Source organism: Camellia sinensis, chromosome 9 (genome assembly GCF_055761805.1).
Source record: "Camellia sinensis isolate YWXY chromosome 9, ASM5576180v1, whole genome shotgun sequence".
Lineage (NCBI taxonomy): Eukaryota > Viridiplantae > Streptophyta > Magnoliopsida > Ericales > Theaceae > Camellia > Camellia sinensis.
Window position 1 is genome coordinate 61,786,872 of NC_138969.1, and position 72,089 is coordinate 61,858,960.

General features: G+C 34.9%; 4 protein-coding genes across 4 annotated transcripts; all 4 read left to right on the plus strand.

Annotated features, from left to right (window-relative positions):
• The first annotated feature begins 20,320 nt into the window (after positions 1–20,320).
• On the plus strand, positions 20,321–35,374 carry LOC114321346 (Chaperone DnaJ-domain superfamily protein). Its single transcript, XM_028268506.2, has 10 exons — positions 20,321–20,695; positions 20,779–20,841; positions 20,940–21,006; positions 23,988–24,047; positions 30,036–30,086; positions 30,214–30,294; positions 30,856–30,968; positions 31,135–31,252; positions 31,402–31,528; positions 34,896–35,374. The coding sequence occupies exons 1-10, from the start codon at positions 20,565–20,567 to the stop codon at positions 34,997–34,999; spliced, it is 915 nt and encodes a 304-aa protein (XP_028124307.2). The 5' UTR covers positions 20,321–20,564; the 3' UTR covers positions 35,000–35,374.
• Positions 35,375–36,970: 1,596 nt separating this feature from the next.
• LOC145799469 (uncharacterized) lies at positions 36,971–37,405 on the plus strand. The gene has a single exon (XM_082889057.1). The coding sequence runs from the start codon at positions 36,971–36,973 to the stop codon at positions 37,403–37,405; it is 435 nt and encodes a 144-aa protein (XP_082745183.1).
• A 5,302-nt stretch (positions 37,406–42,707) lies between these two features.
• On the plus strand, positions 42,708–54,801 carry TDP1 (tyrosyl-DNA phosphodiesterase-like protein). The gene is made up of 16 exons (XM_028268507.2): positions 42,708–42,984; positions 43,091–43,270; positions 43,906–44,184; positions 44,421–44,585; positions 45,808–45,868; positions 47,273–47,349; positions 47,443–47,700; positions 49,978–50,067; positions 51,961–52,095; positions 52,988–53,137; positions 53,494–53,597; positions 53,820–53,873; positions 53,982–54,072; positions 54,278–54,355; positions 54,460–54,610; positions 54,694–54,801. Exons 1-16 carry the CDS (start codon positions 42,964–42,966, stop codon positions 54,783–54,785), a joined length of 1,986 nt encoding a protein of 661 aa, XP_028124308.2. The 5' UTR covers positions 42,708–42,963; the 3' UTR covers positions 54,786–54,801.
• A 2,782-nt stretch (positions 54,802–57,583) lies between these two features.
• On the plus strand, positions 57,584–59,097 carry LOC114321348 (polyubiquitin). Its single transcript, XM_082886869.1, has 2 exons — positions 57,584–57,886; positions 58,073–59,097. Exon 2 carries the CDS (start codon positions 58,073–58,075, stop codon positions 58,988–58,990), a length of 918 nt encoding a protein of 305 aa, XP_082742995.1. The 5' UTR covers positions 57,584–57,886; the 3' UTR covers positions 58,991–59,097.
• The last annotated feature ends 12,992 nt before the right edge of the window (positions 59,098–72,089 follow it).

The following is a 72,089-nucleotide window of genomic DNA, read 5'->3' on the forward strand; positions in this document are numbered from 1 at the left end:
TACACAAACAAATATAAGCATTGTCCACCTAATACGTCGAACACCCACGGAATTAGTTTCACAACTTAGGGATTCATGGGTTAAAATGTAAATCACTCTTGTTAAACGTTCATGCCATGCAATTGGACATCATTTACGAGCGTAAAACACGCTAACGGAGGCCCGAGAGTGAGATAAATAACACAGAAAAGTGAAACGGAGGCCACCAACCAGCCGCACGTGCGGAGGTCCATGGCCGCACGTGCGGGACCCTCTCCTCATGTGCGCCGCACGTGCACCATCAGGTGTTTTTTAAGCAGAAAGCTTCCCAATTTTTCCCCTGTCTTCCGCACGTGCGGGCCTACCCGCTGCACGTACGCCATTGCACTCCCGCACGTACAAGCTCCCCAGCCGCACATGCAGTTCTAGGTGTTCCAGAATCAAGTTTTTGCCTTGTTTTTTGGAACTCCAAATCCCCAAAAATTAAACCCAAATTCATTCAAATGGAAGTCCAAAAATTACGAAACATAGTAATAAAACATTTACTAGAAATAGGGTTTAGAAGTCAAGCATCAATTTCCTTAATCTCATAAACAACTCAAGGATTAAAGAGGAAATACACATAGTAATAAAATCATGAACATATGGTTTAATTTCACATAAGATCATAGGGGTGAGCAAGGTTATGGAAAATTCCTCTTGTTGGGGTTTCTAGCATAACTTTTACCACTCAAAACCACATCCACTCCTCAAATTCCATGATCCCAAAATGAAAATCCCTATCATGCAAAGACTTAGAAAGAATTCTTACCTTATCAAGTTGATTCGATGGAATTGCTTCTAATTCTCCTCCTTTCGCTATTCTCTCTTCTCCTCTTGCTCTTTTGAACTCACTCTTAGATTATGCCTGTCTCTCCCTCTCCCCTTCTTGTGAAGTCAACAAACATATCTTTATATATAATAAAAGTTAAGTGATTTAGTGCCCATGGAAGTAAGTTATATCCTTTTTCATTATTTTATACCTTACTATGGCCTAGGTTAATTAACCTTACTCACTTAATCCATTACCTAATTTTGTAACTCAACCATTTAATAACTTAATATAAGGGAACACACCTAATAGCAACACAATGCACACAAAAAAAAATAGGCATATGAAGTACAGATAAATGCATAATTCAGTTTAATTATAAAAATAACAATTAAGGAAAAAGGCGGGTGTTACAGTCTCTCTCCCTTAGGGCGTTTGGTCCTCCAAACTTATGTACCTTCTTCCGTATAAAGTGCAGGCTCCAATGGAAAAAGTTCAGGATATTTCTCTTGCGTGTCACTTTCTCGTTCCCAAGTTGCATGCAGGCCACTATGGTTTTGCCAATCCACCTTTACCAACGGGATTTCTTTATTTCTCAACTTTTTAATTCGATGACTAACGATTCGGATGGGGCGTTTTGTATATGTATAATCATTACTCATTGGTATCTGAGTAGGTTCAATAATTTGTTGAGGGTCCAATAAAGACTTTCTTAGCATGGAGATATGGAAGATGTTATGCATATGCTACATATTCGAAGGTAGGGCTATTCGGTATGCCACAGGACTTAGTTTCTCGATGATCTCGTATGGTCCTATGTATCGAGGCGCCAACTTATCCTTAACGAGTATGCCCCTTCATTGGCGTAACTTTAATAAAAACTTGGTTTCCTACTTCATATTCTCTTTCTCGTCTACGTACATCAGCCTAACTTTTCTGCCGGCTTTGGACGGTTTTCAATCGCTGTCAGATTACCTTTACTTTCTTGGTGGTCTCTTGCACCAGTTCGGGTCCCATCAATGTTCTATCTCCAACTTCTGCCCAACAAATCGATGATCTGCATTTCCTGCCATAAAGAGCCTCGTATGGTGCCATGCCAAGACTCGAGTGATGGCTGTTGTTGTATGCAAATTCAACTAATGGTAAGTGCGTCTCCCAGTTTCCCTGAAAATCCAGTACACACATATGCAGCATATCCTCCAACGTTTGAATCATTCTTTCTGACTGGCCATCGGTTTGTCGATGATACGCACTGCTCAACCTCAGTTCCGTTCCCATTGTTTTCTGCAAACTTTGCCAGAATCTTGAAGTAAACTTCGGATCTCTGTCCGACACAATCGATATAGGTACTCCATGCAGCCTTACAATCTCATTCATGTACAGGGTAGCCAGTCTATCCACATTATATGTCGTTTTTACCGGTAAGAAATGAGCAAATTTTGTTAATCGATCGACAATTACCCAAATAGAATCCATACATTTACTAGAGCGAGGTAGGCCAACCACAAAATCCATTGTGATGTGTTCCCATTTCCACTCTGGTATTGGTAATGGTTGGAGCAACCCTGTGGGTTGTTGATGTTCTACTTTAACTTGCTGGCATTGCAAACACTTGGATACAAATTCGGCAATTTTCATTCCTGGCCACCAAAAATTCTTTTTTAAGTCTTGATACATTTTTGTGTTCCCCGGATGAATAGAGAATTTGGAATTGTGGGCCTCTTGGAGAACCCGTCTCTTCAAATCACTATCATTTGGTACACATAACTGCTCTTGAAATTTGAGAATGTCGTCCCCAAAACCGAATCCTGATCTAGGTTTAAAATCCCATTCGTCCACTATTTTCTTGAGGAACCCATCTTGCATCTATTTCTGTTTGATCTCTTCAACTAGCACTGGCTCATGCACTACTGTTCCCTGTCTGGTGAGTAAATAGGTTAAAGTTCCCATAGCCTTTCGACTAAGGGCATCAACTACTATGTTGGCTTTTCCAGGATGATACATGATTTGTAAATCGTAATCTTTGATTAACTCGAGCCATCTTCGCTACCTCATGTTTAGTTCTTTCTGAGTAAGGAAATATTTTAAACTCTTGTGATCTGTATACACCTCACATGTAGCCCCATACAAATAGTGGTGCCAAATCTTTAATGCAAAAATTACTACAACCAACTCCAGATCGTGAGTTGGGTAACTCTTTTCATGCGATCTCAACTGACGAGATGCATAGGCAATCACCCTTCCATTTTGCATTAACACATACCCCAAACCTTTATAGGAAGCATCACTGTAGATGGTAAAGCTATCGGTGCTAGAGGGTAAGGTGAGGATCAGTGCTATCACAAGCCTTGTCTTTAACTCCTGAAAAGCAATCTCTCTTTGGTCAGTCCACTCAAATGATACCCCTTTTGTGTTAATTGAGTGAGTGGCAAGGCAATCTTGGAGAAGTCCTTCACAAATCGGCGATAGTATCTAGCTAGGCCCAAGAAACTGCGAACTTCGGTCACATTCGTTGGTCTTGGCCAATTTACAACGGCCTCTACTTTTTGTGGATCAACAGAGATACCTTCTTTCGTTATCACATGCCCCAGAAATGTCACACTATCTAGCCAAAATTCACATTCGACAACTTAGCATACAATTTCTTCTCCCTCAACGTTTGAAGAGTAAGTCTCAAGTGGTGTTCATGTTCTTCCTTGCTCTTAGAATAGACCAAAATGTCATCATAAAAACTACAATGAATTCATCAAGAAATGGCTTAAAAACTCTGTTCATTAAATCCATAACAGCAGCTGGTGCATTAGTAACTCCGAAAGGCATAACGAGGAACTCATAGTGACCATATCTGGTTCGAAAAGCAGTCTTCTCCATATCTTCAGCTTTAGCTTTTAGTTAGTGATATCCAGATCGTAGGTCAATTTTAGAAAATACTTGTGCCCCTTGCAGCTGGTCAAACAAATCGTCAATACGTGGCAACGGGTATTTATTTTTTATTGTCACCTTATTCAATTCCCAATAATCAATACAGAGTCTTAAAGTTCCATCCTTTTTCTTGACAAATAGCACTAGAGCACCCTACGGAGAAGTACTAAGCTTGATAAATTTCTTACTTAGTAACTCTTGTAATTGAGTTTTCAACTCTTTTAACTCGGTAGTTGACATTTGGCATAAGGTCTTGAAAATCGGTTGGATACTTGGTACTATCTCAATGGTGAACTCGATTTCTTTATCAATCAAATTCTCGGGTAAGTCATCTGGGAATACATCTGGGAATTCTTCCACTACAGGAATACCACTTACATCTGGTTTAGTAGTAGTGGGCATGGTTAGTACCGAACATAGGAATCCCTTATAACCCTTATTAATCAATCTATTCGCTTTCATGGCAGAGATCAAACATGGGGGGGGGGGGGGTATGACACTGTCCCCGCTAAATGTCAACCTAGGCCTTTTAGGTAAACAAAACACAACTTGTTTGGTTGAACAATAAATTGTCGCACAATATTTTGTTAACCAATCCATCCGCAAGATGACATCGAAATATTGCGTATAAATGTAGTAAATCCACATACAAAGTCATGTCTTCAATAAGGATCTCACATGCAAGATACATAGATGTACAAAGCATAGTTCCTCCCGCTGGAAAGGTTACAACTAACACATAATCCATCGGTTTCAAGGGTCGAAGTAGTTTTGAAGCAAAAGCATAGGATACGAAAGAATGTGTGGACCCCGAATCGATTAATACATGTGCATGCTGAGTACAAATAGGGAGAATACCTGACACAACTATCTCTGCTGTCTGCACATCACCCAGCACCAATGCAAAAACTTGTCCTTGCTTTAAAGTTTCTTTTCCCGAAGTTGCTTTCGAATTTCCCTTTGGTGCTGACACTGATGCAGTTGAATTAGCCCTCGATTGGCTTTTGCCTTGAGACACTAAAGGACAATCTTTAATCATATGACATGTTTTTCCACACTGGAAGCATGCACCAGAAATCCTACGACAAACTCCCTTATGTCTTTTTCTACACTCCGAGCAGATGGGTGTGTCATTCCCCTGACTTAAGTTAGTGAATGATCCTATATTCTGTCTCTTGTTTGGTGGAGAATTGAAGTTATTCCGACTCTTCTTGAAATTAGACCCCGACCTTTTTCCCTTCCATTCACTCACCGGTGCCTTCGTTTTTGTTAGAGCAGCAACTCGATCAAGAACCTCAACAGCTAAACCACTTTCAAATTTTCTGGCTTTCTTATAATCGATGTCTACCATATGCGGCGCATAGCGTGCAAGCTCTGTAAATTTGGCCTCATACTCTACTACTGTCATGGTACCCTGCTTGAGCTGCTCAAACTCCGTCACCTTACGGTCTCTTACACACTAGGGAAAATATTTTTCATAAAAAGCTTCCTTGAACTGTGTCCAAGTCATGGCGGTTTGCTGATTTCGGACGAGCATCCACAATCTTCTTGCTTCTTCTTGCAAGGTGAAAGTTGCTAACAAAACTTTCTGTTCTTCAGTACATGGAAATACTTCGAATAACTTTTTAATCTCCAAAATCCAAGCTTCAGCTTTCAGTGGCTAAAGGCCCCTCGGAAAGGTAGGTGATTTTAGCTTATTAAACTTCTATGTCAGGGTAATAATGTCTCCGTTATTGAGTGGTTCCACTAAAGCTGGTGGCGGAGGAGGTGGTGGAAAGGGTTGTCTCAGTTCTTGTCTTAATGCTTCCATTAACAACTCCACCATTCGCTCTAATCGATCCATTCTTGCGTCAGAAGTTTCAGATGTCTCTACAAGTCTTGTTCCGTCCATTGGCTATAGATAAACAAAGTGATAATAAACATAGGACATATAAAGTTTACAAATACATTATAACTACATAAGCACATTAGAGAAACCACTTACACTCACACTTGCAACTAATGTGCTCTAACTTCTTTTCTAGGACATCTTAGAGCTCACTTGGACATATATGTGCGGTACAACTCGTGCTCTGATACCACTCTGTCGCGGCCGAACCCGCTCCCAGGCCGCAACCGGCCAGTAATCCGCGATTACCAAAGGCCTGACTGAACAAAGCAAATAAATGGGGCTAACGGAAGCTACTATGTAAGAAACAAAACGTCCATTGAGCTGTGCATTTACATGAGGCAAAAGACATTGCCATACATATATATATACATATACCCACGTAGAAGTACAATATGCTATTACAAGTTTGTTTTAAAAGACAATAAAAGGGAAAAAGATACGCCCATGGACAACTATTCCTGACCAAACACATGGGCGCACAACAAAAGGGTAAGCATTAGCCACAACAAAACTTGGGTAGATGGGAAACTCGCAGTGAGGCACGATGGTTAGCTCGACAAACCAGAGTAAGACCGACGCCACTACGCCCTTTCTTGAGTTGGATCACCTACATGGTATACTAAAACGTGAGCTAGGGCCCAGTGAATAACAACCAAATAAAGAGGTTATGAATGTTAAGTATAACACAAAATGAAACACAAGCTAAGCAGGTTCATATGATACTTGAGAAGCATAATAATTCGCGCAGAATATTCAAAAGCAATAAACACAGGCGGTCTAGAAGACCGAACGGGCGGTCATGAAGACCGGACAGGCAGTCATGAAGACCAAACAAACTGTCATGAAGATCGAAAATCAGATATGATAGCTATTGCCATGTTAAACAAGAGTTCCATGAAATGGAACTAACAAAACTATACTCATATGAAGAGGTGCCAAAGTTATCATAGTAACTAATGGAAACTAGAATAGAATTATCATTCTTTCACAGGAGAAACATATCAGAATAACACATTCGTTCACATGAGAAACATATCAGAATAACACATTAGTTGAAGCAGAGAGAAGATAATTTAAATCATATACATATATATATATATATATATATTTACAGCAGTGTTACTCACAGTCCGTTTCGTGTTGTAGACGACTGGAATGAGGCGTTTGACCTACACAAACAAATATAAGCATTGTCCACTTAATGCGTCGAACACCCAAGGAATTAGTTTCACAACTTAGGGATTCATGGGTTAAAATGTAAATCACTCTTGTTAAATGTTCATGCCATGCAATTGGACATCATTTACGAGCGTAAAACACGCTAACGGAAGCCTGAGAGTGAGATAAATAACACAGAAAAGTGAAACGGAGGCCACCAACCAGCCGCACATGCAGAGGTCCTTGGCCACACGTACGGGACCCTCACCGCACGTGCACCATCAAGTGTTTTTTAAGTAGAAAGCTTCCCAATTTTTCCCTTGTCTTCCGCACGTGCGGGCCTACCCGCCGCACGTACGCCATTGCACTCCCGCACGTGCAAGCTCCCCAGCCGCACGTGCGGCTCTGGGTGTTCCAGAACCGAGTTTTTGCCTTGTTTTTTGGAACTCCAAATCCCCAAAAATCAAACCCAAATTCATTCAAATGGAAGTCCAAAAATTACGAAACATAGTAATAAAACATTTACTAGAAATAGGGTTTAGAAGTCAAGCATCAATTTCCTTAATCTCATAAACAACTCAAGGATTAAAGGGGAAATACACATAGTAATAAAATCATGAACATATGGTTTAATTTCACATAAGATCACAGGGATGAGCAAGGTTATGGAAAATTCCTCTTGTTGGGGTTTCTAGCACAACTTCACCACTCAAAACCACATCCACTCCTCAAATTCCATGATCCCAAAATGAAAATCCCTATCATGCAAAGAATTAGAAAGAATTCTTACCTTATCAAGTTGATTCGATGGAATTGCTTCTAATTCTCCTCCTTTCCTTTTTCTCTCTTCTCCTTTTGCTCTTTAAAACGCACTCTCAGATTATGCCTGTCTCTCCCTCTCCCCTTCTTGTGAAGTCAACAAACATATCTTTATATATAATAAAAGTTAAGTGATTTAGTGCCCATGGAAGTAAGTTATATCCTTTTTCATTATTTTATACCTTACCATGGCCTAGGTTAATTAACCTTACTCATTTAATCCATTAACTAATTTTGTAACTCAACCATTTAATAACTTAATATAAGGGAACACGCCTACTAGCAACACAATGCACAAAAAACAAAATTGGCATATGAAGTACAAATAAATGCATAATTCAGTTTAATTATAAAAATAACAATTGAGGAAAAAGGCAGGTGTTACAATAGCAATATCAAGATGTGTTGCTAAGTGAAAAGGAAAAGACTGAAAAGGGACATTGGTAAAGAAAAAAGGAAAAGAAAGATGTTATGAATCATGAAAATTTATCTTCAATTTTATCCCAAAATTGTATGTGTGATGTAGATTTAAAGTTAATGAGACGTGAGTCATACTTACAATGAATATAAACTATTGATTTTTTCCTAAAAAAATTTTTGAGTACTTTTTTCGGAGTTTGTAACATTGCTAAACTAATTAAATTGCAAGAAATGAATTGTATCATAAAAAAAGGTTTGAAACAGCTCCAAAGTACATGGAGAACATGTTGTTTAATAAATTTCTTTGAGAGTACAAGATACCTACGAAAATACAAAATAAAAAGTAAGATAAAATGGAAAGTTGAGATCATTTGGACTTCACTTAGAGACTAGGAATGGATGGGCAAAATAAATTTGGAGGAACCATTTACTGCAGTGCCATGAAAATATATAGAAGATGCCTAGTATATGCAGTGTATTCTCAAAAATTTGCAGGGGCCAGATCCCCTGTACCCATATAATAAGAGGTGGCCCTCCAAAAATGAAACCAAAATGCAAACTACAAGGGAAGAAAAATTAAAAAAGAAAAACCTTTGTTAAGTTAAATAAAATGAAACATTGTTTTTCACACAACAAACAATAAACTTCAGTACAAAACCAATTCCGCATAATTAATGTACAATACATAAAAAGAATTTAAAACATCCTAAATTTGTTTAATGAGATCTCAACAAACTTCTATATGGAAACTCAATTTGCAAAAATTAATTTTGTTGAGATATATGCTGTGTTTGGTTAGGGGATTTAGAGAGGGATTTGGAAAGGGAAATGGAAAAGGTGTGTAAAACTAGGTGAAATGTAGGTATATTTTATTCACATTTCACCTAACTTTTCTCTTTCCCTTTCCAAATCCCTTCTCAAACCCCCCACCCAAACACAGCATTAGAGTTTAAGTTAAGCTAAACAGCGAGAGGGAAATAAAAAATAAACAAGGAGAAATCTAGTGGGTCTATATAAAGTTCAAAACCAAAGATAAAGTTTGAAACTCTGCTTTTTTTTCTTTTTTTTTTTGGGTACAAACATAGAGGAAAACCAGGAGGAAACTCAAAACAATGAATAAAAAGTGAAGAAAAAAATAAAATCCACGCAAGAAACTTAATGAAATTAAAATCCATCACTCTAATCTACCTCTAATGATGCTGGAATCAGGTAGACAGATGAAAAAAAAAAAAGGGGTAAGAACACAAACATAAGGACAACCAGCATAAATAAATTGGAATTGAAAAGAGAACTATGGAAATAAACCAAACTTGTAATGTAGAGCATCTATTTGCAATGCAAACAGAAGAGAAAAAGCAAGAAAAAAGAAATGAATAAAATATGAGAGGAAGATAAAAGGAACATATGAGAATCAAATAGTAGAAGATAGAACAAAAAGGCACACGGTGTACTTCCAGCAATTATTCAGTAATTTCGAAGTATGGACACGTAGTATTTCATAATATTATAATTGGTGAAGAAGGTAGGTAGGTGGGTATTGTGTTGGTAATTAAGGAACATGAAACGATATATTGAATAATAATTGATTGAAGAGTACAAACACGTGATAATCTGAAAATATTAAATAATTTCCTGTGCAGTTCTCTGTTTCATGATTATACTAGCATTCTTTTGAAATTTATGTTCCAAAATTACCCTTAAATACATGGACACAATTCAAAGATGACTAGAAAGCAAGGGCAAGCAAGTAATTCGAAGTTGCACACAATTCAGGCTTTTGTTCATTTTTGTACTAAACTCAACAAATATTACAATTTCACTTATACCCTCATATTATTTCGTTTATTACTACTACAACAGTTGAACTTGTAAGGTAAAAAAAAGGGTAAAACGGTGATTCTACTAGGGATGAAAAAATCATTGTTCATTACATCGAGGCTTTATATACATCGTATGAAAGGTTTAAGCTTGGGTGTTTACCTAGATTTGAGTTCGTTTTGGATAGTGTATATACTTTTGTTTGTTAACGCATATTTGGAATAAAAATATATGAAGTGAGCATATATTATATAAAGTGCTGCTATTAGTACCCTATGAATTATTTTAGATCCTTTAATTTTTAGTTTTTTTTTTTATTATAATAATAAACTCAAATAAAATTACTAAAAAAGACATTATTAATTTTAAGGCACCCCATCTCATAATTAAACCCACACACCACTACATCATGAATTAGGATTTATGAGAGTACTCACCGCCATCACCACCCATCCATCCTTCCCAAATCTCACCTTCAAAACTTACCCACCCTCAAAACCTTGAAAACCCTTTGGCAGCAATATTCCGGCGATAACTGTAGCAACCATTTGATTACCCACACTTCTCCTACAATGATAATGAGTGGAAATTTTTTCAGCAACCACAACTTCATGAAATGAGAGGAGTACAACAATAAAAGTTCAGAGAAAGTTCATAGCTTTGATGGTGTTCTTAGCTCAGAGAAGATTAGCCTTGTAAGTGTAAGTTTCTTAAAAAAAATAGCAAAAATAATAAATTATGTTCGTCATTTTTTCGGAACTAAACTCCTGAACATATGACTGAAATTTAGAAACACAAGCCCGAACATTGTTTATTTGTTCGGGAACAGGTAACTGAACATTTATTATTCGTTCAGGAATCGGTAATTGAATATTAATCACCGAAGAAAATGATGAGGTAGTAGAGAGAGAGAGCAGAGACAATAATCACACTTGGCTTTTCTTCTTGTTCATGGGTTTTGTTAGAGTTTTTGGAAGAGAGATTTATTTGGGGTGTGGAGGGTGTGTATTCAATTGAATTGATAGAATATTTTCACAAGAATAATTTTGATATTATTTGGAGGGAGAAAAGAAATTTTAAAGGTTTCAAAATTTATAAGTGGGGTCCAAAGAAATGAAGGGTCTAAAATAATAAATGAGGTGCTAATAGCATCACTCATTACATATTAGCGGTGTGGGGCACACGCGATACTTATGCATTTTTAAAAAAAAATAAATTATAATATTAAAATAATATTAATTTTTCTTCAAGTATATTTTTAAGTTTTGTTTTTTAATTTTTTTTTAGAACAATTCAAATAACGTTGTGAGAAAGCTCATGCAAAAAAATAAATACTATTTTTAATTTTAATAACTTTTTGTGTCCTCCTTATCTATTCTATTATTAAAAAGTAACACCTACTTTGGATTTCTTATTTGGGTTTTCTTTATTCTTAAATTTGTGTGTGCTTTTGATTTCAAAAAAAAAAAAAAAAAAAAAACCTACATAACTTTATAAATTTATTATCTATAAATTTATTTGCTTAATAAAATTTAAAACTACATTTGTACATAATTTCTCAAGGTATCCTATTTTTATTTTTTTTAATTTATATATATATATATATATTTGGAGTTTTCTTATTAGCTACAAATAGACTATTAATCAATAAATATAAAAATAAACAAATAAATTGAACCTTATTTGATATAACAAACAAATTGAAATGTTACTCATACATAATTTTATAGCTATCCTATTTATTTTTTGTTGTTAATTTTAAAATCTTTTGGAATCTCCTTATTATATAATAATGAGTAATTTTTTTTAAGGTCTCTCATATTAAGATTTTATAACATAAAAAACATGAAATATTTTTGTAGTAGTTGGTTGGGGTCCCTCAAATTTCGATCTAGAGAAATTTTGAAGCAAAGAAATTTCGATCCAGAAAATTTTCGAAGTAGAGAAATTTCAATCCAAAGAAATTTCAAAACACAGAGAAACTTGTCTGAATTTTTTCTAGTTTGAAATTTCTTTGGTTTGCTCACAAATTTCAATGTTTTGACCAATTTTGTTTGATTTGCTCATAATTTTTTCTGTGTTTTGGACAAATCAGAGAAAATTGAGCTACTCACAAACCAATTTTTCTATAACTTTTACAAGAAAACACTATGCTAAGTTCATCAAATAACTTAAAATACAAAATCTAATTACAGTTTAAAAAATAGCAAACACTTTCCAAAAGATCAAAAAATAAAATTTGAAGTTAGAAATCCAGTAAAAATCAAACAAGCAACATAGATCAGTGGGAGCTTAATGTAGGTAGGAAAAATTCAAATGCCACAGAAAATTCGAGAGAAAATCAAAGAGACAACTAGTTAGAGAAAATCAAGCAAGACACAAAGAAAAAGAGAGTCTAATGTGTTCACAGATAATTAATCTAAAGGGGATATCTCAGTACCAGCGAAAATTCATCTCAAAGGAAAAATTACATGTAAGGAGACAACTAATCAGTGAAAATCAAACAAGTAATCTAAATTAGTGAGAGTTTAATGTTTTTAGGAAAAATTCAAATGCCAGAGAAAATTTAGCTCAAGGAACAACTAACTAGTGAAATTTAAACAAATAACACAAATTAGTTGGAGTTTAATGTGGCCAGGAAAAATTAAAATGCCAGAGAAAATTGAGGAGAAAATTAAAGAGACAATTAGCCATACAAAATCAAGTAAGACACATAGAATAAAATGAATCCAATGTGTTTAGAGAAAATTGTGATGCCAGAAAAAATTCATCTCAAGAGGAAAATTACACACAAGGAGACAGCTAACCAATGAAAATCAAACAAGCAACATAATTTGATGGGTCAGGAAAAATTCAGATGCCAGAGAAAATCAAATTTTGGCCCAAACTTAGAGAAATTTAGACCCAACTCAGAGAAATTTTGCCTAATTCAAAGAAATTTAGAGAAATTTCTTTGATTTTCTCTGTGTATTATATAGAGAAGAAAGATAAGGAAAAAAAAATAGAATAGTTTCTTGTTAACCCTTTAATTCTTCCCTCTATAAGGGAAGTAATTTAACAAGTGATGCAAATATGTGTATTTCAAATATATATATATATATATATCGTCTGTACAGAAAATAGGGACATGGTCACCAATATATTTGTCATTCAACTTTATATTCACTTTTATGTATAGTAGAGTCAAGAAAGAATATACACCCAAACAGCTATGGAAGCTTAAAAATGTCAAATTGTAGGAAAAGAGGAAGATAGCAGAGATATCATCCACTGCCATACCTATTTTCTTAGGTTTCCAAGCACAAACCGCATATTGGACTAATCTTTTAGCTGATTCTTCCTGAAACACCATCACAAACTTCAATCCTTCTTTTATATATATATATAGAGAGAGAGAGAGAAAGAGAGAGAGAGAGAGAGAGAAAGAAAGAGAGATGTTGGATATCACCCCATGTAAGGGGTGATTCTCTCCTCCATGTGAAGCAGAGCAGCAAGTTAAGGAAGACAGCTATCAACCGACAAGCCACAAAGGTAGACGGCCACCGAAAGAAGAATAAGAGGGTTAACAGCCAGCTTACATGAAAGACTCTCTCTCTTACCATTATGTGTATAAATGGAGAGGGTGAGGGAGTGAGAGTGAGTGAGAACCAAAAAAAATATAAAGAGATGTGAGGCAAAGAGACCGTTTCTCTCGACGTGAGAGATGGAGACGGGTGAGTGGGTGAGTGAGGATGATATGAGCTTCTCATCTATTGTAATCTCTTTGTAATCTCTCCATTGCTATAGTAATAACTGGTTACTCTCCCGTAGACGTAGGCATTGAGGTCGAACCACGTTAAATATGATGACTCCTTGTGCGCGTGTGTGTGTGTGTGTGTTCGTGTTTTTTCGCTTGGTATGATTTCTGGAAGGTCTTGGATGGGATCTCGGATCCCCAACAAGTGGTATCAAAGTGAGGTTGTGAAAAATAACGTGTTTTTCTAAAATGACCCAAACATCAAGTTGCTTGCAATCGGGTTTTGAGCATACTAGGAGAAAGGTCTCGATGAGAGTAATCCAAACCCAGAAAAATGATCCCAAATGGAGACTGTAGTGGGACTCACGCGCCCTCTAAAAATGGCGATTGAGGATCACTTTTGGATACATGTCACACTCGCAGCGAGAGGTTGAAAATGACCATGGTTCACCATAGCCGTAGTGTTTAAATATTAGTTGAGGAAAATAAAACACAAGGTGTTGTTCTGGTAAAGTGGATAAGGTGATGTGGTGTGTATGTGGTCAGGGGTTCGAAACCCCCTAGCTGCATCTTGAGAATTATTATTATTTTTTAAGTAGAGAATGATGCCGCGTTGATGCAAGAGTGACATCAGTAGGCGGGTGGTGGATCATCCAAATCCAACTCGACCCATGAGGGTCTGACCCAAATAACATCAACAACCCAAGTATGTAGGCCAGAGCCGACCCAAGAGGGGTCCCAAGTAGTTACATCAGCATGACATGGTGGTGACGTCAGTGATGACCTGCGGCAGACTGTGTCAAAAGAGGAAGATGGAATATTCTATTAATAATGGAATATTTTCCTAAAGTTCTAAAAATTATAATTTGGTCCATAATTTTCAAAAAATTGTGGTGTGACCCAACTTTCAGGAAAAAATTTCAGTGAGGTCCCCAGAAGTGCAGCAAAGGTTGGTCTAGCTAAATGGACCGTTCTGGACACAATCGAGAGGCCAAAATGGTGAAATTTTGAGCAGATTCTAAAGATTGCCAAAAATGTGAGTTTGTCATCTTCAATAATTGAAGGAAGGTTGCCGAATATTTGTGGAACGCTGCGGATTCACTGAAGATGTTAGAATAGTGAGATTCTAACCAGATTGGACAACCAGATATAGATTGAGAGAGATCAAGATTGGTCAGAGGCGATGAGAGAATTGTAGATAATTATCTCCGGAGTTGATCGGAAGATCTGGTTCAATCAGAAGAGAAGACCATTCATCAACAGATAGATGATTTAGTAACCAGTACAGGCTTAGAGAAATGCCATGGCAGTTGGAGCTACTATATACGATTAGGTACTGGTGGTATGTAGATAAGTAGAACAATGGTTGCAGAGAAGCATACTGTGCGCAAGCATAGAGGTACAAAAGCACAGATGGGTATGCAAAAGTGTCGTGCTAGGTGCAGATGTATAAGTGCAGAGAAGGCGCGGGTAGAGCGTGGAGCAGCGAGTTATTGAAAGTTCACAGAAACTTCTAGACAGAGAAATTGAGATAGATAAAACGTAAGAATGCGCGCTAAGGAGTGATAAGTCTCTTTTCTCTATGGTGCTTTTTTTGGTTCCATGGTAGCGGAGGCTAGAATTGATGCGGATCTCTCAAGCGAGCCCGAGCACAGGGAGACCAGAAGCCATAGGTGCGAGCACTATGCAAGAAATTGCATAACTAACGATGCTTTGACAGATGGAGCTACTGTCAACCATCAATCTGCTGAACAACAAATTAGAGATTGCAAAGGCACAAACAACGAGCGCATATGGAAATGCTAGGATGTTGTTTAGGAGTGCAGAAGGCAAAGGCTGATAGTTTAGAAGAAAAGCTCCGACCAAAGAAAATCGAGGACGTTGATGAAACAAATGACAAGTTTTCTGTTGCTTTGATGACTGGTTGTGCGAGGTGATACATGTTAGTCAAGGGCATCCTAGGCAGGGGGTGTAGGGCATTCAATCAGGGGGTGTCGAATATCTTGGTTATGCAAGTTCAAGCATTACAGGTGAAAATATCTGAGATAAGAAACGTGGAAGAGATTTGTGGGAGATAGGAGCAGAGGCTCTCTCCAAATCAGAGAGTAGTATGAGTTGAGTTGAGGATATACGATTCCCTCTTCCTCTTGTATCTCTAGTGTATTATCTCTAGCTTCAGGTGATACAGATGTCTCATGAGAAGATGCAAAATATGCTGATTTTTGGGCATGACAAGATTAGCAACAGTGTGTACAGTGGATTACCTCACATGGGTTGAGGAGGTGATTGTTGGATATCAGCCCATCTGAGGGATGATTCTCTTCTCCACGTGAAGCAGAGTAGCAAGTCAAGGAAGACAGTTGTCAACCAACAAGCCGCAAAAGTGAGTGACTACCGAAATGAAAAGAAGAGAGCTGACAACCAACTCACACGAATGACACTCTCTCCTACCATTATGTATATAAATGAAAAGGGTGAGGGAGTGAGAGTGATTGAGCAACCAAGGAAAATATAGAGAGATGTGAGGTAGAGAAACCGTCTCTTTCGATATGAGAGAGGGAGATGGGTGAATGGGTGAGTGAGGATGGTGTGAGCTCCTCCACTATTATAATCTCTCCATTGTTATAGTGATAATCGGTTACTCTCCCGTAAACGTAGGCATTGAGGTCAAACCATGTTAAATATGGTATTTCCTTGGGTGTGTATGTGTGTGTGTGTGTGTGTGTGTGTGTGTGTATGTGTGTTTTTCTGCTTGGTATGATTTTGGAAGGTCTTGGGTGGGATCTCAGATTCCTAACAAGAGAGAGAGAGAGAGAGAGAGAGAGAGTGAGTGAAAGTCATAATCAAAGATTTGCAGTGTGGACCAAAATTCACAAATATATATATATATATATATATATATATAGAGAGAGAGAATACGTAGACGGAAGAAAGAGAAGAGACGGAAGAGAAAGAGAATAGAGATTTGGTATATATATATAGTGAGAGGTGGAGAGAGAGAGAGAGAGAGAGAGAGAGAGAGAGAGAGATTGGTGTGAGTGAGGGACCTTAGGCTACAAACAAAAAAAATATTGTGGACCTCTCTCATTACTAAAAGTTGGAGAGGGATGTTAGACCGTTTTTCCCTATAATATAACTTCTTATTATATATCATAATAAATAAAAATAAAAAATAAATAAATTGAGAGAGAATTAGGGAAAAAGTTTTGGTTAGTAATACATACCGAATACAAATAAACAATTGAAAGGGTGAGAATTTGGTTAATCACAATTGATATATCATAATAAAATAACATAATATAATAAATAAAATAAATAAATGGAAATTGAGAAAGAGAACAAAGTTTGAGTAAAAAAATTGAGAGAAAGAATTAGGAAAAATATGGGAGAATTGATCCATCACAATTGATATATGATAATAAATAAATAAAATAAAAAGAAATTGAGAAAGAAAAAAGTTTCAATCAAAAAAAATTAAGAGAACGAACAAGAGAAAACAGTAAAGAAATGATTTATCACAATTGATATATCGTAATAAAAAAATAAAGCAAATAAATAAAATAAAAAGAAAATTTGAGAGAGAAACTTGGGTGAAAATAAAGCGTACTTAACTCTATATTGAAAAAAAAATAAAATAAAAAATCTACAGTAATCCATCAAAAAAATAAAAGAATTTGAGAAAGAAAAGAAAATTCAGTTAAAAAAAATTGAGATAGAGAATTGGGAAAAACTGTGAATAACTGATTGATCAGAATGGATATATCATAATAAAAAAATAAAATAAAATAAAATAAAAATTAGAAAAAACAAGTTTCAGTTTAAAAAAAAAATTGAGAGAGAAACTGTAGTTTTTTTTTAACCAACTCTAAAACTCAAATAATCAATAAAATAAAAATAAAATTGAGAAAGAGAAAAACGTTTCAGTTTAAAAAAAATTCGAGAGAAATAAAATGGTGCAAATGGATTTAAAGAAAGTGATTATATGCATAAGAGATTGAAAAAAAAAAAGGGAAAAATATGCTCTGTTTTAAAAAGAGTAGACAAAATCTTAGACGACATTGCGAGTCGTCGCTCCTCTCACGCCCTTCTACTACTGCTGTGCTGCATTTGCTACCATGTGAATTTTCGTTTGACAATAATAAAATATACATTTTTTTAAAACGGTTTTTTTCTTTTTTTGTAAAAAAAAATTAAGAACAATGAATTCTTTCTTTAAAAAGAACACAAAAAAAAAAACAAATAAACAAATAAATTTTATTTCTTATACTGTACTTTTTTTTTCCTCAAAGAACTTGATAGCATAATGGCAAAATTTAAGAACATTGAATTTTTTTTTTTCTAAACACACACACAAATTTAACATTAAAGAAAAATCCAAATACCCAAAAAAAAAATCTTTTTTTTTTTTTTTTCCTACAGAACCTGATAACATAATGGAAATTTTAAGAATATTGATTTTTTTTTTAATAACACACACACAAAATTAAGAAAACAAAGAAACAAACAAATTTTTAATACTTTGCTTTTTTTCTCCAAAGAACCTGATTACATAATGAAACTTTTTTATGAAGAAAATAAAAATTATAATTAATAATATTACACTTACAATGTAAGATGAGTAGTAGATATGTATTTTAGATAATCACTCCATTAACTTGCAATAGAATTATAAGATTGTAATGTTCTTGAATAGTCTTCCTCCACATAAAAAAAATAAAAAAAATAAAAAAATCTTGAATACTTAAACAGTCTTTCTCCAAAAGAAAAAGAAAAAAAAAAGTAAAAGTAAAAGTTTTTGAATGAAGTGAAGATGGTGTAACTTCTTCTCATAGTAGTTTGTTATAATTTTTTTTTTTAAAAAAAAAAAAAGCAAAAGAGAGAGAATGGGGTTTTTTTTTTAAAAAAAAAAAAAAAAAACTAAAAAGAAAGAAAAGATGGTGAAACATGGAACTACATTGCAATTTGTGAAATGTGGGAAGTGGAAAAGTGGAAATTATTTAGTGAGTTAGTAATTTATGAGTTTACTTTTATTACAAATTGATATAAGTTTTAAAACGGTGGTATTATATGTACTAACTAATGTATTAATTAGTGTACTAATACGCATTATTATTGACCTCACTTATTATATAAATTATAAATTTTAATTTTTTTTAATTATATCTCATTATTAATTAATATACTAATTAGTATACTAGTTGATATATATAATATTATTTATTTTAAAATAATATAATTATTTAGGAAGTGAAGGCTGTTTTAAAGAAAATAGTAAAAATTTATGAGGCCATAGCTTTAAGATTTCAAAGTGAATGTTCCTTTTTAATAATAGAATACATTTATTCTTTCAATGTGTGAATTGAAAAAATGTCCACAAAATAAAAATGATGCATGAAAAAAAAAGTTTCCAATTTAATCACTAGAGTCGGTGGTGTTTGGGAAGTTTGAGACTTGAGTTCTTTTTTATTTTTTTTACAAAAAGATAAATTTTTTGTAAAATTAAAAAAAAAACACATTTAAACAAAATATCATATCCAATTCCATAATCATTTCACTTTTTCTCTCACAAATATCACATTCAATCACAAAAAAACTCAACTATCTTTTCAAACAAAAAAAAAAAATTCTCTAATAATATCCTATAACTACAAAAACTTACATAAAAACTTACTCCTCAAACACCACTGAATTATCAGAAACTCATGCCAATCAACGGTTGTGATTTCTTGTGCACAGAGTAACGTGTCCTAATAGGGGTGAGATTCGTCGCGGCGGACATGGCAACACTATATAATTAGGGATAAATTGAAATGATCTAAATAAGTATATTTTTTAATTTTTTATAAAATATGAATTGGGTTTGAAGTGATGTAATAGAGATGTGATGTAACTTAAATAAGATGATGTGGCTTAAATAGAATATAAATAGAATAGTGACTTTTTGACTTTTTTAGAGTATCCCAAACAAGGGCATAATTTTAATATTGGATCTTTATATTTGTTCAAATTTAGGCCTCGTTTGGGAACAGACTAATTTAATAACTTTTTAACTATTTGACTAAAATATGAGCTAAAAAAAACTAGCATGTTTGTGATGACTTTTTGACTTTTTACGAAAAGATGTGCAAAAAGTAGAGAGAAAATAGAATCTTTGACTTTTTTGTATGTGATGTTGACTTTTTGACTTTTTTTTAGTAACTTTTTGACTTTTTGACTAAATGGGTTGGTTTCCAAACGAGGCCTTAATCTAAAAAATAATTATAAATCTCAAATTCATCGATCAGAGTGTATGTTAAAAATAAATTTAAAATATTTTATAATTAAATTTAATCATATATTATATTTTAAATAAATACACTGATATTATTATAAATTGAATAAATTTGTATATAAATTGAAAGAATTTTTAAATAAATTCTATAACATACCACCACAAATATGAATTTCAATAAAATCAACAAAAATAAAATTTAAATCTCAATAAAAAAATATATATATTAATATATTATAATTAATTAATTTGATAACAAGCCGGATCAGATCAAGTTAAATTAAAAATGTAAATTCCAAAATTAACCTATTAGTATGGGGTGTTATGGCAACAAAATAAAAAGTCAATTTTTAATTTTTTTTTCATTTTAAATCACATTACTTTTCATATTTTTTATCTATAAAAAAATAAAATAAACTAAAATAATTAAAAAATTATTTTTTTACCAATTTCTCGAAACACCATATCATGCTAAAAATATTGATGATGCAACCCGAGAAATAACTTTTCCAAAAGCAAACAAGCTGATCTGCTGGATCTCATGACCAACAGAAAAAAAAAATGAAAAAAAAAAGTCAAATCTCAGAACCTACTTCTATACATTTACGTAATTCGGCAACATAACGAAGGACAAATATGTCAATTCACAACCACTATACCAGCACCGCTTTGAAAAGTAGAAATCTATAATTAAAGAGACAGAGCAAGCAGCCACAGAGAAACTCCGACGAAGACGACGATGGCGCCAACACCAGCAGCGATCCGGTGCTCCGGCGTCGCATCTGGTCTCCTGCTGCTCCTCTTCTTCCTTCTCATCCAACCGTCAATTTCCATTTACTGCGACGAAGACGATTGCTACGATCTTCTAGGGTTCATCTCTCTCTCTCTCTCTCTCTCTCTCTCACTCCTCTGCTCAGCTCATTACTGATTGCATTCATCTTTATCTTTTCTAGGGTTTCTCAAAGTGCTAATTCTTCAGAAATCAAGAAAGCCTACTACAAACTCTCCTTGAAATAGTAAGTTTCGGTTTATATATATATATATATATATGTATGTATGTATGTATGTAGACATTTACGGAGACATGTGTTCATTTTCCATGATTTGTGTGCAGTCACCCGGATAAGAACCCCGATCCCGATTCGAGAAAGTTTTTCGTTAAAATTGCTAATGCTTATGAGGTATTTACCGCTTCTTAATTTGATGATCCTGAATTGCTTTTGTAATTTTCATACCTAGTGATCACATTAGTCGCTTTTTAAGTTTTTTTCTTTCATCTTAGCATTGTTATGTATTACTTCACACATGAATCTATGATTTAGCTAGAAATGAAGCATTTGTAACCTCAACATAGATGACAAATAAAAGTCCTACATTTTTTCCATCTTATTCAATTTCAAGTGTATTTCTACATAATTTACAACAAGGGCCGGCTCAAGACAAATTGAGGCCTAAAGCAATAAGTTACAATGAGGTTTTTTACAAATTTTTAATATTATGTAAAATTATTATTTAAAAGTTATTTTTCTAGGATTTTGATAGACGATATTACCAATTATATCAAGTTTTGTTGATATATTTTTTTAAATTAGTAGTATAGTTAATCCACTTATTCTCTTTTATGCCAATAATACAAGCATTTGGGAAGGACCAAACCTTTTTTTTTTTAACATAGTTTAATACTTCAATTAATTCTAAAAATTCTTCTAAAATTGTATTGTCTCATTACCAAATTTCTCATCAATTCCAAACATTAAGGAAGATGAAAATGTAATATTTTCTATTGTTACACACTACAACATATTTGGAAGAAAAAAAAATGCTACACAAATTTATAATTTTTATTAGTGTTTTTTTTTTTTTTTTTATAATTTTTATTGATTGATCCTTGAGCAATAAAAATTTAGAACTTGAAATGAGATATACTACAATATTATTATCTATGTTACATGGACTCTTCAAATTAAATCAAATACCCGTGTCGGACACCCGACACTCGGACAAGGGTATGGGATATGTGTCGAATACTTTTCAACGGATACTTCTTATATAATTGTATATAACACTATTATTATATGTATATATTGTTATATAATTGCTATAAATGTCATTTTGACACTATAAGTTAAATATAATACCATTTTATCTCACATATTAGATTAAAAATATAAAAATATGACATTTTTTTGCCGAGTCCGCGTATCCTTAAATTTATGATTTGATGAGTCCGACCTCTAGATACATACCCGCACCCGACATCCGTACCCGAGTCCATGTAACATAGATTATTATAGAGAAAATGTCATACAATTTGTAAGAAAGATGTCACAAGAGTAAGAAATGTTTGTAAAAATTGTTAGTTTAGCAAAAGAATTCATATTATAGATTTATTTTAGTTAGTAAAAGAAATTACTAAAAAATATTTATTTGTATAATATTACTCTTTTTAAATAACAATGTTAGGCATTCTTTCTTAATGGGTGGAGCCTTTTTTTTTAATAAAAGAATGATAAAATTATATAGGCCTTAATTATAATTTTCAAAAATTTGGGGCCTTAGTTATATTTGTGGCCTAAAGCATTGGCTTTGATGGCTTAAGGGTTAAGCCGGCCTTGTTTACAACAATCTTATCTAAGAATGTTATATAACATGTCAGTGTTTTAAAAGGCACGCTTAGGCGCGCGCTTGTGCCTTGCACTTCGAACAGGTCGAGGGAAGGCACAATACGTGAGGCGCAGCTTAGGCGCTGAGGCGAGGGTTTTTTTCCGAGGCACGAGGCATAGGCTTTTTTTCGAGGCGCGAGGCGCGAGGCGCGAGGCGCGAGGCGTGAGGCGTGGGCTTTACAGCCTTTACCTATTTTTCTACTCCAACTGTTGACTAAGTGCTTTTTGTGTAGGTATACCTACAGGGATTCAAAACTCTTCAATATAAAATGACCAAACATGATCAAAAGAGAGCAAAAAGTGATAAAAGATTGAATGTTATGCTTTATATCTTTTGTTGGATATTATATTTCTAATTTTTAAAAGATTAAAGTTTTGTTTGAGAACAGACTATTTTAGTAATTTTTTGACTTTTTATGAAAAGATGTGCAAAAAAATAGAGAGAATGATGTGACAACTTATAATGATTTTTTGACTTGTTGGCTAAAACTAAAGGTTACCAAACAAAGCCTAAATGTTATATTTAAAGATTATCGAAAATGGTTGTGATCTTTGAAATTCTATATATATTTATGTTGAAAAGTTTGTCTATTTTATAATTTTGATTTTCTTCTACTACTTGTGCTTCGCTTTGGTGAGGCATGAGCCGCACCTCGCCTCGTGCCTCGTGCCTCGTGCTTAGACTATAGGAGACTTTATCACCTCGGTACACCTAGAGCCTTTTAAAACACTGTAGTATGTAAATATATGTGTGTGTCCATAATGAGTCACCGTACACATATTCTATTTTGGATTCATATCACAATATCCTAAAATTTAAAGTTGATGAAGGTCTGGCGCTTGGACATGCAGCCGTACGTGGTACTCATACCCAAGTCTATATAACATAAGTAGAAACAATCAGTGTGTTTGGTTTGAGTATTCTGAATTAAGTTTTTTGAAAACTGACTTTTTTGGTTTTCGTGTTTTTTTTGTTTTCAGTAAATATTTTTTAAATTTTAAACATTTTTTTTTACTTTTTTAGATGCACCTTACTTAGATGTATCTAAAAAGTAAAAAATTTGTGAAAAAATATTTTAAAAAATTAATAAATACATAAAAATACAAAAATGTACTGAATTCTTGTATTTTTTTTTTTGTATTTTTGGTATTTAGTGAATTTTTAAAAGATTTTTTTACAATTGTTTTTCTTTTTAGGTGTATTTATGTTAGGTGTGTTTAAAAAGTAAAAAAATTGCTTAAAATATTAAAAAAATTCAGTAAAAACAAAAAAACACGGAAAATAAGAAAGTAAAATTTTCTGAAAAGTATTTTTTGAAAAGTAGAAACAAGCAAGGTATATTATTTTGATTTCCTCATTTAACATATTTTCTTTAAAATTTTTGTATATGGCTTGCAATACTATTTTTGTTGGAATTTCAAGAATGTGGGGCCGAAACAATATTGAATTTACTTCGTTTTGCGCTTATAGTAGAAAGGAATTGTCTCACTTTTCACAGATTTTAAAAGATGAAGCCACGAGGGAACAATATGATTATGCAATTGCACATCCAGAGGAGGTAAGTAGACTTTTTTTTTATTTATGCCAATTGCAATTTATTCATTGTATCCTTATTGAGGCTTGGAAATGCTAAGGTAAGGAGGGTGTGTCTTAGTTAACAAGGTTTTAATGACTAGAAAAATACCTGGTAGTTTGAGAAAAAAGTATATTAGTACATATATAAAAATAAAGGAGATATCTAAAATTGCAACAATTATAAAGTCATCAAGTTAATGAGCCATACAATGAAATTGTGGAAGAGAGATTGAACATCTATGAAGCATGGACACGCCAGATTTCATGCCGTGGCAGTGTCTGACACGGGGACACGCCGGGGACACGGGGACACGCCGGGGACACGTACGGGACACGCCGGATGGCGTGTCCCTTTAATTTAATTATTTTTTTTGCAGGGACACGGAGGAGACACGGCGGGGACACGCGTGTCCACCAAATCTGGACACGCGTGTCCAAATCTGGACATAAAGAGCAAAAGAGAAGAGTAAAGAAGAACAGTAAAACCTGGTCTTCGATCCAGTTGAGTCGCCTGTCGACCTCCATTCAGTCGACCACCGTAAGTCACTCTCTCCCTCTCGGCTGTCGACCTCCATCCATGACCTCGACCTCAACTCGCCTCGCCTGTTGACCTCCATCCGTAAGTCTCTCTCTCTCTCGTCCCTGTCTCTCGCCTTTCCTCTTGCTCTCTCTCTCTCTCTCGTTCTCGCATCGATCGCGCATCGATCGCGTCGATCGTTCTCGCATCAATCGCGTCGCGTCTCTCGCTCTCGCGAGAGAGATCGTCTCTCGCGTCTCCGATCTGTTCTGATGCTATCGCCTCTCTGATCTGATTCATATATAATATATATATATATATTTATTAGGTTTAATATATATATATATGTTTATTTATTTAATATTAGTAAAAAAATATATTAGGTATAATATATATATGTATGTATTTATTTAATATTAATAAAAAGGCATATCTTATATAATATATAAATATAAGATATAATATATACTTATATATATTAATAAATAAAAAAAAGTAAAAAAAATAAAATAAAATAATTAATAGAATTATGTTTATTTAAAAATATAATAATTAAATAAAATAATTAACTTGTATTAAAACAAAAATATTTATATAAAAAAAAATTTGCCGTGTCCCCAGCCGTGTCCGTGTCCCCATTTTTTTAAAAATTCCGTGTCCCGTGTCCGTGTCCGTGTCCGTGTCCGTATGCGTGTCCGTGTCCGTGCTTCATAGTTGAACATCCCTTAAGGATAAGAACAATCGTATTAGAGAATCAATTTAGATTTATGCCTGATAAATCAACTATGGAAGCAATTTGTTTACTAAGAAGATTACTAGAAAAGTACATAGATAAAATGAGGAATCTACATATAGTTTTTATAAATATGGAAAAATGCTTGTGATATAGGGTGCCCAGAGATATAATATAGTGGGTAGTGGAGAAAAAATGTGTAACAAAAAGGTAATTTGATGCAATAGAAGACATAAATAACAAAGATGTGACTACAATTAGATTACTTGTAGGAGAAACTAATGAATTACTAATAGGGGTGTTCAAAAATCCGAATTACCAAAAGATCTAACCCAAACCCAACTGACCCGACCATAATATGGGTGGTTTCGCCAATCAAGCAGTTGGCTGCAATTCAGTTTCATAAAAAAATTTTAATTTTTGATTGGATGTTAGGCTGAATGATTCAGAATCTGTCTAACCCGAACCGACCAAATTATGTATATGCATATATTTATCTTCTTCAATAATGGTGTCAGGTTTGTTTACCTAGATATTTTAAACATGCAAGACTTATCTTTAATTTTAATTCTTTTCTTCCCAAAGCAAATATATCTCCTGATGCACAAACTGACCCTTCCCTTTAATAAATAAATGAATAAAACAAATGATTTCACTACACAACTCTTTTGTCTCCCCACTCCTTAATCCACTCATTTCTCTCTCTCATCTTTCTCTTACACATTCTTATCTCCATTTCTCTCTCTTTATATCTCTCTCACCCTTCCCATCAATAAATTAAAAGAAAAAAACCCTTCCCAAGAAGAGATTGGACAACTCACTAGGTCTCCTCAATCCTCCCGTTTCTCTCTCCCTCACACCTCTCATCTTCCTTTCACCCACACACTTTCTTTATTTCTCTATCTATCTCGCCCTCTTTCGTCTCTCTTTTTCTATCAAACATTTCATTTCCCCTCTCTTGTCTCACCAGCTTATTTTTCTTCCTTATACTAGATTTACATCTCTCAAGATTTGCACTCTCTCAATATGTCACTCCTTTACTTGCAACTAGAACTTCTCACTCTAAGATCATGACAGCAAACAGCCTAAGATTGTGGTGGAGGGAGGCAATGGCGCAAAAGCATGGCAGTGAAACCCTCAGCTCTTCATCCTTTGAAAATTCTCTCCTCTTTCCCATACCCTCTAGTTTGAAATCTATTGTTCAAGCTTGATTATAGCAACTACCAAAGTCTGGCCGTAGTTTCTCCCATCCAAATCGAACGGTTTCGAACAACGATTTGGTCGACATCAGATGATTTTTTTTCCAAACCAAAGTTGTCTGTTCGGGTGACAGTGAACGGCAAAACTGAGCTGATCGGACCCATGAACAGCCCTAATTACCAATCACTGCAAGGTTTCATCAAGGGTTAGCTTTACTTCTTTACTTATTTGTTGTAGTTATGAATGAATTAATTAAACCCATTCAAGATGACGTCTCATGGTGTATGTTGTTCACTGATGATATCGTTCTAGTCTAAGAAGCAAGGACACTTCTACAAAGGAAGCATGACATGTCCAACACCTATGTTTGACACCGACACTCTTTGGACACTTCTAAATGTGTGTTCAACTCTTCTTCAACATGCCTTAGTTAAAAAATCAAAGTCATAATATTGGACATTTTATTGACACTTCACAGACATTTCAATGACACTAGTTGAAACCATCTGAACACATCTTGTGTGATGAATACCTTCCTAATAACAATGTATTGCATTCTTCAAAACACCAATTATGCACCCTAAATATAATACATCATGTGGTATTATAATGTTCTATATTTGTTTTGCATATCTTAATATTTGAAGTTATGAAATATATAACTTTTTAATCTAATCAGTGTTATGTTACATATATATATATATTTGTATTATCTTTGAATACATTATTCACATATATGACATTGAAATATAATAAATTTGTAAAAAGTATAGAATTTTATGTGTCCCAAACTTGTCGTGTCTTGCATTTTTTAAAATTGGCATGTTAGCTTGTCACATGTCCATGTATGTGCTACTAAGGTTCTAGTGGATGAAATTAACACTAAATTAGAAATCTGGAGATGAGCACTCAAGTTAAAAGGGTATAAGTTTAGTGGAAATAAATCGTAATAGATGGAATAGAAGTTTAGCAACAATAGAAGTGGAAATAATGGAAAGTAAAGATTGAAAATTAGGAGATAACAAATAGTGAACATTAAGAAGGATGGTGAGGTTGGAGATGATTTGATTCATAAAATAGGTTGTCTCGAGTGGAGGACTGTACATGTGTGATCAATGAATATCAACAAAATTGATAGTAAAATTTTATAAAACAACTATAAGGTCATCGATGCTTTGCAAGACATAGTGTTGGGCAACTAAGCAGCAACATGTATATAAAATTAGTGTAGTCGAGGTGAGAATGCTTAGATAGATGTGTGGTAAGACTAGAAAAGATAGAATTAGAAGTGAATATTTCATGAAATGGTAGGAGTAGAACTTAAGTTGAGAGAAACAAATTAAGATGGTTTGGTCATGTACAACGAAGATCTATAGATGCAACTGTAAGAAATAATGATAAGATCAACATAAATGGAGATGATAGGGGGAGGGAAGACCTAAGTTGACATGAGATGCAGTAGTGAAAAAGATGTGAACTCATTTAATTTAATTGAACATATAGCTCTTGATAGAGTTGAATGGAGAAAAAAGATTTCATGTAGCTGACTCTACTTAATTGGGACACAAGGCATAGTTTGATTTGGTTTGGTTATAGGTATGTAGACAAATTATTAAAAACTGGTTTCCTATCAGCTGCATTCCATTATCTACTATCTATCATTTCTCTATAGTTTTCCTTAGCCAGCATCACAATCAGATATTTAAGGGCTTCTAACTCAGTTTCTAGTATATTCTAGATCATTGTACGTGTCAATGTTTATGGCTTAAGAAATACTAATGTTATTTAGTAGTTTAACCTTTTCCCTGCACACCTTGATTATTACTTCTCAGTTGTTTGAATTAGTATGAAATTTTGTCTCTAGATTAGGTTCGTTACCTCAATTTCTCGAAGTAGGCTACTCACCGAAGAAATATTGAGTTCCTAGAGAACTTACTACTAATTGTGAAAACATTAATTCATTAATTTAGTTTAAAGTTGATAAAAACTTCATTTGTGGTTTATCAGTGCTGCAGTTTTTCAAGCATGGTTTAGGATACCTACGTGATATTGTCCATTGCAGGTGACTTTGTTTGGGGCCTGAAAAGTCCGAAGGTCATGAACCATGCTTCTAGTAGTTGTGGGAGTAAAATGTTTTCTAAGCTGTTCTGTTTTGTCAAAATTAACACTGAAAATGATTTTGCTGCGTCTACCCATATTGCCTTTTGCTTGGTTTGAATCTTTGGATATATTTTGTGACTTTCACAGTGGATATATGATGTGAGCTCCAGTTCTGTGGGACTGTTATATGTTCTGGCCAGAGACATTTTGGCACGTGTTTATAGTTATGTTATGTTCTTTAGTCTAGGAGGCAGAACATGTAGGATAGGAGATTCGTAGAGAGCAGTCCAATTACTCATGAGGCAAACCAGATTGAGAGTGTATCTACTAGCTCAGACCCATGGACATGAATTCTGGTCCTGTGGTCCTGGTGGTTGAGAATTAGTTATAGCCCAAGGAAACAGGCAGTTGTTATCCTATGTAGTACCCTAGTGGTTCAAGGACTAACGGATGGTAATAGAATTCTGGCTGTAGATATTCTGATGTCTTACCTTGTGCCATGATTAGGTAGTATAAGATTGGCTTGTGCAAAAATTCAAGTCATAATAAACTGAACAATGAAAATCTCTGTGAATAGTAATTTTCAGGTGTACTCCCCAATTCAGCTTAACAGTTCTAGTTATGTTTGTTACACTTTGTTATTTTGATTTTTCCCCCCTCTTTCACAAGACAAGGAAAAAAGATAACCAAACTTGCAATTTTGAACATGCAACATACCATTTATTGGAAATTGTTATATTCTTAATGTGATGAGACTCAACATACAAACTTTAGTAAGTTTGCAAATCATCCTTATGATATGTATGTGTGCGTATATAAATTTTTCCAGCTGTTGGAATTCTACTTGATATTGATTATCTTGAATTTATCGTAGGCATGGATGCCATACAACCCTGTGCCATTTCATAGTAAACAATTTTGGTCTTCAATCATTGTATTCAATTCAAAGATCTTGGCAATTACAAATTCATTCGAAATATCTAAGATGTTAATCTATTTTGGGTTTAGCTTTAGGCATGCAGTGTGTTCTGTGGTAGTCATTTTAGTTTCAGATGTGTTCTTTTTCATTTCAAGACAAGATCTCACCTACTTTAATCTAAACCTCTGGATTGAGTCATTTGCTTTGTGCCATGGTTTTTCGGTGTTACATTATTTAGAGCATTTTGTGGTAAAATATGTAGTCTTGATGTATTTTGGCTTTAAAACCTTGTCATCTACAAATTTTTCCTTACATTTTTTTGATGTTATGCTACTGTATGGGCATCTCTTTCTCTCTAGGAAAGAACATGTTTGTTACAAAGTGATTATGTGTATTTCATGGCATCAATCATTTATTTGCCAATGCTCAACAATTTAGTTTTACTGAACTTCAGATTGCAACTGTTATCAATAAGAAAGTTTCTGGTTTTTTCTTGATCTAGGTATTTTACAATGCAGCTCGCTACTACCACGCATACTATGGCCACAAAACAGTGAGAACTTCTTCATCTCTTCCCTGATGTTGTACATTTTTTTTTTTTGGTTGGAAATTATTTCCAATATTGCACAGAACTTTGCATTGCTGTGTTGTATATTACTCCATATGTTTTCTGTCGCCAGGATGCTCGTGCTGTCCTTGTGGGTCTTCTTTTGGTTCTCTCAGCATTTCAGTATCTAAATCAATGGACGAGGTATAATCAGGTAACTGGATATGTCAAATATTATTCAACATGATATTAGTGCTGTCTTCTTGCCATGATGTTTGATGAAGAAGCCAAATGTTGGTATGCAAGTATGGCCAGAAAATTTCAGTCAGCTGACAGTTCTGATCATTATCATTAATTTCTAATTTCTATTCCCAGTGCTTGTACAATGGGCGATCCATGAAATTTTGCATCTTTGCTAAATACCGAATGCTATATTCTAAAAAAACAATGATGTTAATTGTGAATTACCTCTTTATCTTCATTAAAAATTATTTTTATCAATGATGGTATTTTTGCCTTGGAAATATGGTCATACTGTGCCGTTACACACTCATCATTTTTATTTGTTAGTATTCATTTATTAAAGGGAAAGTGTGATATTGTCTTAACTACATTATTAAATTGTAGGGATTGGTAAAATAAATAATTATATATATATATATATGTATATAATGAAAAGTCTGTTTGATTATGCTAAAATGCTGGTTTTTGTCTCCGCCTGTGCTTAAAATGTCTTAATTTGTTAATACTTATGGATAACCACTTCATCTTGCAGGCTATTGACATGGTCAAGAAGACTCCAGCTTACAAAAATCGGCTTCATGCACTGGAACTTGAACGCAGTGGAGGGATGACAAACAAGAAGAAGGGTCAAAAACCGATGGACAAGTACAAGCTTGCTTAGTGTTTCATAATTGCATGATGTTTTTTTTGTTGAACATATATGTGGACAAGTGATGACGTGTGGTTCTTTTGAACTTTTCTGCTTTTGTACAATTCCATTTTATGGTTCATAACTGTGGTTAATATGGGGTGAACCATGTTTTCATGATAGGAAGATGACAGAAGACCTCAGCAAGGAACTTGATCTGCAGATAACGGGAGCTGAAAAACCATCCATGTGGGAACTTCTTGGTGTTCGCTTCATACTCCTACCATACACTATTGGAAAGGTTAGAAAAAAATTACAAAAAAATTTAAACGATGGTGAAACTTCTGGTTTTGATCTGTTTCTATGTCAGTCTTCTGCTTGGCAAAAACTCAAAAAACTGATCTTAGGTCATTCGCTTCCAGAATTACTAATCACTTTTCTATTTTACAGCTATTGTTATGGCATGCATGTTGGCTCTGGAGATATCAGGTTAAACGAGCTCCACATTCCTGGGAAGATGCTTCCTACCTAACTCGAAGATCCCTAGGGGTCTCTCTTGATAAATGGAGAAGCATAGGTATATATAGAATTTTCTCTCAGTCATCACCATCTATTTGAAGATCATTTAAATTCTTGCAAGGGGAGCATTTCCTGTATATGCTATTTGTTTGTTTCAACCATTTGTCATGGGCTGTTGTGTAAAAAATTATGTATTATTGATTGATTGTTGATATTACAAGATTGTTGTCTTTACAATTCCTATACAATCTATATATAGAAGAAAATGTGGTAGTAGGTGTAGTGGAGGTGATAGTGGGTTAGGTGAAGTGGAGTGTGTGGTGAAGTGGAGGTAGGTGAAGTGGAATGTGTAGTGGAGTAGGTGAAGGTAGTGGAGTGTGTGGTGAAGTGGAGGTAGGTGAAGTGGAATGTGTAGTGGAGTAGGTGAAGGTAAAGATGGGAAATTCTAACAGCCCCCCGCAAACTCAAGGAGGATAGAAACTAACCAACTTGAGTTTGAAGAGAGGAACAAAACAAGAAAATACATAAAAATAAACGAGGATAAGAGACACTGTATGGTCGTGTCAGACCATTGGTGAAGACACTGGATGGTGGTGTCATAACGTTGTAGAGGACACTGAATGGGGGTGTCATAACCATGTAGAGGACACTGTAAGGTGGTGTCAGACCGATGTAGAAGACAGTTTATGGGGTCATGTCGGACCGTTGTAGCAGATAATGTGGTGACAGTTGTTGTGACAGTTTACGGAGTCTTGCTGGACCCTTGTAGAAACTAACCGGAATCAATGTCGGGACAGTTTATAGAGTCTTGTCGGACCCTTGTAGAAACTAACCGGAATCTATGTCGGGACAGTTTACAGAGTCTTGTCGGACCCATAAAGGAGCTAACCGGTATCAAATGTCGGGACAGTTTATAGAGTCTTGTCGGACCCATAAAAAATCGCATCCTCAAAAGGTGCGCTCAATTTTTCAAAAGGCGTGCCATCAAAAGGCGTGCCCACTTTATCAAAAGATGTGCCATGAAAAGGCGTGCCAATTTGTCGGGCGGCAAGAGGCGCGCGATGCGCGTGGCTGGCCCTGGCTATTTAAAACAAGGTTGAGGCGAAGGCTGTGCATACGAGTCTGAAACCTCTGAACGCTCGGAGAGCTTGTCTCTGCAAATCTTGAAACACCCGGAAACCAACCCTTCTCTGAAACACTTAGCAACTCAAAAACATGGCCTCTTCTTCCCGTCCAGCTACCCAGAACCTGCTCACGCTCTTTCCAGAACTGAACGAGCCCACAAGAGAAATAACTGGTGCGGTGGCCAGTGAACCGCAACCAAACACCTCTGGTTTTGCTCCACTGAACTTTCCGATGCGGTCGGTGGAGCAAAAAATGGCGATGCAAACTGATATTGAGGCTAATCAGTATACTCTGAAGTCATGCGTGGAAACCATGACGGCGGTCACAAATTTGTCGAACCGGCTGCAGAGTAGGACAAATGAGGTGCAGCATTTAAACTCTCAGCTGGCTCTGCTCCAACGCATGTATAAGGATGCGCGAGCAGAGATAAGCGTGCTAAGGGCAGAAAACAAGGAGCTGAAGCGGAAGGCCACCGTGATGTTCCGATTTGGAGGTCCTCCATATGCTGCAGTGGAGGAGTATGGGGGAGTGAACGTGCTCGGTGGACAAGGAAACACGGAGACCGGACTGGCACGGGACACCCAAGATAAAAGTAAGAAGAAGAGACCTGCAGTAGAATAGAGAAGGGAAAAGAAAAATCCCACTGTGGGTGTGGTTGTTTTTTGTTTTTTTTTTTTTTTTTTTTTTGTTGTGTGTGTGTAAAATGATGATCGGGGTGAGGCCCGATATGAATAAAATGAGTTTGCAGTTCGTCTTCTGCCTCTGTTTGTTTTTTTTTTTTTTTTTTTTTTTTTATAATAATAACAAGAATAAGAAAATGAGATCATGGAGTGGGCGGTGGTGACAGGTGGTGGAATGCACATGGGTTGGTCGAGTGGGTTTAAAATAAATGTAGCCGACACTGTGAGAGAGAGAGCTTCTCGGTATTGGGGTGTAGTGGGATTAAAGAAATAAAAGAAAAAAAATAAATGGAGCCGACACTGTGAGAGAGAGAGAGAGTGGGGGGAGTAAAATATTAAAAATGTTTGAGTGGGTGAGATGATGTAGCCAAGTTTACTCCTCAGATCCTTCTCCTTTGTTCTCTCTTTCGACCGCTCTCTGTGTTATATCTTGCATCCTTGTTTTAATCACGCTCTGGTCAAGCGGCCATGCGTCATCCACCAGATTTTGGATCCTTTTATTTCTAAATAGTGAGTGAGAGAGAAACAGAGGAGAGAGAGAGAAGCAGAGTGATGGGTTGTTCGAAGATTTCTTTCTCGGCGGCAGCGATGGTGGTGGTTGTGCTGATGGCCACAACAACAACCAGAGTGGCGGAGGGGCGAGGTATCCGATCTGTCCACGGGCTGTGGCGCGAGAGATGAGGTGACTTCGATGGCGTAGAAGGCCGCGAAGGAGGTGTCGACGCCATGGAGGGAAGCCGAACACGGCCCCGGCTCGAGGTGCTTGCTCGGCATCTCTGCTCGCGTCGTTGTCTGGTGCACCATCGGGGTCTTCGGGAAGGAGAGAAGATGATCAGCGCGAAGCTTGAAATGAATTGAAATTTGGGTGATTGTTGTGGATATATGTGTATGTCGTTCGGCGGATTTGAAGGCGATAACAGCCGATCCGGCGACGGAAGAAGCAGCCATGGAAGCTCCAAAGTCCAGCCCACTGGTTTAACAAACAATCTTTTTTTTTTTTTTTTTTTTTTTTTTTTTTTTTTTTTTGAGCCCCGACCTCCTCTGGAATTTAAACCACCTCCTGAAAAGAGAAAATGCCCACAGTATACAAGGTTGAGGTCCGGCGGGCGGCCAAGGCGAGGTTGCCGCCCGCCGGTGAAGCGAAAAATACTAATTTCTTAACCTTGCTCTGATACCATGTAAAAAATTATGTATTATTGATTGATTGTTGATATTACAAGATTGTTGTCTTTACAATTCCTATACAATCTATATATAGAAGAAAATGTGGTAGTAGGTGTAGTGGAGGTGATAGTGGGTTAGGTGAAGTGGAGTGTGTGGTGAAGTGGAGGTAGGTGAAGTGGAATGTGTAGTGGAGTAGGTGAAGGTAGTGGAGTGTGTGGTGAAGTGGAGGTAGGTGAAGTGGAATGTGTAGTGGAGTAGGTGAAGGTAAAGATGGGAAATTCTAACATGTTGTCCATTCCAAAAGAAACCTAACCCAAAAAAATATGATAAACCAGAATATTGGTTGAGTGGTTAGTCCCAGCCCCTGCACATATATCACTTGTACAGTTGCACTGATATGATTTTGCATTCCTCATATTTGTTGTACTGATCTGATACTGGGTGTGGTTTTTTTAGATGAATCAACGCAAGAAGATCTTATTCAGAGACGTTTATGGGAAAAATCCAACTTGGAGAGCTACCTAGCAGAAATGCGTAAAGAATCAAAGCGCAGAAGATAGTGAAATTTGTTGCCCGCAGTGTCTTTCACCCTGTAATCGGACAACATAATTTTTTTATACGAAGGCTATACACAAAACTGAAACCCAATCATGCTTCAACAGCAGAAGTTTGGGTCCATGGTTGATATTGGAGAGGCGGAGGATAATTATTTTTTGAAGCATCCCTCTATTTAGTTGGAGTCCATAACAAAGTTGTAGAACTTGAAATATGACAGAGGGTCGGCTCATAAGAAAGATTTTTGTGGAGTTTATTTAATTGTCATCCATAACATGATTTAATATTACAATATGATGCTGATATCAGGTACCTGTCTTTGTGATCCTATATACTCCTTGTATTTGATTTTAGGCAATAAAAATGAAAATTCATGAGAAGTATTCAAGTGTAGGTTCCTTTGATTTCTTTAACAATGCGTGGAAAATGTTACTCATTGTGACCTCTGATCCTTGGCTTTGTTATTTGCATGATTGTTTATGTTCCTTGAGTTTCTTCATATTCTAACCATTATATTGTTGAAGATATATATAGGAAGTGTTCAAATAGGAATAAACAGTGTGGATCTCATGAATTTAGCTTGCTATCTCGAGCAATGGATGCAATTTTTGAAATGGCATATGCAGATATGAAGTTAAATAGTGCTCTCTTTAATGGAAGGCTTGCTGATACATAGGAAAGAGCCCCGCTACATCCACACAAAATTTGGCAGTCCGACCCCTGACTGACGTGACTTCACTTTGGAAAGGTAGAATCCCATCTCTCTTCTTCTTCCTCTTCTTTCTTCTCCTTCTCTGTTGGTGCTTGCCTCCTTTGCCACCCTCAGATCTGAATCTGTGAAGAAAAAAAAAAGAATGGCCACCAACCTCCACACCCTTGCCACCACTCCTTTGCCAACCTCCACACCCTCGCCGCCACTCCTCCACTGATCACCATCGCGCCTCCACAGTCCCCAATCACTTACGCAGCCTTCCTCCGTTGTCCAAACCACACCATCGGCCACACCCTAGGTCGCCACCCAAAACCCTTCACCTTCCTAGATCCATCTTCCTCCGTCGTCCAAACCACACCATCGGCCACACCCTAGGTCACCACCCAAAACCCTTCACCTTCCTAGATCCATCGTCAATCACCACCATGAACCACCCACTCCCTTTCACGAACCTCACTGCCGCAAGTCCAAACCCCTTTTCTGCTGCTACAAATTGCGGGTCATTGCATCGGAGAGAGAAGCAAGAATGGTAGGGAAACATCGGAGAGAGAAGCGAGAATGGTAGGGAAAGAGAGCGTCATTGGAAGTTTGATGTCGGTGGTGGATGGCGTCAGCAAGAGGGTAGAAGAAAGAGATGGGAGTTTTGAGAGAGAGAGAGAGAGAGAGAGGAGCGTGAGTTGAGATTTGGATGTGAGAGATTGAGAGGAGCGCAGGTTTCAAATGGCGCCAGCTAATTCGGGGCAATTGGGGCCTCCTTTTTGTGTGGGATTAAACATTTATCCATAGGAAAGAGTAGGGTTGCCCTTAATTTGAGATTTGTATGATTGCTTTGACATGAAGATGGAACAATGTGAAAATGGGGCAGACTCTGCAATTCATGCTATTTTATAACATAATTTTCAAATTTGAGTAGTTTTGAATTTATTTTTTTGACTTATTCCTTTTGAGCAAACTATACTCCTGTATTCCGTTGTGTTCGTGGCTTCCTCCGGACAGAATGATTTGGCATTACTCCAGGTGTGGCGTTTTCACTGTTAAATCTGCTTATGATCTGGGCCTTTCATCAACAAATTTGGAGCTGCAAGCGAGTAGGTCTGATGGTGGCAAGGGTTTGGCTAGTTTTTGGAAAGCTTGTAGAAATTGAATATCCCGCCTAAAGTGAAAATATTTGCATGGAATGTGTCTTAACATCCTCCCAGTGAAGGCAAAGTTGATCTAGAAAAAAATCCCAATTTCCGGTGAATGTGAAGTGTGTGCGAATCAGATGGAGACAACAAGGCACTGCCTGTTTGAATGTGAATTTGCTAAGGAGGTGTGGTCGGCAGTGGGTTTGAGCAATCTTTGGGCGTGTGGGAGGAATTGTGGAATACTTGATTGGGTTTGGCGCTTGCTTATTCATAATGGGGCTGAGGTTTTGGGTTTGGTTTTTGCAATCTGTTGGAGGATATGGCTCAATAGAAATCAGTGGGTATTTGGGAGTAAGTATAAATCGGCAAGTCAGGCTGCAGCATTGGCTAGATGTAGTCTGGATGAGTTTATTTTTGTGAGAAGTCAAGTGCACATTGTTGAACAACCTTGTTTGGTGGAGCAATGGTCTTCCCCTCCTATTGCCAGCTGCTATATGGTAAATTGCGACGGTGCAACATTCAAAAGTGATGGCTTTTCTGGTATTGGTGTTGTGGTGCGTAATGAGAGATGATCGGTGATGGCTTCGTTGTTTGAGAAAAATCCCATTGATGTTAGATATAGATTGCTTGGAGGTGTGGCAGCTCTTCGTGGTGTATTTTTGCACAAGAATTGGGGCTCACTTCGATCCAATAGGAAGGGGATTGTATTGATGTGATAAGAGCTATTGGTGGAGTCGAGTCTGAGTGATCTCCCTATGGGCATTTTGTGGCTAGTATTCGGCAAGTGATGGATTCTTTTCAGATGCACCAGGTTTCGCATGTTTGTAATCAGGGAAATCATGTAGCGCATTGTTTAGCTCGAATGACAATTTGGTTTGAAGGGGTGAGAGTTTGGATGGAAGATGTTCCTTCTTCGATTCAATATCTTGTTCAGTTGGAGGCTTTGCTTGAGAGTTCTTAGTTTGTGTATTCCTCTATCTAAAAAAAAAAAAAATATAGAAATTACGATACTCAACCTCCTTGATCTACTAATTTTTTTAGAAAATTATAAATACACCTTAGATTTGTTAAAATTATAAATTCTCCTTTCACGTTTTGAAAATTACAAGCATCTCTTTGTCAGAATTTTATTTATTTTATTTTTTTGTAACTAACCTAACAGAAAAAATAAAATTATCCAAATATATTCTATATCAAAACGAAATTATCAAACTACCTTCATTTTCATCCATAACCACTAAATCTTTCTCTTTACACCACTACAATATTTTCTAACTCTGACATACAAAATATTTGTAGATAGTAATGACAGTGATGCTGATCAAGAGTGTGAAAAGATGGTGCGATGGTTGAGCAAAATAGTATTACTAGTACAAAAAAAAAAATGAGAAATAAAGAAAAAGAGATATGTAAAAAGAAAAAATAAAATAAAATGTTTTGCCTTCATAAACGTGAATATAGATATTTTTAGAATTTTTTATATATTTTATGTTAATGATTGATTAACAGAAGAGGTCAATTGTGACGTGATTGAAAATTTTAAAAAGTAAAATGTAATTTCCTAAACGTGTGATAGAAATTTGTATTTTTAATAAATTTTTAAGAGGTGTATTTTAAATTTACTCTTTGCATTTTGGGATACAGAATTTGTTTGGGGGAATTAGAATAGGCACTCATGCCTTAAGTCAATTTCTGAATTTTTTTTTTTTGGTGATTAGACCCAAACTCTAATCTCTTTGGCCAAAAGGATAACTATCTGTTGAAATCAATATATGTGTTATCTGTTAAAATTCATTAAACTAATTATTTGTTGAAATATAACATGTCACTAATTCAACAACATATTTATTGAATATTACACATTTATTTATTTAACCACTACTATCTACTGTCGCTGACCGCCAGTAACTGCTGTCAGTGACTTTTTTGGTAACTTTTCTAGCTAATTTTTTGGCACCTGTGACTTTTTTTAGTGTGTCTTTGTCACTAAATAAAACTTTACCTTATATCTAAGGATGTAAATGAACAAAGCTATTTGTGAACAAATTAGACCTCGACTCAGTAAGTGCTCGTTCAAACTCAATTCGTTAAATTTTTTTCAAGTTTGAACTCGTTAAAATCTTAATAAATAAATTCAAACATACTAAAGTTCGGCTCATTAGGTTGGCTAATTAGTTGGGCTCGTTTAATATTAATCTAAATAATAAAATAAATATGTTATTTATATATTAAATAACGTAAAAATATGTATAAATAATAGAATAAATATGTTATTTATAAATTTAAATAATGGAAATGTAGATAATAGCTAAATTTATTTATATATAAATAATTGGTACGTATAAATAATACATTTATATAATAGTGGTGATAGATGTTATTATTTGATAAGATATTAATTTCTTTAGTATGTTTACATATATTGTATATATAATTATATAATAAATGTTTCAATTGTAACTTTAGTTTCATATGTAAGTATGAATTTATAATTCTTTTTTTTTTTTACTCGTTAAAGCTTGTGAACAAGTTCGAACTCGAGTTAGCTTAAGCCAACTAGGCTCGAGCTCGATTCGTTAAATTTTTGTTAAGCTCGAACTCGAACTCAAACTCATTAAAATCTTAATAAACAAGCCTAAACATACTAAAATTTGGCCCAGCTCATTTATAACTCATACTTATCTCTAATACCGTATACCCCACTTGAAATTGACTTTACACCAATTTTTTCAATTAAAATTCTGTGTAAATTTAAAAATAAGAGAGAGAGAGAGAAAAAAAATTATAAATCTAATCTCAGGAGAGTATAAGGTATTACGTCTAGTATATTTTTTATTAGTGAGAGGTCCACCCTTTACGAAGTAGTTTAGTGAGAAGTCCTTTCGTTACTTTTGAAGGACATTTTGTTTTTAATTTTATCCCTTAATTTACCTGTTGACTTTTTTTTGTTGACTTTTCATTGACTATCTATTTAAATTTATATCCATCTATTCAAATGTTGTTTCTATCTATTCAATTTTTTTTGTCTATCTGTTCAAATTCTTGTCTTATATTTTTTATTTGTTGAAATTCTTGTCCTATCTTTTCCTATCTGTTAAAATTTTTGTTCTAATTTTTTTATTTGTTGAAATTCAAACTTATTTTCTTCTATCTGTTGAATTTTGCAAACCTATTTTTTTCTATTTGTTTATTTTTTTTTATCTATGAAAAGAAATTATATATATTTTTTATCTATTGAAGTTTAAATCTTTGTGATTGAAATACATTAAACCTCTATCTGTTTAGATTTTGAACAGTTCTATCCTATCTGCAATATGTTTCATCATCATCATCATCAACAACAACAACAACTAGCCACAAAAAAAAGAAAAAGAAAAAAAGAGTAATATGTTGAGAGAAGATCGAATTAAGATCTATATCTAGCTTAAAATAACATCCAATTAGTATACATTAATTTGTATTTGGGACGAGAAAGATTGGATACATACCTAATATTTGGCATAGTGCACAAAGCGGTTGCTCCGTGACTTCAACCCATACCTAATATTTGGATACATAACTCAAGATTATTAGGCCAAGATTTTACCATTAAACCAATGGTAAAACTTGACTTACAGTGTATGAGATCAAGTAGATATTGAAGTGTTAGAAAAATCAACTGGATTCAACAAATCAACTCGAAATCACTTGTTCTGCAAACATTACAATGATTTTTGAGGGAATCAAAGCTCATTTAATAACTAAAACCAAATCAAATTAGAAAGATGAAGTAGAAATCATGTACAAATCCATAAGGTAAAAAATAGAAACGTGTATAAGAAAAATTATTTCTACATCAAAACAAATTCAAAACCTTAAACACTTGTTGAATATTAGAATTTCGATCAATGAGAAGATTCGTCGGGATTTGATGATACTGATGTTGTATTATATTCTGCAATCACATGAAAAATAAGTAATTGGAGAAAAAAATGCAAATATTTATGTAAGAACACCGCGTAGAGCTCTTTTGTCATGATCCGACTGTTATGATCATTGTCGAAGAAATCGAACACCTCGCGTAGCTCTGAGTTGTAAGCCGACGACTCAAATGTTGGTTTGGAGACTTGATTCAACCTCCATACCCAACTCGCCAAGGAGATCCGATTTGCCATCAGATGTAATGGAGAAGAAGTCACTATGATAGCGTTTGACGAGTAACAGGTGAAGATAGTGGTGCCGACGTAGATGACTGGACGCGTTGGAGCAATGACAGTGAAGGTAGCGGAGTGGTGGCTCAGCAACGAAGATAAAGACACAAGAGAAGAGAGAGAGAGAGAGAGAAAGATCTAAGAGCATCTCCAACGATGAATCATTTATTTCACCAAAATTGAGTAAAAACTTCATCTGATATCCAGCATTCCAACAGAGCATTTTTGGCTATTATCAATATATAGGTCGATCGAGCAAACAACCAGCCAGACGTCTGGTCGGCAAGAGCAATCCATTACTTTCAAGAGTATGCTTTGTTGTGAGAAGTTTTCTACTAATCAGATGATTAGGGGGACAACCGATCAGATGTTCGGCCGGTCGTCTGGTTCTACAAAATCAACGGTACCAAACAGTGAAATGTTGAACGCTTTCAGACATCCTCTCTTTAATGAAACATTTTTGATATTCTTAATTTGATACCGGTTTGATGAAACCGTTGGAGTTGAAAAATGACTTCTTTTTCATCAAATTCAAATTTGATGATAACTTTCATGCAGCGTTGGAGATGGCCTAATGAGAAGAGAGAAAGAGAGAGATCTAAAGACTGTTAAAAAGCTAAAAGTCAGTTTTTAAACTTATTTTGGGTCACATTATCTCTTACACTTTTTACACGTTTTTTTAAAATAAGTTAAAAAAAATTAAAAATTCAACTTTTAATCATCTTATCAAAATAGGCTTAAAAAGAAGAGAGAGATATGAGATATGAGATATGAGAGTGAGATACAATCAATGCGTGAAAGGGGTAGTTTGGTATCTTTATAGACATTTTGGGGTGTTTGTTTGGATTTTTTTAGTCAAGCTATAACTTCTAATTTTGGAAAATTTATTTTGGACTATTTGGTTAAATTTATTTCAAACAGTTTCTGATTTTAACAACTTATTTTAACTCCAAAAAACTAATTCTGAGAAGTTGCCCACCCCTTACTCTTGATTATCAGCTTCAGCTGTGCACATATTAATTTATGATTTTACTCTTAGATTTTTTTAAAAAAAAAAAGAAAAAGAAAAAGACCTAAATAGACTATAATTTTTTTTTAATGAGAAAACCTAGACAAATAGTGAATAATAAAAAATAAAAATTAATTGAAAAAGTTACTTCACAGCTTATTTAATAAACATTACTCAGCAATTTAAATTTATAATTCAACAGTTACACCAAAAAGATTAACAACTTCTAATTAAAGTTATAATTTATAATCTTTTAAACTATAATTTATAATATATTTTAACAGTTACACCTAATATGTGGACGGTTGCCAAAAGAAATTCAATTTTAAAATTTTGGCACAAGAACCAAAAAAAAAAAAAATTAGACACTATACTTTATCAATGTTAATAATTAAAAAGGAAAATTACAAACACTTCTCAAGATTTGGTAAAAATATAAATTCTCCTGAGATTTATGAAATTACATCCCGCCTCCTGAAGTTTATATTTTCATAATACATTGTTCCTTGAGGTTTTTATTTCCATACAAATTTTTCCTTAATTTTTTTTTAATTTATTATAAAAATTTGACCTTCACAGAACAATTTATGATTTCTCAAATCTCTAAAAAAAAAATTATATTTTTACCAAATCTCGCGAGCTGTTTATAATTTGCCCTAATTAAAATCATGAAATTAAAAAATTACACTGCAGCCCGTTACACAACTCCAGCGGAGTAGTTCCCATTCTCTCTCTCTCTCTCTCGTTGCGGAGGAGCTGCTTTCCAGTGTCATTTCTCTCCTCCATCTCTCCACCGGATCTCAAAACCAAAAAACAACACCCAACCCATTCGGTTGTTTCTAGGGTTCTCAAAACTCACCCCCTTCTGTCACTGGTCCTCTTGATCTTCAAGCACTCTTCGCTTTCTCATGCAATCATAATCATTTCTTCAATGGCCAACTCTCCTCCTCAGGTGTTCCTTTTCCCCCAACTCGTGTATTCTATTATACAATATATTAGCACTTCGCTTTTTTGTAATTATTATTCTTATTATTATTATTTTTTAATTGTATGTGAAGGTTGGGTTCTTGGTTCCTCTGAACAACAATTTAGAAGAAGACACTTCAATACCCAAATTATCAATTTCCCAAGGCTCTAACTTTGTGGGCCGCAATTCCATTCCACTCTCCGACAAGCGACTCAGCCGCAAACATCTCAACCTCGTCGCCTCTTCCGACTCTTCTGCTCATCTCATTATGGTATTCATTCCCTTATATCTATTCCCATATGTCTATATATATATATATATATATATATGTATATGTATTCAAATTTGAGTAAAAAGTTTATTTGATATGAGCCACTTCAATGGACAAACTCGAATTTTAAGCATAAATTATAAATTTGAGTAAAAGCTTAACCCTTTACCATTTGCTTCATCTAATTTGATTTCAAATTTGAGTGACAAAAGTTTGATTTGATATGAACTACTCCAATCTTTTTGAAAATTCCACTCTTATCCAAAATTTTTATTGAATTTGATGAAGGATAGTTCTTAATTTGATGAGCATTTGATGAAAGGATTGGAGATGATTTTTGAGTACTTTTTCATCAAAATGAAGGGTTGGCAGGCAGAGTGGTAAATTTGAGAACGCAAAAAAGTAATACTAAAAAAATTTGGTAAGTTTGGATCGAGTAGTGGGAGGGCGTTTTGAGTATTTGTTTACCCATATTTAAGTTTGATATTGGTTGAGTCAAGAATTGGAGTTGCTTTTACATATCTATATATACGGATACATACCCAGATTCTAGAATTTGTGTCAAATGAAATGTTTGAAATCATGTGATGATAAAATTTGATCACTTTTGGTTTATCTATTGAATGGTATTGTAGGAAGGAACAAACCCAATTGTTATAAGATCCCAGGACCAGAGGAGGAAAATTTTGTCTCGAGAAAGAGTGAAAATTAAACATGGTGACATTATTGAGTTGATACCAGGGCATTATTATTTCAAATATGTAACGTTGGCTCCCGAGAAAAACTCATCTTCACCCAGTGACAAGAGGAAAAGGACTCCAAAGGAAAGTAGTGAGCCTAGTGAAAGTGAGATGCAAAGTGTGAAGAGGAAGAAGCAAGTGTCTGATGATGAAGCTCTAGCAAGAAATTTGCAGGTATTATTGTCCAACACCAGTTCAATACATAAAAGTTACTTTAATTTTAAATTTTTTATTAAATGAAGGAAAATTCCAATAGAAGAATTGGGATAAAGTGTGCATTTACATAGATGAGATCACTAATCAAAGAGTAGTGGATTTACATGTGCAAAACTATTAATCAGCAATAGAATTCTTCCGTGGAATTTGTTCCCTGAATTGATCACTTTTTCTACCTTTCCTTTGCATGGAAGTCTGAGCTGTATGATGATAATCTAGCACGGGACAACTCTCTGGAGGCAATTCGTCATTTCAAGGTTCCTAATGAGAAATTACCTTCAACTTTCCGACTTATGCGAGTGAAAGGGCTTCCAGCATGGGCCAATACCTCTTCTGTTTCTATAGGGGATGTGATTGAGGTAGCAAATCTTCATTTCAGCATAATAAAGTTAAATTTTGCAGACATTGATTAAACTAGTTATATCATTGGCTCTCTTCTTAACAAAACATTTCCTCAATTGTGTGAAGGTCATCTAAGACATAGTTTTAAGTTTACCCCTAAATTTCTGAGCAGGTACCATTTGAGTGAGTACTTGACCAGCATTTGGGTTTAGTTAATATGTCCTGTGGGTGACTATTTATTAATGCAAAATATTGAAATGGCTTTCATAAACTGGCTGACAGATAAAATTCTCCGCTTAAAGACAGAAATGTGTATGTTCAGTGTGTATGAAGCACAGATACTTCAAGAAGGAAGTCGCATTTGTATCGGATACTGATACTCGTGGATATGTATCCGATACTTCCTAAACATATCTGATACTTGGTAGTATTGTTTATTTTTATTTTTTTTTAAAATTTTGAGAAGTATCAGATATTCTAAGTCATGTATCCAAACTATTATGAAATTAAGATCGTAATATTTCCTGCGTAGCTATAGAGTTGTTAACATAAATACAATAATAGTTTTCATTTCAATACTCAGTTTACTTGTTAGGGAATAAGAAAATAACATGATACTAAAATTGGATTTCAACAATTAAAAAAGCAAGAAACTTGCGTACAGCACATTAGTATGTAACACTTTTAGGTGTGAAAGGGAAAAGCACAAGGACAATATAAATAATTTAAACGTGATAGTGAAATGGAATTTTCACAGGTTGTATTAAAAAAAATAGTAAATTGACTACTATCTCATAAACTAATACCTAGATGCTAAAGTTGAGCTTGTGTATAATACAATATTAGGAACTATAATTTTTTTACGAACGTATCCTAGGCATACCCCCGTGTCTTATTTTTGTAAGTCTTGTCATATCGCCGTATCGTACTAGTATCCCATATCCCATATCCATATCCATGATTCATAGTTCAACGTGAACGAAATGAAAAGTTAATCTTAACTATTTCATAAAACTCCTGAGATGTAAATCCCTCAAAATTACTTGTGTCCTTGGAATTTGTTGGCTTGTAAGAAACTGTTCCATTTTGAGTACTAACTAGATATTACAGGGATAGTTTAATGTTGTTAATTTTCTCTTGGAAGGCCTTTTAAATTCTATTTTTGGTCCTGTATTGGTGGATATACAACTGATAGTTTTATTTATTGATAAATAGGTTTTTTGTTTATTTATTTGGTAGGGGAATGTTGTCATGGCTGTCCTTTCAAATTACATGGTGGACATGGATTGGTTGATTTCTGGTGAGCATGATTTATCATAGTTCTATCCTTTGTTTTTATTAATGGTCGCAACTTTGAATATTCTTGTACTTTCCTCTGGTATAAGTACTTCAAGTTTGAGATGATCATAGATTAAAATAAGCTTGTTGAGGTGTCAATCTTTTCACTTGCACGAGCTGAGTACACTGTAGCTTCTTTAATTTTTGTGTGTGTGTGGTTTAACTTGGGGTCATGCTGCTAACAAATATGATTTATAGTTTACAAGCATATGCTCTCAATCTGCTAAAACTTGTCTTCAACTTTTTATGCTCCTATTGCTTGTGCAAGCTTGCAGCTTATAAACTCTTGATAATTATTTGTCTGTTCAATTGAATATTTAGTGTGTGCATATATCATTGATTAACCACAGTTCATTTTATCATTGCTCTCAAATTCTGAGCCTTTTATGCAAGGATCAAAATTTTGTTTTGGTACATTGTTTTGGTTAGCTTGGAAATAGAAATGTTTCAGAAACATTTTGGAAACATAAGGAAAGTGGCAAAAGATTTTGAAAATTTATGAAAAATGTTTGGAAACAAAAACTAAAAAACCTACATAAATTATAAATATATATATTTTCAATAATTAAATAATTGAAATTGCTGAGGTCCATGAATGTTAAAGCTCATAAACAAATGGTTTAAAGACCTAGTTGGGGAGGGCTTTGTCCATTATAAATTACTAGTGACAATCTTTGATAAAGAAATATTTTGCAATAATAAAAAAAGAAGATACGTGATTTAATGAATGCTTATTTTATCTTTTATCTATCTCTCTTTTTTTTAGCTTTTCTGATTCTCTAATAAATTTAATATTTTTCTTTGATCTCAAATATTTTCTTTTGACAAAAAGAAGCAAATAGTAATGACCTTTGTTGGATATTACTGGTAGATTTCGAAACTACTTATTCTTTCAATATGTCTTGTAGTGTTTTGGCATGTTTCGGTGGAAACATTAGAATTTTGGTATTTCTCTAATGTTTCATTATGGTTTCCTAAGAAATAAAAGCATATCCCAATGGAAAAGAAATGAAATTTTGTTCCTTACTTTTATGTTATGGTATAATTGCATTCATTATGCCTTTTAAGGTTGCATGTCTGTTTTCAATATAATTTTTTTTAGATCTACTTGAAGTAGGATCTTGATCAATATTTATACACTTGCATGATATACACACACATACCCACATAAATATTTTTGGGGACTCCTTTAGATCTCATGAATATTTTGACCACTTTAGATGGTTATTCTTATTTTATGGTTATAGGTGTAGTTCTTATTGTTACCCCTTCCAGCAGTGGGGAATTTCATGTGTACGTTTTTCATGGACCTACCTATCCCATCCTCACCTTGTAATAGCAGATCATTTTGTCCTTTGTGGTGCAGCATGTCCAACACTTAAAAAGGTTCCTCATGTGTTGGTCATTCATGGAGAGAGTGATGGTACGCTGGAGCATATGAAGGTTTGACATGAGATTAAGTTATAATAATCTCCATTTATGCGCTTGAAGCCTTTAATTGGGTGGATGAACTTTAATTTTGTTAGATGTTTCTAGAGAAGCAAGCCAGCAAATTGGATTCTGCACAAACCCCCATTACCAATTTCGTATGGGACCCACCATTCAAAAGCCATGCTTCTTGTTTATCCTCGAGGAGTGAGAATTATTGTACATACAGCAAACTTGATTTATGTTGACTGGAACAACAAAAGCCAAGCTCTGTGGATGCAAGATTTCCCTTGGAAGGACGGAAATAATTCAAGCAAAGGATGCGGATTTGAAAGTGACCTGATTGATTATCTTAGTGCGTTGAAGGTACTATAACATTTGACATCATATTTGACTGCTGAAGTTTAGATGCTCACACAATTTTTTTTGATTTATCTAATGCTTTTTTGTTGTAGTAAGCACTAGGTCAGAATTTTGGTTACTATAATTTTTGTTATTGCTTTTTATTTTCTGCTTCTCTATTTAATTTTTAATCATTTTAAGAGGAAGTGATCTTTCTACTTATTGTGTGCATGATTTGATACATTTACTACTCTCTTTTTTTTATTATTATTTTTAAATCTTTATGTGTATTAGATAATTTTTTGCCCTTTAATGCGATCTCAAACGTTTCCATCATTTTTCTTGTGCCTACGTTATGATCTATCAAATTTTCTTCTGTTTGATAGGTTCCAGACTATTGTACTTTATCATTAATTACACATTTCTTTCTATTGTAGCATATCACCTCATTTCTGAATTTGTGAAACATTATCTACTGGATTGTTTTCAATGGAGTTTAGATTCTGTAATTTGACTATTTAATTACAAACAAATAGAACCCAAAGTCTTTGAATGATCTTGTCTGCATTGACATTTCTCCTTTTGGCATGCAACCCCTGCTGAAAGAAGTAGGTTTAGTACTCTGCTAAACTGTCGGAGAGTTAGATTTACTCACATTCAACTCTCTCTCTCTCTCTCTCTCTCTCTCTCTCTCCATATATATGCATGTGATATATATGCACCCAATTGGCTAATTCAGCCATGGTGTTTTGTGTTCAACTATTCTTTTTTCATTTTCAAATCTGTTTGTGACATTCAAATCTTCTTTTATTTTCATCAACTGAACCCAACCTTGGATGATTAGTTATGGATTTTTGTCATTCTTGAGGTGTAAATATGTGTGCAAACATTGGTGAATGTTAAGTTATGTACATGAGAGTATTAGTGTCATTGTACTTATTATCTTATTAATATAAATACAAGGGCTTAGTGAGGTAAGAAACCTATTTAGGTTTTGTGCCTCCTGTTCCAGCAAATCTCTCTCTCTCTCTCTCTCAACTATTATGCTACAGTTTTAACTGTGAACAATGGGCTCCTTCTACTTCTTTTGTTTAATATATATATATATATTTATTTATTAGTACCTCTTTTGTCTAATATACGTCTTCATTGCCTGTTCACACTGTTATTCTCGCTTTTAGTGCCTAAACTTCCTACCGCCTCTCCCAATGACCATCTCATTTTCCTTTTCTATGCTACAAGTAAAATGTAGTATGTTCGTTGGAGCTGTAATACAAATCCCTCATATCTTATTTTATGAAAGCGGTTCAGTTGTTTTCTGTGCCTCAATTAATGAACGTTAGCTTTCTGCAAGTGTGAGGGACCATTCCTTGATGCAGTGTTAAAAGCGCAATCTGTTAAGCATGAGATTGTGGATTCAAGTGTGATAGCAGCCACTTTATGCATATGATGCCAAAAGTTTGGTCTGTATCCAACCCTCCAGTTCAAGGAAATGTACATGGGAATGGGCTTGTTTAGTTCTCAGGAAATGTAAGAAGCAATCATTTGTTAGGAACTATGATAAGATTGAACAAGAATGTGGGAGGACGAGAAATTTTGACTGATATCATTTTTCCAAAGTCTAAAGTAAAAATTTATGTTGTGAAACTACATTTTAGCTATTTTACTTGGAAACATGTGGCTGTGAAATTAATTTATATTCTATTGTTTCATTAGAAGAGACACTGTTGTGTCATATAAAACATATTAGTTTACCTTCCCAAACTCTCTCTCTCTCTCTCTCTCTTAATGTGTGTGTGTTTTTGGTCCACAGGTGGGAGGAGGGGTTTCACTAATTAAATTTTTTTATTGCTGATGTTATTGCTGTGCTTATCTTACTCATAGACCATGTTTGTTTGGTGGGGTTATTTCTCCCACAAAATGGTGGGGTTATTTCTCCAGATTAGGTTCCCTCTTCCATCTAACGGTAAAAAATAATCCTCAAGATATTATTCCATGCTGTATCTTACTCCAACTAAATTTAGTACAATAATGCCATGGTATATATAATCCCATCCAATAATCCCAATTCCCATGGTATAAAAAAATGTGGAATCCATCATATTACTCATCTCCTTATCCCCTAATCACATTCCATCAAACAAATGTGGACTGCGAGTTAATCAGATTTACTATACCTGTGAGAACTGTGGGCACATAGTACCATACTTTCTTAGTGCGTATGTATAGATGTATTTTCTCAATTGATCATTTCAGCCATGTTCACAAGAGTACTATTGATGTTCTTTTAAATGTTTACAGTGGCCTGAATTTACTGCTAATATACCAGCTCTTGGCAACTTCAATATCAATTCAACCTTTTTCAAGAAGTTTGACTACAGCAGTGCAGCGGTATTTGTTTAGTCCCTTGATTTTTTTTTTTCGTCCCCTGAAATTGTATCGTGTTCTTTTTGGGACAATATGATAGTGAAGATAGGGCATTCTAACATATGCTACATGGCACACACCACCTCCTTTTCTAGCAATTTCTTACAAATTTTAAAAGATGATGTAGCTCTAGGCTTGCTGATGTTGCCTGAGAACACTGATGAATATCTCATTTTCAATGCTCATATGTGCATCATATTTACCTTCTCATTTTCCTTTCATCTTGGTATGGCAGGGAGCATTGGTTTCAGCCTTGGTAATGGTTGATTTTATTTGACACTAGTCAATATAAGGAATGTACAAGTAATGCATAAAAATTCTAAAAAGCAAAAAACAAGGAAGAAATATTGAAAAGGTTAACATTGGAACCGTAAAGTTGGTAGAATCAATCTTCTTTATACATAAGATTGTGCTTATTTAATTAGTCAATGCTATTCATTTGTTGTAGTCTGTAAAGTTTTGATTTTAATAAAATCAAAAGCATCATCTCTCCCTAAGAGGCACAAACACTTCTAAGCAGGTGTCTCCGTGTCATGTTTGAGATTGACACTCATCGGACACTTCTTAACATGTGTCAGACACATGTCCAAATGTGTCATATTATTTTTAACAAATTTCAGACCTAGACACTAAGGGAACACACATCTATCGCTTAGACACATGAAACACATTATAAGTTTGAACAAAATAACTTAGATGATACAATGATAAAAGAAAAAACAATAAAGATTTATACATGTTAATCCCTCTTCCTTTATACTTAAAAAATTAGTGTTGTGTTGCATTTTTCATTATCTTTAAAAGAAATATTCTTATATGTGACTAACAATAAATGTTTAAAACTATATATTGTGTCCCCCACTTGTCGCGTTCTACATTTTTTGAAAATTGATGTGTTGGCATGTCCGTGTTGTGTTTGTAAATTTGAAAATCAAGCTAGGAAAACGAAAACCTTTTTTATTTATTTATTAGTATTTGTTCTTCATGGCCATGTTGCATGTTCGCGTCTGTGCTTCTTGGATCTTTCCCTTCATGAATTTCAAAAACCTTAACCACAGATTAACACAAGAATTATGATAATTGTTTTTCCATTCTTTAGGATTTAGGTTAGTGATACTGTTGGATACAAATATTATCTGGGATAGTATATTTTGGCATGCTACATTAAAATAAATAAATAATAATGATAACAAACTAGGTAACTTATTTGCTGATGCATAATGGAATCTTAGATTTGCATTGTAATTTGTCATCATAAATCTGTTACTTCAGATAACTTATCTGAGACAGGGCTTCTGCTTAGCTGTGTTTGATTCTGCCAATTAAGATGTGTCCAGTAATACATCTTGGTATTGGCTTCTACTCATCACAATGTTTGGTATTTTAGCCAATCAATTATTCTTAATGCCTAAGAATTCAGATAAATGAACTCAAATAAGTGCTTTGTCCTTCTTTTTCTACAAATTCATTGCCATATCTAGTAGAATTACCATAGCTTATTGACTGGCTATGAAGCATGCTAGTGAATCACGAGGAATAGTGCTTGCCCAACTTTGTGCTGTACTCAGTTTTGTCTTCTTCTTTCTTGATTTCTGTTTTGTTGATAAGTACCATGCTCATCAATTCTATATTCACAATATTTCTGAAAACCCATGATATATGCGTTGGGGTCCCAAACTCAGTGAAGTATCTGAAATTGTGATGCTTTGCGTTATGGATTGTCTTCTTAAAACTGTGCCAGTCAATCTTATTTTTAGTTTGCTGATGAATAACAAAAATACTATTACAGCTGTGATCTTCTTAATACTGCACTTTCATTATGTATTTTCTGAAATCTGTTATTTACATAATTTGTAGGTTAGGTTAATTGGGTCTGTCCCTGGATATCATAAGGGTCCTAATTTGAAAAAGTGGGGACATATGAAGTTGCGTACCATTCTCCAGGAATGTATCTTTGACAAAAAGTTTCGCAAGTCTCCTCTTGTTTATCAGGTAGTGCCTGATCTCTCTCTTGAATTTGTACAGGATATTTGTCCAATTAATTATGCATACACGCTATGTTTTAATCCATCTCCCTTCTTTTAATTCATTGCAGATTTCATCTGACCATTCTGCGTACGTATACTAAACATAAATTCTAGGTATTTGAAAAGGAAACAATGAATGAAAGTAAGAAAATAATATACATGGGGAAGTTGAAAATCACAATCTCTTTCATCCGGTTCAAGGACTACAAGAATAGGACCATCTTGTATTTGCATCTAGACAAAGATTAGGCAGTCTTCCAATAAAAAGACTGCTTTGAAGGTAGTCCTTCAATCTTATGTGGTTTTAGGAATAGTCTTTCTATTTGGTGCTATTGTGTTGATATGTGAGACCGGTAAACTCACCTGAAATGTGCTTAGTGGAGTGTTCATTCCTGGCCACGTTAGGTAGCTGATAGCTGGTGTAAAACCCAGAAATATTACTTTGGGATGTAATTCTAGAAATGGAAATTGGTAGTCTAAATCTTGTCCGTAAGGCTGAGTTTGTTTAGGATGAAAGTGGTAGTGGTGAGGGAAAGAAAAAAATGGAACTTGTTATGAGTTTCTTTAGAATGAAAGGCGTGGAAATACAAGAAAGTTTTTTATGTAGAACTCATATTAGCATGGTAACTAAAATTTTAATTCCTTGCAAAGAACATAGAAAACACAAGAAAATCTATAAATTTATCCATGCAGGGGGTTACCTATAATTAAAATTCATTCTTATCAAATGCTTGCAAGGAAATATACTTTCCTTTCCATTATTTTCTTTCACTTACTTACTATCACTTTCACTTTCCATCATTTTTTCTTTCTAGTCAAACGGAGCCTAATGCTTTCATATTCGTACCTTGTTGCAGTTCTCTTCCCTTGGTTCATTGGATGAAAAGTGGATGTCTGAGCTAGCATCCTCAATGTCATCAGGAGTCTCAGAAGATAAAATGCCTCTGGGTTTAGGGGAGCCCCTAATAATATGGCCTACTGTGGAAGATGTCAGATGTTCATTAGAGGTAATATCAAGTAGATTCTAAATGTCTGCCAATTTTTACCTAGTATTTTTGCTAGTGTAATGTTATGATCTACAAAATCTTTTAGGCCTTGGCTTAACTTCATTACAGAACAGACTATCCCATCTTTTTTTTATCTTAAACTTCAGTTCACCAATTTATATAATTGAGAATTTGCATCCATAAGAAACATAAAGAAATTTGAATTAAAGTTCTCAGCGATTACTTGTTTTATTTATTATTTTCCTTGTGCATGTCAATATCTGGTTATTCTGTTGATGTTTAGCTGTCATGTATGCTGTCACTGAGCAAATTTTTTTTGTTAATTTTGGTCCACTGATTACCTGCTTATTCTCCAGGGTTATGCTGCTGGAAATGCGGTTCCGAGCCCACTAAAAAATGTGGAGAAAGAATTCTTAAAGAAGTATTGGGCAAAGTGGAAAGCAAGCCACACTGGTCGCTGGTAAATTCATTTCCTTAGTTCTGAAGTGTGGCAATTGTTATTGCTGTAAATCAAATAGAAAATGAAATTTGTTTGATCTACTTTTTTTATAAAGTATAATTCTATTGGTTTACAAGTGTAATGATATTGTGATAGAGCACTCTTGCTTCTTTTCAATATTTGCATTTTGCAATTGTCGTTAGTAATTATGCACTAATGCATATTAATGCTTCAATGTTTCAGTCGTGCAATGCCTCATATAAAGACATACACACGTTATAATGATCAAAACCTTGCGTAAGAGTCCATCTCAGACTTCTTACTAGTTGAAATTTGATGTTTTTGCCTCATTATTAGATCATTGTACCATGTCATGGAGATTGTTCTTCACTCCTCTCTTGACAGGTGGTTCTTGCTAACTTCAGCAAACCTAAGCAAAGCTGCCTGGGGGGCACTCCAGAAAAACAATTCTCAGCTGATGATCCGTTCTTACGAGGTTTTCGCTTCATAATTAATCTGCCTTGTCACGTCAAAAAATTAAACAAATCAATTTATGTGTGCAAACACATGGAAGTATCTCTGCCTCTACATTTTTGTTGAAATTTGATGAGTATATGGTCTATTCATTGTTAAATTTTCTTTCTGCTATTTCCATTATAAATTTGATTCATCTTTTGACACAACTTAAGTGATATTTTCAGCTTGGAGTGCTCTTTATACCTTCTTTGATCAAACATGATTGTGTGTTTTCTTGTACAGATGATGGGAATCCATCAGAGGTAACAGCTACATTTTGCTCCTGGTTATGCGTTTTTCCTGTCAATTTGTTTTCTGTTTCAATTAAAAAAAATGGTCCACAAATCTGTTATTCCTGGAGTTTCAGGGTAAATGCAGTAAATCATCAGAAAGTTCTGAAGCGAAGAGATCAAAGCTTGTGACCCTAGCATGGCAAGGAAGTAAGAACACTGATTCATCTGCAGTAATTCCATTGCCTGTGCCTTATGAACTTCCTCCAAAACCATACTCTTCTGAAGGTTAGCGTTGCTTCCCTGTTGATCCCCCACGTTTTTCTCAAGTTGCTTTTAGCTAACATTGATTTTGTTTCTATCGTATACAGATATCCCATGGTCGTGGGACCGGCGATATCACAAGAAGGATGTCCATGGTCAACTTTGGCCTAGACAAGTTCAGCTGTATACTTCCCAATGACACACGGGTTGAATCCGGATAAAAGAAGAAATGTCAAGTGCATATGCTTTCTTTGTCTAAATAATGGGTCAAATTGGGTTGAAGGGGGAGGGTTCATCTTTAGCCAACATGCTTTGACCAAATTTATTTGCTTTTTAATGTGAATATTTGAATGTTAAGATCACCGGATTTTACTTTTCTTTCTTTTTGACTTGTAAAATTTGGGTTTATGGGTGAGACTTGATTTTAATTTTTTAAATAGACCCAATCCGTACCAATCCATTGATTAGTTAAAATTCAAAAAATCTATTAAAATATAAAATTTAAATACAATAATTACGAGATGGATAAACTTGACTATCTCACTAATCACCTTGCGTGTATAGTACATCAAACCAATGTAATTTTGTGACATAAGAGGGTAAACATAACATTATAAATATTGTAGAATTATTGAGGCCTTCTTTTGAAAAGTAGGTTAAAAATTACTTGTTAACTTTTATTTTGGGTCGTATTATCTCCCATAGGTGGGGGATCTGTAATTTTATAGATCCACATTTACAAAAAATTTGAGACTTATAATATTTTTCCTTTAATAATCGAGGAATATCACACACCTCTTAAATATTTTATTATTCATTTCTTATATGACTTGTCACGATATTTAATGTCTGAATACACGTGGGAGTGAAATAAAAGATGAAAATAAATTGGATGGTAAATATATATTTATTGATGATGAATTTTATTAAGTTGTACTCTTAAGGTATATGTTCCAAAAAAAAAAAAAATGTACATTTTCTATCTAAAGAGCGAGTTTTGCTAACAAATATTTTTAAGACACAAGAAAAAATAATAAAAAAATATAACACAAAATACATTTTATGGGAATCAATAAATTTTTTTAACATTTTTATCTATGAGGGCATTGATTAATATTAGAATTGAGGTAAAAAAATTTTTGAAAATATTAAAATGTACATCAATTTTAATTAAAAAAAGCCAATTATGATATGAAAAACCTTTAAAATCTCTAAAAAAATCTCTTGATTTGATGCACAATCAATTATACACTCAATTATATAGGGTTCCACTATCTTATCACATCATTGTTGGTGAATTTAGGAGTCTAAATTATAGGTCTCTAACATTTTTCTTATGATATTTGTGAGTTTTGTTTATGACTCATTGTAGTATTATTTGTGACTTAATTATAGCTTATTCTAATATTGGTTATGATATTGTTATAAGTTGGGGCCTTTTGGGAAGTTGTCGAAAAAGCCAGCTTTTTGGCTTTTCAGCTTTTTTAGTCAAAAAATCAGCTTTTTTATTCAAAACAATTCAGTTTTTTGTCAAAAAAATCATTAAAAAAATCAAAAAGTCAAAAAATTAACTTTTTACTAACTTCCTAAAATACCACATTATTGTTGTTATTTTGGTTATAATCGAATAGATCATTAATTATAGCTTAAGTGATGTTTGATTATGATTCTTATATTATGTTGTGGTTTTGATTATGTCATGTGTATTTTTATTGTAATTTTGATTATAATTAAAGTCATCTTTAGTTATGTTTCAAAAGTATTTGAATATGATTTATGCTGTTACGACGGAAAATACGTGTATATTGTAATAGGAAAATTTTACTATGCACACTTTTTGAAACATGCATATCATATACATCTTTAGTTATTTAATTTTTTTTTTAATTATAACTCGTGAGATTTTTAATTATGGTTCATGTGATATTTAGTTGTGATTTTTTTTTTAAAATTATAACTAAAAAAATATAGACTAATATTATTTTTTTCTTTAAATATAAATATATATAGTATACACTTTTTGATGAAATGTAACATAATCTTTCCCATAAAACCATCTCCAATGGTTCACCAAAACTGATATCAAATTCAAATTTTGATGAAAAAGCTACTATTCACTACTCCAATGGTTGCACCAAATGAATATCAGATTGAGATTTCATCAAACAATTCATCAAACTGACGACGAAATACTGATTTTACCAAAACACTGTTGGTGACCGTTGGAGGGAGGACCCGGTCGACCAACCGGTTGTCCGGCCGGTTGACCAACCGGTCGACCGAATTCCTTTGAAATTGATAGGTTTAAACCGGTCAAAAAAGGTTCAAATAGGTAAAAAAAATATATATATATATATATATATATATATATTTTTGCTTTACGCCGGTCAACCAACCGGTCGACCCAAACATCTGCACTTTATTCATTTGATGAATCTCTGAGAATGGAAACTGCAAATATGAAGCTGGACATGTTTACATCATGACAATTGTTTAATCATACATTCATCTGAAGCTGGACATGTTTACATCATGACATCGTGACAAGCTGCAATTGTTTACAAATATGAATATGCAAATATGAATTTATGAAAGCTGAAATTGTATACATCATGACAACCCAATTGAAACAATTGGTGGGTTTTCATCATTTGAAACAATTTCAGAAATAGGTCGACTCACTAGCAAACATCTTTACAGAAAGCTGCAATTGTTTTATCATTGAAATATTCTAAAAAACATAGCGTTGAAACGTAGCGTTCAAAAAAAAAATATTTACGGTTACCGGTCAACCCACCGATCGACCAACCGGTTGACCCATGAGATTTGATACGGGATTTGATGCACTGTTGGAGCGAGTGATATCAAATTTGATGAAATAGATCATTTTTGACTCAGATTTGATAAAAAATCTAATTCACCGTTGGAGATGCTCGAATAACATTATCTTTAAAAAAAATATCTAAATTCAACCTAAAAAATTTTTATGGTGTTGTCAAATATTTTTGTGATTTTTTTATATTCCAACTTCCAAAGTTTAGAGTCCGTCACCAACCCTACTTCCGGGTCTCTTCCTCGTCTTTATTCTTGGATTCCAAATCCCAAACTTCCAAACCTTGCCGTTTAGTTTATGCAAAGACAGCTCACATATTACACGTGTCTCAATCTTATTGGACCCGTTAATTAGGTATCTCCGTCTCTCTTCGCTACAAATACAACCCACACCCATACCCTCTTCTCCTCACAATTCAATCCCCAACCTCAAACTACTCTCCAATTCATTTCTCCACAATCCCCAAGGTGTCATATCCTTCTCTTCTCTCTGTCTCTACAGATCTGTGTTTATTTATTTATTTATTTTTCGAGATTTGAAGATTTTTTTAATTTGTGATTGTTGTTTTGAATTGTTCGATTTATGTTGTGGTAGTTTTGAGATTTGGATTTGAAGATTTTGATTTCTGAATCTTGTTATGAATTTTGTTACAGATGCAGATCTTCGTTAAGACTCTCACTGGAAAGACTATCACTCTCGAAGTCGAGAGCTCTGACACCATCGATAACGTCAAGGCCAAGATCCAGGACAAGGAAGGAATTCCACCGGATCAACAGCGTCTCATCTTCGCCGGAAAACAGCTCGAAGACGGCCGAACCCTCGCCGATTACAACATCCAGAAGGAGTCCACACTCCATCTCGTCCTCCGCCTCCGCGGTGGGATGCAGATCTTCGTCAAAACCCTCACCGGCAAGACGATCACTCTCGAAGTCGAGAGTTCCGACACGATCGACAACGTCAAGGCCAAGATCCAGGACAAAGAAGGAATTCCACCGGACCAACAACGTCTCATTTTCGCCGGAAAACAGCTCGAAGACGGCCGAACCCTAGCCGACTACAATATCCAGAAGGAATCGACTCTCCATCTCGTTCTCCGCCTTCGCGGTGGAATGCAGATCTTCGTGAAGACTCTCACCGGAAAAACCATCACTCTCGAGGTCGAAAGCTCCGACACGATTGACAACGTCAAGGCCAAGATCCAGGACAAGGAAGGTATTCCGCCGGACCAGCAGCGTCTGATCTTCGCCGGAAAACAGTTGGAGGACGGCCGAACCCTAGCCGATTACAATATCCAGAAGGAATCGACTCTCCACCTTGTGTTGCGTCTTCGAGGTGGTATGCAGATCTTTGTGAAGACTTTGACTGGGAAGACGATTACTTTGGAGGTGGAGAGTTCGGACACAATTGATAATGTGAAGGCGAAGATTCAGGATAAGGAGGGGATTCCACCTGATCAGCAGAGGTTGATCTTCGCCGGAAAACAGCTTGAAGATGGTCGGACCTTGGCCGATTACAATATTCAGAAGGAGTCGACTCTTCACCTTGTGCTGCGTCTCCGTGGTGGTTTCTGAAGATTCAATGGTTTTATGATCATATTTTGTGTGATGTTTCTGTGAAAACTAGTTGTGATTTCGGTGGCCTTGTTGTGGCGGATAAATAAAATTGTGCTTTGTTATAATACTTGTTTTTACGCAATCAAAATTATGAACGTAGTTGTTGGTAATCATATTTGGTGTGATGTTTCTGTGAAAATTAGTTGTGATTTCGGTGGCCCTGTTGTGGCTGATAAATAAAATTGTGGTTTGTTATAATACTTGTTTTTATGGTAATCATATTTTGTGTGACGTTTCTGTGTAAATTAGTTGTGATTTCGGTGGCGCTGTTGTTGTGGCTGATAAATAAAATTGTGCCCTGTTATAATACTTGTTTTTATGCAAACAAAATTATGAACGTAGTTGTTGGTAATCATATTTTGTGTGATGTTTCTGTGAAAATTAGTTGTCATTTCGGTGGCCCTGTTGTGGCTGATAAATAAAATTGTGCTATGTTATAATAGTTGTTTTGTGCAGTCAAAATTATGAACGTAGTTGTTGGTTATCTGAAATTCTAGGCCCAAGTTTTATTTTATCTAGAATTTTTATTTATTTATTAAAAACATAAAATTAAAAATATAAGGTGGTTAAGTGCGTAGAAAAATGTTTGAAAAGTGAATAAATTAAATTTCTTTATTAAAAACATGAAATTAAAATTATAAGATGGTAAAGTGCATAGAAAAATGTTTGAAAAGTAAATAAATTATTCTATTATTGCTCACCACAAAAATAAAAAATAAAAAATAAAAAAAATAATAGAAATATTAAGTCGAGGACTTGGATCTTCTTTCTATTTTTACCGGAGTCCAGATCGATTTAAATTGCTTATATTGTTTATAATCAACTGAAAAATTTTGTTTATATAGAAATGAAATTCAAGCTTGAACAATCACCGTTAATTCAGCTAATGGCAAAATTTTACCAAAGAAATTTAGGTCACGTTTGGTAGTTTGGTAGTTTTAGAATTATGATTTGAATGTGGAGTTTGTTTTATTTTTGTTTGTAAAGGTCTGTTTGGCAACCATTCTGTTTTTAATTTTTAATTTATATTTACAAAAATTAAAAAAATTGTCATAAAAACTTGTTTGATAATTTTTTTAGTTTATATATGGTTGTTTCAGTTTATAAATTTGAGAAAATTTGAGTTTACGTTTTCAGTTTGCAATCTTTTTTTTCAAATAATTTTTTTTTCAATTACTTTTTTTTTCAATTAAACTTTTTTTCAATTTTTTCAATTAATTTTTTTTTCTAATTATAATATGTGTGATCCCATTGTCATAAATAATAAAAATAAATATAAATATTTTAGACTTGAACAAGCATATTTTTTAGTTTATGTTTTTAAATTTTTTTAAACATTTTGTTCAAACCAAACACGTTTGTAATTTATGTTTTTCTAAAAATAAACAAAAACCAGTTTATAAATTTTACCAAATGCTACCTAAATGTTTGAATTATGATTTGAAATAGAAAATTTGTTTATTATGAGTTTTGAAAAGAGTTTTAAAGTGTTGAATTTTTGATGTGATATATGAAATGAGAAAAATTATTTTGTTATGAGTATTGAAAACAGTTTTCAAAACTTAATTTAAAAAGTTATAACTCATAATCAAATACACAACTCAAAATTTTGTCAAAAATTCTGTTTAAAAGTCATAATTAAACTCTTTTAAAATTCAATTAAAAAAATTAATTATTGAAAAAAATAACATAATTTTTTTTAATTGAAAATATTATAACAAAAATTTTATTTTTTTTCAAAATAAAAATGTAATTAGTTTTAAAATGACTTTTGATTGTATATTTGGTTGGAATTATTTTTTTTAAACAATTTTGTTTTAAAATGTTTTTAAATTTTTAATAATTATTGTCGTAAATCAATTGTTATTTATTGTATTGTTATTTTCAAATAAATGGCCAAAAAATTTGTGGGTGTTGATTTTTGACCACACAACCAAATGGGGAACTTAGCTGGAGAGCACTGGCAGAATAGACTAAGCTCGAACAACCTGTCGCAGAAAGATAAAATTCCGACGGTAGTTCGTCTACTCGGGGGCACTCTGACGATCAAGTCAGTAATCAATATCTCTCAAAGATAGCATTTTGTGCTTAAACTCACAAGAAATGGCTTACCTCAGACCTATGAGGGTGCCCTACTTTTATAGTCAACACTGACTTGATCCCTGTAGAAGTCTCACCTCAGTGGACTCAAACTCAATGCTCATCCTGGACCTCTACCTAGATAGAGATAAACTCTTATTGAGTCTTATCCTTGTCTAGACTGAGATCCTCTCCTGTTCTAGGACTCTTACCCGTTATCCGCTCATCTCGAATTTCGGCATCTTCGCAGGTAACCTCGGCATCAGGATCAGGCCACATGGCACATCGGCTGACATTTCTGTGTTACCTTGGTCACGTGCTGTCATTCACAAAATATGTCCCCACAACTACCCCTTAGATTCTATTACCTCGGCAACCTGAGATGATAGAACCTACATCGCCTATTTGCATGTTTATGTCAGCTAAAATTCATTCTTTACTTTCGACCGAGATCATGACTCGTCGGTTTCAAGTGTTCAGGACTCAGCTGTCCATCTTTAACAATGACCAAGGCTCAAGAACCAAGTTCCTTGAGTTCCTAAACCGAGATCGTTCCTCCAGCCGAGGTTTTCGCTTCATTAAATCAAGAACTCTAAGAGTTGTACCTGCTCATGAGCTATCATGCACGATTTTTCTCAACCGTTTCCGCTACGCGTCCTTTCCTTATTAGTTCGTACCTGACACACGCTATCAGGTCCCGTCGCTTTTACATACGCCACCTGACAAACACGTCGTTCAAGGCATTTTATTATGGTTTGCCGCCTTTTCGAGTTTTACTAAAACTCTTTCTTCTCCCTCTGTCTTTTCACTTTCACGAATTCAATTTGCCTGGTCTCTCTCTCAGACTCTCTCTCTCTCTCTAACATTTCCAAATCTTCCATTGTTGCATTCACGAGCTCTCTGCAACTGAATTCTTCGTTACCGCCGTCACACCACTCACTATTTGACTTTGATCGCTCACATTGTCTGACTTTGGCATATCTCACTCCGGCTTCAATCGGTAAGTCCTCCAATTCCTTTTTATTTTAATTCTCCGTTGTTGTTTACTATCCTTAGCCATGCTCATATGACTTCCTTTTGAATTTTGCTATACGTTTCACTTCACACCTGTTTTTGTGGAATCTGTCTATGCATTTGTAGTTGTCTTCTGTTTCTATCTTCATTTTTGGTCAACATTTCTGGAATCTGTTTACCATAACATGATCTTTTCTTGAATTTGAGAGTGCGTATTGCTTCCAGTTTTTGCGCACTGCCTTGCACACACTCACTCATTGTTCTGCAAATTTATGATTTTCCTGACTCTTGAATCTTGGTTGCCTTCTTGATTTTTGAATCATGCTCATTTTTCTGCTTTTCTTGTTGTATTTCCAGATTTTTCCCTCAGTCCCTATTTCTGTAGTTTTTAGGATTGGGATTTGCCTTAGATCCTTGTTCTTCTCTTAGATCTTCAAAAACCCTTGTACAAGTCCTTGTTTAGGTTTTAGCCGAGGTATTCAAACCTATATCCATCAATCTGTTGTCCAACCACTATTAGCCGAGATAATGGGTATGTTCAGGTGGAGGGTAGATACCCCAGAAAAACTTGAGCACTTTAAGAGAGAGTTTTCTATCCCAACTGACGTTCAGATTAGGTTAGCTGGGGAGGAGGATTCCATTATGCCTGACAGAGACTCTATGCCCTTCCTCGTAGTTGCCTTTATAGAGTGTGGACTTCGGTTCTCCTTAGACACTATTTTTCGTGAGGTCCTTCACTACTACAAACTTAACCCCATGCAACTTGCCATTAACTTATATAGGGTTATTAATGGCATAATCGAATTGACACGCTGAGAAAAGGCCAAAATCACTTTAGTCGACATTCAGTATTGTTATACCATGTGCGGCCTAAAGTCTGAAAAGGGCTACATTTACTATATGAAACCCAAATCCACTACCTACAAAATCATAGCCGACCTCCCAAACTCTGCCAAGGGTGTTGGATATGATTACCTGATCTTCTCGAGCAACTGGGAGTTTGCTCCTGATGATGATCTTTCTTTCTTCCCTCTGCACCGATCGGTATTTAAAGAGAGTGATGGTAAGAACTGAGTCATCCTTTTAATCCTATTTCTGTTAGGACTTGTCAACTCATATATCTCTTTTTGAATGTTTTTTCTTCTTGTTCTCTTTTGCAGCTGTGAAAACTCATATTTAAATTATTCTTGAAAGAAAATAAATAAATAAATAAATTAATTAGTTTTAAATTAACCAAATCCTATCACTAACAAAGACCCTATTAAGAATGATAATTTTGTGGGTGTTCAATATTTGTTGTTTATAAATTAGTTTAATTCGGATTCAATATAATAATTATTCTTACTAAATACCTTAGATAAAAATCTCAGGGTATCAATTTTCAGAACCCCTACAAATACACACACAAAAAAAAATTAAAATAAATAAATAAATAAAAAATACAAACAAACAAACCGTGGGCGAACAACCCACAGCTCCTACCAAACCCACCATCTTTTAGAATTTAGGATAGCCATAAAATTTAGGGAAAGCTTGTAAAATTTAGGGAAAAGCTTATAAAATTTAAGGAAAGCTTGCTCTTAGAAATTGGAGAAAGGGAATGGGATTTTTTGAAAAAAAAAAAAAAATGTGTGAGAGAGTGGGAGAGAGAGAGCTAACCTCGGAGGGAGTCTTTAAATTGCATCTAGTAGAGTTCATATTTCTGCACAGAGAGTTCATATTTCTAGACTAAGCATAAACCATTACATCCAAATAGAGGGAATTCTGGTGGAAGAAGAGGAGGAGATTGAGGTTGCATATTTTCCTACCATTTCATTATTCCATTTCAACCCTACCATTAAGTAAGAAAACCCTCTCAACCCTCTCATTTTTTTTATATAATTGAAATTTTTCAGATTATGTACATTTGATACATTGTCTAAAACTGTGTTGAATCTGCCAGCATGTTTGCCCGAATTTTTAGACAATTTTATACTCAAAATTTCGATATTAATTCTTCTACAAAGTTGTTGATAATTATGTCTAGTTCATCCAGGAATTTTTGCAATAACTTTTGAGCTCTCTACGAATTTATACAAATTTTTAATTAAAACTGAAGCTGTGTTGAGAATAATCTGTTTGAATCTGCCAACCTGTTACCCGAATTTTTAGATAATTTTACACTCAAAATTTCGAGATGATTTCTTCTACAAAGTTATTGGTAATGATGTCTAGTTTGTCCAGAAATGTTTGGAAACAATTTTTGAGCTCTCTACGAATTTATACAAATTTTTAATCTGAAACTGTGTTGAGAATAATCTGTTTGAATCTGCCAGCATGTTTACCCGAATTTTTAGATAATTTTACACTCAAAATTTCGAGATTATTTCTTCTACAAAATTATTGATAATAATATCTAGTTTGTCCAGAAAGTTTTGGAAACAATTTTTGAGCTCTCTACGAATTTATACAAATTTTTAATCTGAAACTGTGTTGAGAATAATCTGTTTGAATCTGCCAGCATGTTTACCCGAATTTTTAGATAATTTTATACTCAAAATTTCGAGATGATTCCTTCTACAAAGTTGTTGATAATGATATCTAGTTTATCCAGAAATTTTTGGAAACAATTTTTTAGCTTTTTACGAATTTATACAAATCTTTAACTAAATCTGAAACTGTGTGACAGATTTTACCTTGTATTTGAAAATTTATTTAAAATTCTATACTAAGCCAAATCTGGTAATTTCTAACTAAAAGATGAAATTTGAGAAGTCTAGTTTCATGATAAATTGTTATATTATGGGTTTGACCTATAAATTTAAGCATGGAATTAATAGAAGGAAATGTGAGAAATCTGTGTCAGAAACACCCTTGGAATTTTCAAGAATTATTTATAATTTATTTTTGGAAAATGCTTTCTGAAAAATGACCATAACATGTTTATGGATTATTCTGTAGATTGATATGAATTTTAGAGTTGTATAAGTAATGTATTTAAAATTTTACTTGCAAGACATATATTCTGAAATTTTTTTCTGGACAGGATAAAATCACCACTTTTATATTATACTAGTCTAATTTAGTAAATCAAAAATTTGTGCAGGTGTGCATTTATGGTTTATTTCTTGTATTTAAGTTATTATGTTCATACCATGGTTTTAAGTAATTGTTTACTAAATTTTGTACATTGAACTATTATTGGGTGACATGCATAATATTTTATGTTGGGAGTTTTTCTTTAGTTGGTATAACGTTATTGGTGATTGAGATTTGAATAATTTGTGTTTAGTATATAAATTAACCAAAAGGATTAACGGTATATAATGAGTTACTGATGAAGGGTTAATACCGGGTATTCAGGGTGAGCCCTGGTTTTGAGAATTCTCACGTAAATTATATTGCGAAACTCTAAGATCGCACGGGACTTATTTCAACCCTTTTCGGTATTCGATTTTGGAATAAGGGTGGATGTGCAGGTGGCACACAGGGAGGTTACTTACCCCTGGCAGACCGTTTCTTTGGGGCAGACCACGGATGCCACTACTTGGGTATATAACTCCGGACGTGGGCATCCCTGGTAGTTACGGTTGGTAACATTTAAATATTTGACCAAGGGAGGGTTTCAAATTAACCGTTGCCATACTTAGTGGTTGGTAAGTTAAATCTCTTTGGTGAGATTTCGAGTGTCACCTAATTTATTAAAATTACTGAAATTATTCTAAGGGTTGTAATTTATGTGTACAATTATATTGTTATCTCATGTTTAGAATCTTATTATCTTTCTCTTAAAAAGAATGGTAGGTTGGTTACGTTTTCTTATTGTATTGCAAAACTCATGGCATATATTTTGTTGCCCTGGCGTTTCATGCCAGATTATGTCGAAGAAGGGACTGGGGCTGAAACTGGAGCTGCTGCCAATGTCGAACCTTGGCTGACTTAGAGTCAAGATTTTATCAGAATAAAATCCTGTTATCCCTTGTATTAGGATTAAACTATGTTGTGACGTTGTGTGTGAACTTGTAGTTTTATTTTGTCGTTGGACTTTGGCTTTGTAAGAACTTAAAAGTTCCTAACTAGTAGTTAAAATTTTATCTAGTAAGTTATTGTTATTTAAATCTGATGACGTTTAAAAAAAAAAAAAAAAATTTGGGGCGTCACAGCAGCTCTTCCTTAGCCGGCAAAGAATTTTCGACAAACTTTTTTCCCCAGCAAGGATTTGAAAAATCTACTATATTTGCCAGTTGAAAAACGCAAGGCCGCACTACTCCTCGATTACATTCCGACCTACAAGTTGGCCCTGCCTGACGTTTCCGCCTGTGACAACTCTCACCTCCAATTAGTGCTAATCTGTGATTAAGCATGATGAGTAATTGACTGTGATAAAATCCTGAACTGATTATATGAGTGTGTTGCTTAATTGCATTTCTATCTGTTTATCACAGAATGATCTGTCCATGTTTTGGTTTTGTATTGCGAATTGAAAGCCTCATCGACGACCGATTCAGAAATTGATTAGTGTTTTATGCTAGTTAGAATTTATGTGATTTTATGGTAGGTTTAATTAAAATTTGATTTGGTATGATTAATTAGATTAAATAATGCTAATTTACACTAGTTTAAGTTATTTACACAATTGCCACTTAGTGGCTTGATTCAAGACCATCCATTTTCTACTCCATTCATGTTTGTTATATCATCCATTTCATCTTCCAAGACCAAAACCGTGAGAGAGAGAGAGAGAGAGAGAGAGAGAGAGAGAGAGAGAGAGAGAGACTTGAGGGAGATTGAATTGGTCTAGAAATTTGATTTGGATTTTGAAGAATTGTTCATTTGCACAAGGACCTTGCTTAAGTAAAGCTTAATTGAAGAGCCTAGGTAAGAGCTCAACCCTTTAATTTTGTTTTTGAGCTATCTAGAGCTTGTATATTAATGAAATAAGTGAATTCATGGTTAGTTGAGTTAGAATTCAAGAGAATGAAGCTAATTCATGCATGCATGTACATGTTCTTGAATTTTGAGATTGCTTTCATAAGAATTTCCACATGCATGTCCATATTTTGGTTGTAGTCCATGAATTTACCATGATTTTGAGCTCAATCTTACATTTGGTCATGTTTTGGAACATTAGAGTTCATGGGAACTCATGCATGTATGATTTTGCTTTGTTCTTCATGTTTATATTTAATTTGGTGTTCAATTGGCTTACTTTTGGGCTTTGGTTTTATCAAATGATCTTCAAAACATGTGGTAATATGAGTTTCCAAGTGTTTTCCAGAAAATGGCCTAAAAGATTGAGTTTTGATGTGTTGAATGCTTGGTTTGAGCTTTGGAGGCAAATCTGGAAAACCCAGATTTTGGCTTCCTCGCTCGAGCGAAGGATTCCACGCTAGAGCGAGAACCTTTGTTTTCTGATTCCGCTCGAGCGACGGAATGCTAGCTCGAGCATAGATTGCAAGCTCTCAGGTTTTTGTGGACGCAGACGCATGCTCAAGCGACGAGACCTGCGCTCGAGCGAAGCTCTGTGTCTCATGCTCGAGCAAGAATCGAGTGGAGATTTTCAACAACCAGTACTGTTGCATTTTTACAGACCGCTCGAGCGAGGAAGTCTATGCTCGAGTGACCCCTCTGTTTAGGTAAGCTCGCTCGAGCGAAGAAAGCCACGCTCGAGCGAGACCCCTGTTTTCAGCAAATTTTGAAAAGTGTTTTAAAGTACATTTTTGCATCTTCATTCCATCCTAGGCATTCCTAGGCCAAGTTTAAGGTATCTTAATGAGGATAATCTCATAGAACCGTACCAAGTCAAGATAGGGACTAAGTTAGTGATTCCCAAATGTGTAACTTAGTGTGTGTTCATTCTGCAACTGTGTAGAGTTGGCATCCGAGGACGCTGATTAGCTTGCCTATAGCCCAGTACTCTGTGAGTAACAATGTTGTAAAGATATGTTCAATTATGATTATTTTCTGAATGATCGACTGTACTGCTTCCTGAAATGATATTGTTTACTGAATGAATGTTTGTCCTATTTGTAAACTGTACTCGTGGCATCCATAGCAACTTACTGTTACTGCTACTGTCACAGAGATCTCTGTCGGTTCCAATGTTGGGACCACTACTGTTTACTGTTTGATGGCCATCAACTGACTGTTCAGTCTGTTAAGACCTACTGTACTGTTTTGCTATTGGATGTACCACATATAACTACTATGGTTTCTAAATAACTGCTGTGGCACAAAATATGAGCCGCTGATTGAATAACTGATCTACAGATGCAATTGACTATTTTAATTACCGAAAGGACATTCATTCTTAACCCCTTTATGCATTTGTTATTCACTGGGTTTTAGCTCACTATTTATATCTATATGTAGGTGTCCAAGCACTGCACCGAAGTTAGGAGCGTCAAGTTAAGCTCCCGTTTTGTCAAGCCAACCATTGTGCCACACCTCGAGGTTCCGAGTGCGTTAAAGCTAAGGCTGTTTTTGGAGTGTTTTAGATTCACCCTTTTGTCTCCGTTTTGTATTGACTGAATAAGACTTGACTGTACAGTTGGTGAAGGGATTTGGTCCCTAACCTGGATGTTTGTATATGTGATGCATGTATATATGTTTTGGTTATGAATGTGGCTTGTTCATAAAAGCCTTTTTGCATTCAGATTTTCACAGCTCATTGGACATCTTTTTATTACTGTTTGGCTTCCGTCAGCCCCTTACTCTGTATTACTGTCATTACTATCAAGCAGGCCTATGGTAATCACGGATTACTGGCCGGTTACGATGCTAAACGCATAGGGGCGGGTTTGGGTTGTGACACCGCCGAAGCAAGACTCCTCTTTCTGTCACAAATCCTCCAGCCTCTTCATCGCCTAGGCCAGACCAGGCCTCCTCCTCAGATCCAGTTGAGCTGCCATCAACCTCTGCCCCACAACTTATCCTGACATCCCAGCGCCAATGCCGACGTTGTGACCCAGCAAACGTACCAGCAGGCAGGACTCGTAGTCGTAAACATCAAGACTTGGAGGCGTCGGCTTACGATCCAACGAACCCACTAATAGCCTTGCCAGCAATTCATTTCGGCATCAAAGTTACCCCAGCTGCTACTGCCAAAGACATGGGCCGAAAGCTGTTGTTGAGGACCTCTTGGCTGACTTGCCAAGAGTGGTCACTATCGCCTCTTGTTCACCGTCTCAATCTTAAGCCAAACAAAAACCAAAAAGGGTAAAGAGGACTAAGGCAAAAGCCTCTACTACCCAAATTGAATATGAAGATACAATAACAACCTCCAAACGCCGAAATTAAGAAAACAGCCTCCGCTGCCAAAAAGAGACCTGCTAAGGCCGATCTAACTAATACCGCTCAGTCAAAGAAACCGAGGTCCGAAGCTGCGGCAACATCGGGTGCATTTAAAGCTGATGGACCCTGGGCTCCTGCCATCACGATTGGGGACCAACTAATTAAGGCCAGTGACAGTGCCATTGACAATGTTGAGGTCGGCATCGCACTTTCCACAGCCGTTCTTCTCCGAACTGATCTAAATCGTATGGTTGAGATCACGCGATATGAAAATTTTTCTTTAGTGATGCAGCACTCTGTTCTGGTAAGTCTTCAACTCTTGTCTTTTCTGTCTTTTTACTTTTAGTTCTCATACTTCAAAATTTTGCTAATTTGTTCATCCCTTTTCTTCTAGGCGATCCAGCATGCTTATTCCTTTGCAATGAAAGCCGAGGATTTGAAGAAAGAATTGGTCCACGAGACCAAAGAGGCTGTTGGCTTCCTTACCTGTTTAAATAATGTCGAGGCCAAAATCAAAGTTCTGCTGGATCAGGCCAAGGCAGCCAGATGAGCCCAACACCAGGTCGAGGAAAAAGCTGAAGAGGCTGAGGTTGCAGCTGAAGTACTAAAGTCTGAGATCAAGGATGCCGAGGCCAAAACTACCGAGGTCATAGCAGTGCTCCAAAAAGTACTGGCTACAAAGGAAGCCGAGATCAAGGTGACCGATGAGAAATCTTTTTTAAAGGGACAAGCTGCAGTCCGTGATGCGTACAAAGATCAAGTCAACCAAGCCTGCAACCAAGGCTTCTACCTCGGCTGGACTGCAACTCTCAACAAATTATCTGTCCCTATGGATTCCGACCTTTGAGATATCAATAAACTCCAAGTGCCTTTCCCTCCGAATTCCAAAAAGTCAGAAGGGGAAGCCAACGAGGAAGAAACTGACGCAGAGGATGTTGAAGAAGATGAGGGGATCGTTGTTAGGGCCAAGTCTCCAACATTGAATGATCAAGTCCTGGACTTGACTCATGGTAAGGAGGAAGACTTGGCTTCCAAGGCTCCCTCTCCCAAATAAACAACTTCTGAGGCTGAGGTCCAGGCAGCCGAGAAGAGCGTGGACTAGACCTTGTTGGAAATTGATGCTAAGATGGCGGCGGCGGAGAAGGAAGCCACATTGCCAATCGAGGTCGACACAACGCCAATAGCCGAGGTTGAACAATCTGAGACCAGTGCCCATGTCTCTAACACTTAGAATTTTCTTTTCTTTTACTCTGAGCGTTTTCCTTTTTAGTTGTAACTTCTCTTTTGTAACTTGGACAAGTAACCTCTTATGCCAGGCCGAAGTGCCTTTTTGTATTCGAACAAGTTTCTTCGGTGAATGCATGTCTTTTCTCCTAAGTGTTGAATGTATGCCATCCTTCTTCTATGCATATTTTTACACTTAGAATATTTTTTGCATTTCTTCAAAGCACAGCTTAACTGTGTAATCACTTTGGAGTATGGTACCTCAGATATAAACCTTGACTGTTTGTTTTGGCTAAAAATTAGAATACATCAGCTAACACTTAAAAATATTTCGAAATATTTTTACAAGTGCTTGTTTATTTAAACTTATTCAGTCAAGTACTGCTTTTTTACTTCCACTTGTTGTCTTCTATCAAGACTTCACCCTTTCAACCTTTCCAAGCTTGGCAACCTGGTTGGTCATCTTGGCTAACTTCAACTTGTAACTTTTTTTGAAATTTCAACAAGTGTTAAGCCAACTTTAACTTGTAAATTCTTCTAAAAAATTTCAACATGTCCCAAACTCTTAAGTTTGTTCATCATTCCAGCTTCCTGCCCCCTAATGTGAACCTAAGTTCCGTTTAAGTTCACATTATGCATTTATAGTCTTTTGCCGAAGTCAGATTCAAACAAAGACTAGCTGAGGTGTTCAACCTTGGTTTCTCTGTTAATCCGACAAAAGCACACTTAGCTCCACTCTGAGTTTAACTCTGCTGACATGGCAAACCTAGATTAATTCAACTTAGTTCAACTCTATTATATGCAAGTATAATTCAACTCTGCCATATAGTAAGTCTAAGCTATTCGTCAGGTTTTATTCAGAAATATCGCCAACTTAGTTCAACTCTATTATATGTAAGTATAATTCATCTCTGACATATAATAAGTCGAAGTTATTCATCATGTTTCATTAAAAAATATCGCCAACTTAGTTTAACTCTATTATATGCAAGTATAATTCAACTTTGCCATATAATAAGTCTAAGTTATTCTTCATGTTTCATTCAGAAATATCGTCAACTTAGTTCAACTCTATTATATGCAAGTATAATTCAACTCTGCCATATAATAAGTCTAAGTTATTCGTCATGCTTCAATCAGAAACACTGTCATAGGAGTGGTCAGTCCTATCGCATAAATTTAAAAATTGTAAAGATCAAACTAGCATGCTTTTATTACTTCGGCCAATAAAATTATGACATAAACTTCAAAAACAAAAAAAAAAATGATAAAAAAACTTCAAGTTGCAAGTGTTCTAGGGTCTTGGCAACTCTTTGCCCTCAGTGTCTTCAAGCCAATAAGCCCTATTACTGGCAACCGAGATGATTTTATAAGGCCCATCCCATTTTGGGCCAAGTTTTCCCTCCCTAAGATCCTTCTTGTTGTCGATGACTTTTCTTAGGATGAGGTCTCCAACCTTAAACTCTCT

Bases quoted from the DNA above. Each gene is read 5' to 3' on its own strand.
- LOC114321348 (XM_082886869.1), top strand. From the start codon at position 58,073: ATGCAGATCTTCGTTAAGACTCTCACTGGAAAGACTATCACTCTCGAA.
- LOC114321346 (XM_028268506.2), top strand. From the start codon at position 20,565: ATGGCGCCAACACCAGCAGCGATCCGGTGCTCCGGCGTCGCATCTGGT. The intron at 20,696-20,778 runs GTTCATCTCTCT...TATCTTTTCTAG, and splicing joins GATTGCTACGATCTTCTAGG to GGTTTCTCAAAGTGCTAATT. The intron at 30,969-31,134 runs GTACAAGCTTGC...TTTTCATGATAG, and splicing joins GGTCAAAAACCGATGGACAA to GAAGATGACAGAAGACCTCA.
- LOC145799469 (XM_082889057.1), top strand. From the start codon at position 36,971: ATGGAGACAACAAGGCACTGCCTGTTTGAATGTGAATTTGCTAAGGAG.
- TDP1 (XM_028268507.2), top strand. From the start codon at position 42,964: ATGGCCAACTCTCCTCCTCAG. The intron at 44,586-45,807 runs GTAGCAAATCTT...TTTATTTGGTAG, and splicing joins CTATAGGGGATGTGATTGAG to GGGAATGTTGTCATGGCTGT. The intron at 53,874-53,981 runs GTAAGAGTCCAT...CTCTCTTGACAG, and splicing joins TATAATGATCAAAACCTTGC to GTGGTTCTTGCTAACTTCAG.